This window comes from Stenella coeruleoalba (assembly GCF_951394435.1).
Source record: "Stenella coeruleoalba genome assembly, chromosome: 15".
NCBI lineage: Eukaryota > Metazoa > Chordata > Mammalia > Artiodactyla > Delphinidae > Stenella > Stenella coeruleoalba.
In genome coordinates this window covers 51359843-51425317 of record NC_137161.1, presented here as the reverse complement: position 1 = coordinate 51425317, position 65475 = coordinate 51359843, and the positions used below count along the sequence as shown (strand labels likewise).

At 53.8% G+C, this 65475-nt stretch overlaps 5 protein-coding genes across 8 annotated transcripts in view; 1 reads left to right on the top strand and 4 right to left on the bottom strand.

Moving 5' to 3' along the window:
• The window catches only part of SRRM2 (serine/arginine repetitive matrix 2), an 18352-nt gene extending 9361 nt beyond the window's left edge, over nucleotides 1-8991 (top strand). For 2 of the 4 annotated variants that reach the window (XM_079943667.1, XM_079943668.1), the window contains exons 11-15: nucleotides 1-5867; nucleotides 6612-6896; nucleotides 7969-8082; nucleotides 8222-8332; nucleotides 8427-8991. The exon at nucleotides 1-5867 is cut by the window's left edge and continues 813 nt beyond it. In XM_079943667.1, the coding sequence (XP_079799793.1) occupies nucleotides 1-5867; nucleotides 6612-6896; nucleotides 7969-8082; nucleotides 8222-8332; nucleotides 8427-8436 (6387 nt within the window). In that variant the 3' untranslated portion in view covers nucleotides 8437-8991. Of the gene's footprint in view, nucleotides 5868-5943; nucleotides 6203-6611; nucleotides 6897-7968; nucleotides 8083-8221; nucleotides 8333-8426 lie in introns of those variants that run through there. The other 2 variants (XM_079943670.1, XM_079943669.1) reach the window with 2 other exon arrangements.
• Nucleotides 8992-9453: 462 nt separating this feature from the next.
• ELOB (elongin B) lies at nucleotides 9454-14095 on the bottom strand. The gene is made up of 4 exons (XM_079943671.1): nucleotides 13943-14095; nucleotides 13687-13821; nucleotides 12242-12347; nucleotides 9454-9616 (listed from the first exon to the last, which is right to left on the bottom strand). The coding sequence occupies exons 1-4, from the start codon at nucleotides 14063-14065 to the stop codon at nucleotides 9504-9506; spliced, it is 477 nt and encodes a 158-aa protein (XP_079799797.1). The 5' UTR covers nucleotides 14066-14095; the 3' UTR covers nucleotides 9454-9503.
• A 5769-nt stretch (nucleotides 14096-19864) lies between these two features.
• On the bottom strand, nucleotides 19865-25665 carry PRSS33 (serine protease 33; the record flags this gene model as incomplete). Its single annotated transcript, XM_079945455.1, is given in 9 exon segments — nucleotides 19865-20023; nucleotides 20224-20393; nucleotides 20586-20604; nucleotides 20608-20676; nucleotides 20680-20854; nucleotides 21075-21252; nucleotides 24694-24784; nucleotides 24844-24892; nucleotides 25565-25665. Coding segments are annotated over 9 exon segments (1011 nt in total).
• A 1040-nt stretch (nucleotides 25666-26705) lies between these two features.
• On the bottom strand, nucleotides 26706-37647 carry PRSS41 (serine protease 41; the record flags this gene model as incomplete). The annotated part of the gene is given in 7 exon segments (XM_079945454.1): nucleotides 26706-27043; nucleotides 35692-35975; nucleotides 36679-36772; nucleotides 36775-36834; nucleotides 37163-37192; nucleotides 37291-37426; nucleotides 37570-37647. Coding segments are annotated over 7 exon segments (1020 nt in total).
• Nucleotides 37648-60695: 23048 nt separating this feature from the next.
• LOC307198791 (brain-specific serine protease 4-like) lies at nucleotides 60696-64792 on the bottom strand (the record flags this gene model as incomplete). The annotated part of the gene is made up of 6 exons (XM_079946001.1): nucleotides 60696-61101; nucleotides 61708-61865; nucleotides 62933-63210; nucleotides 63450-63621; nucleotides 64049-64075; nucleotides 64711-64792. 6 exons carry the CDS (start codon nucleotides 64790-64792, stop codon nucleotides 60841-60843), a joined length of 978 nt encoding a protein of 325 aa, XP_079802127.1. The 3' UTR covers nucleotides 60696-60840.
• Between the last annotated feature and the right edge of the window lie 683 nt (nucleotides 64793-65475).

The following is a 65475-nucleotide window of genomic DNA, read 5'->3' as shown; positions in this document are numbered from 1 at the left end:
AGAACACCCGCTAGGCGCAGATCTAGGACCCGATCACCAGTACGACGGAGGTCTCGTAGTAGATCGGTAGCCAGGAGAAGTGGCAGGTCACGCTCTAGGACCCCAGCCAGGCGTGGGCGGTCACGCTCCAGAACCCCAGCCAGGCGTGGGCGGTCGCGCTCCAGAACCCCAGCTAGACGAAGTGGCCGGTCACGCTCTAGAACACCAACCAGGAGAGGGAGATCTCAGTCTAGGACACCAGCAAGACGAGGAAGATCCCGTAGTAGAAGTCTAGTTAGACGGGGAAGATCTCACTCTAGAACACCACAAAGAAGGGGCAGGTCTGGCTCCTCATCAGAGCGGAAGAACAAATCCAGAGCATCACAGAGAAGGAGCAGGTCCAACTCAAGCCCAGAAATGAAGAAATCTCGAGTTTCTTCGAGGCGGAGCAGGTCTCTCTCTTCACCAAGGTCCAAAGTAAAATCCCGCCTGTCTTTGAGGCGAAGCCTTTCAGGGTCCTCTCCACGCCCTAAACAAAAGTCTCAGACACCACCAAGGCGCAGTCGCTCCGGATCATCCCAACCTAAAGCTAAATCTAGAACACCACTAAGGCGAAGTCGCTCTGGTTCTTCTCCGCCTCCTAATCAGAAATCTAAAACGCCATCAAGACAAAGTCATTCCAGTTCATCTCCTCAACCTAACGTGAAATCTGGAACGCCAAGGCAAGAGTCTGTAACAAGTCCCCAGGTAAATGAACAATCTGCAACACCACAAAGACAGAGCCGTTCTGAATCATCACCTGACCCTGAGGTGAAGTCTAGGACCCCTTCGAGACATAGCTGCTCTGGGTCTTCTCCTTCTAGAGTGAAATCTAGCACACCTCCAAGACGGAGCCGATCTGGGTCATCATCTCCACAACCCAAAATGAAAGCAGTAACGTCACCAATCCAAAGCCATTCTGGCTTCTCTTCTCCAAGTCCTAGTAGAGTGACATCTAAAACACCTTCAAGGCAAAGCAGATCAGAGTCTCCATGCTCCAAGACAGAATCTAGATCGTTGCAAAGACACAGCCATTCTAGATCCTCCTCTCCAGATACCAAAGTGAAACCTGGAACCCCACCAAGACAGAGTCACTCAGGGTCTACTTCGCCATGCCCCAAAGCAAAGCCCCAAACTCCACCAGGGCATAATCTTCCTGGATCAGTGTCACCATGTTCCCAAGAGAAGTCTAAAGATACATCAGCACAGAGTTGCTCTGGATCTTTCTCTCTGTGTCCAGGAGTAAAGTCCTGCACACCACCCTCAGCTCTGCAACAGAAAGGACAATCTCCAACTTCACCAGACTCCACATCTGGTACTTCAAGTCCAGAAATGAGACAGAGTCATTCTGAATCTCCATATCTGCAGACCAAATCTCAGACACCTCCTAAGGGTGGCCAGTCCAGGTCCTCATCTCCAATCACTGAGCTGGCACCCAGATCTCCAACAAGACAAGATAGAAGTGAATTGTCAGAAGGTCCTAGGCTGAAATCTGGAATGTCTCCTGAGCAGAGCGGGTCCCAGTCTGACTCTTCCCTATATCCTGCAGTGGACTCTAAATCTCTTCTGGGGCAGAGTAGATTGGAGCCTTCTGAATCAAAGGAAAAAACGAGCTTACTCCTTCAGGAGGATGTTACTGCATCATCTCCAAGACCAAGAGACAAATTGAGTCCTCCTTCTGTGCAGGATAGGCCTGAGTCTTCACCAGTACTCAGAGACACCCCTAGAACTCCATCAAGGGAAAGAGGTGGTGTTGAGTCATCTCCAGATACAAAAGACCGAAGTAGTGCATTAACTAAGCCAAGCCAAGATGAGGAATTAATGGAGGTGGTAGAGAAATCTGAAGAATCCTTAAACCAGGTCCTGCCCCATTTGTCTCCAGAACTTAAAGAAATGGCTGGAAGTAACTTTGAATCATCTCCTGAAATAGAAGAAAGATCTGCCATGTCTTTGACTCTTGACCAAAGCCAGTCACAGGCTTCTTTGGAAGAAGTCCCTGCAGTGGCCTCAGCTTGGAGCGGGCCACACTTTTCTCCAGAACATAAAGAACTGTCTGACTCTCCTCCCAGAGAGAATAGCTTTGGATCACCTTTAGAATTTAGAAACTCTGGCTCTCTTGCAGAGATGAATACTGGATTTTCTCCTGAGGTTAAAGATTTGAATGGACCTTTTCCTAATCAGCTGGAGACAGATCCATCTCTAGATGTGAAAGAACAATCAACAAGGTCCTCCAGACACAGCAGTTCTGAGTTATCCCCAGATGCGGTGGAAAAAGCAGGCATGTCTTCAAATCAGAGTGTCTCTTCGCCAGTACTTGATGCTATACCTAGAACACCCTCAAGGGAAAGAAGTAGTTCTGCATCTTCTGAAATGAAGGATGGTTTACCCAGAACCCCCTCAAGGAGAAGCAGGTCTGGGTCTTCCCCAGGACTTAGAGATGGGTCTGGGACTCCCTCAAGGCACAGCCTATCTGGGTCGTCTCCTGGAATGAAAGATATACCTAGAACACCATCCAGGGGAAGGAGTGAATGTGATTCCTCTCCAGAAGCAAAAGCTTTGCCTCAGACTCCTAGGCCAAGGAGTCATTCTCCATCATCCCCAGAGCTCAACAATAAGTGTCTTACCCCCCAGAGAGAAAGAAGTGGGTCAGAGTCATCAGTTGAACAGAAGACTGTGACTAGTACTCCTCTCGGGCAGAGACGTCGGTCTGGATCTTCTCAAGAACTTGATGGGAAACCCAGTTCATCGCCTCAGGAGAGAAGTGAGTCAGACTCTTCTCCAGATTCTAAAGCTAAGACACGAATGCCACTTAGACAAAGGAGTCACTCTGGATCATCTCCAGAGGTCGACAGCAAATCCCGGCCTTCTCCTCGGCGTAGTAGGTCTGGCTCATCCCCTGAAGTTAAAGATAAGCCAAGAGCAGTACCCAGGGCACAGAGTGGTTCTGATTCCTCTCCTGAACCCAAGGCTCCTGTCCCTCGGGTCCTTCCAAGACGAAGTAGATCAGGTTCATCAAGCAAAGGCAGAGGCCCTTCGCCTGAAGGAAGCAGCAGTTCTGAGTCCTCTCCAGAACACCCACCCAAATCCAGAACTACTAGAAGAAGTTCTAGGTCATCACCAGAGCCCAAGACCAAGTCTCGTACTCCCCCTCGCCGTCGCAGCTCTCGATCATCTCCTGAGCTGACTAGGAAGGCCAGGCTCTCCCGTAGAAGCCGTTCTGCATCATCCTCACCAGAGACCCGCTCTAGAACTCCCCCAAGACGCAGAAGAAGTCCCTCAGTGTCTTCCCCAGAGCCAGCCGAAAAGTCAAGATCCTCACGCCGGCGGCGTTCAGCTTCATCTCCACGCGCTAAGACAACTTCAAGGAGAGGTCGTTCTCCTTCACCAAAGCCTCGTGGGCTGCAGAGGTCCCGTTCCCGCTCGAGGAGGGAGAAAACCAGAACAACCCGTCGTCGAGATAGGTCTGGATCTTCTCAGTCAACCTCTCGGAGAAGACAGCGGAGCCGGTCAAGGTCTCGGGTTACTCGGCGTCGCAGGGGAGGCTCCGGTTACCATTCAAGGTCTCCTGCCCGGCAGGAGAGTTCCAGAACCTCCTCTAGACGCCGAAGAGGCCGCTCTCGGACACCCCCAACCAGTCGGAAGCGTTCCCGCTCACGCACATCACCAGCCCCATGGAAACGCTCCAGGTCTCGGGCCTCTCCAGCCACTCACCGGCGATCCAGGTCCAGAACACCCCTGGTTAGCCGACGGAGGTCCAGGTCTCGAACTTCACCAGTCAGCCGGAGGCGATCAAGGTCCAGGACATCGGTGACTAGACGAAGATCTCGATCAAGAGCTTCCCCAGTGAGTCGAAGGCGATCTAGGTCCAGAACACCACCAGTAACCCGCCGTCGTTCAAGGTCCAGAACACCGACTCGCCGACGCTCCCGTTCTAGGACTCCACCAGTGACTCGGAGAAGGTCCAGATCTAGGACCCCACCAGTAACCAGAAGGCGATCTCGAAGCAGAACCTCCCCTATCACTCGCAGAAGATCAAGATCCAGAACATCCCCGGTCACCCGAAGGAGGTCAAGATCTCGCACATCTCCGGTAACTCGAAGGAGGTCTCGCTCTCGAACCTCTCCAGTGACACGCCGCCGATCTAGGTCCCGAACTCCTCTAGCTCTTCGGCGCCGCTCTAGATCTCGAACCCCATTGTTAGCACGTAAGCGTTCTCGAAGTCGCTCACCACTTGCTATTCGCCGCCGTTCTAGGTCCCGTACTCCACGAACAACTCGGGGCAAACGGTCCTTAACAAGATCTCCTCCAGCTATTCGCAGGCGTTCTGCGTCCGGAAGCAGTTCTGATCGTTCACGTTCTGCTACTCCTCCAGCAACAAGAAATCATTCTGGTTCTCGGACACCTCCAGTAGCGCTCAATAGCTCCAGAATGAGCTGCTTCAGTCGTCCTAGCATGTCACCAACTCCTCTTGACCGCTGTAGATCACCTGGAATGCTTGAGCCCCTTGGCAGCTCTAGAACACCCATGTCTGTCCTGCAGCAAGCTGGTGGTTCCATGATGGATGGTCCAGGTCCCCGAATTCCTGATCACCCGAGAACGTCTGTGCCAGAAAACCATGCTCAGTCTAGAATTGCACTTGCCCTGACGGCTATCAGTCTTGGCACCGCTCGGCCTCCTCCGTCCATGTCTGCAGCTGGCCTTGCTGCAAGAATGTCCCAGGTTCCAGCTCCAGTGCCTCTCATGAGTCTCAGAACAGCCCCAGCTGCCAGCCTTGCCAGCAGGATTCCTGCAGCCTCTGCAGCAGCCATGAACCTGGCCAGCGCCAGGGCACCTGCCATCCCAACAGCAGTAAACCTGGCTGACTCAAGAACGCCAGCTGCAGCAGCAGCCATGAACTTGGCCAGCCCCAGAACAGCAGTGGCACCTTCGGCCGTGAACCTTGCTGACCCTCGTACCCCCACAGCACCAGCTGTGAACCTGGCAGGAGCCAGAACCCCAGCTGCTTTGGCAGCTTTGAGTCTCACGGGTTCTGGCACAGCCCCAACTGCTGCAAACTATCCGTCCAGCTCCAGAACACCGCAGGCTCCAGCCCCTGCAAACCTGGTGGGTCCTAGATCTACACATGCCACAGCTCCTGTGAATATTGCCAGCTCAAGAACCCCTCCAGCCTTGGCCCCTGCAAATCTCACTAGTGCTAGAATGGCTCCAGCCTTGTCTGGTGCAAACCTCACCAGCCCTAGGGTTCCCCTCTCTGCCTATGAGCGCGTTAGTGGCAGAACCTCACCACCACTCCTTGACCGAGCCAGGTCCAGAACCCCACCAGGAGGCCCAGGCTCCAGAACCCCACCATCTGCCCCAAGCCAGTCTAGAATGACATCTGAGCGGGCTCCCTCTCCTGCCTCTAGAATGGTACAGGCTTCCTCACAGTCAGTTCTTCCTCCAGCTCAGGATCGGCCTAGGTCCCCTGTGCCATCTGCTTTTTCTGACCAGTCCCGATCTTTGCTTGCCCAGACCACCCCTGTAGCAGGGTCTCAGTCCCTTTCCTCTGGAACGGTGGCAAAGACCACATCCTCTGCTGGTGACCACGATGGCATGCTCTCTGGCCCCGTCCCTGGGGTGTTCCACCCAGAGGGTGGGGAACCAACTGCCTCTATGGAGGCCCAGCAGCCTTCTGCTTTGGCTGCCCTGCAGCCAGCAAAGGAGCGGCGGAGTTCGTCCTCCTCGTCCTCCTCTAGCTCCTCCTCGTCATCGTCATCGTCATCGTCGTCGTCCTCCTCCTCCTCTGGCTCCAGTTCTAGCGACTCGGAGGGCTCTAGCCTTCCCACTCAACCTGAGGTAGTACTGAAGAGGTGAGAGGACTTTTAGAACTCTTCTACGGGGAAGGTTTTGGGGATGGTTGGTGGGGGTGGGGAGGGAGAAGCCCTATCCAGAGGTTCTTGGCTCTCTGAGGAGGTATGGGGACCATGATCCTTAAGCTGGGGGTAGAAGAGAATGCCGGGGTGGGGGTTAACGGGGGGAGGAATGGGACAGGTAAAAGTCTCCGAAGGTTAATTCTCTAGAGGATAATGATAAGTTTTCCGTCTCTACAGAGGACAGAACTAGAGGAAATGGACTTAATTTTACAGCAGGAGGGATGGCAGTTAGACCTCAAGAGGAACTCCCTGGGCTGGAAGGATCTTCAGAGGTCATCCTATCCCTCTCCCTGCCTCCAGGCAGGACGGCCCCTCCCCCAGCCAACCCACACACACAGAGGCTTCCCCATGCTGTGGCTCTCCTCTCTGAGGACGGAGAGGACGGAGACCACCCAGCCTGGCTTCCACACCTGAGCCCAGGGACCTTATTCCTCCATCAGGGACATTCTTGAGGTTTAACCTTGATCCCTTTTGCTGCGGGCCCCAGCCTGTTGCTTGTGTTAGCAGAGGTTGGGTCAGTTGGGGCCACTGCTCTCCAGAGAATGCACTCACTGGCTCTCGGTTTGGAGAGCTCCGGGCCTTTCTCAGGCACCCCTCCCCCACTGCCATTCCTCCAGGCCAAGGAAGGTAGGGTTGGGGCTGGGGCAGCTTGTCTCCTTGTGACGCCCTCTTCTCCCACAGGGTCCCCAGCCCCGCCCCAGCCCCAAAGGAGGCTGTTCGAGAGGGCCGTCCTCAGGAACCGACCCCAGCCAAGCGGAAGAGGCGTTCTAGCAGCTCCAGTTCCAGCAGCAGCTCCTCCTCTTCATCGTCCTCTTCTTCTTCCTCTTCCTCCTCCTCCTCCTCCTCCTCCTCTTCTTCGTCTTCCTCTTCTTCCTCTACTTCTTCCTCCCCCTCCCCTGCTAAGCCTGGCCCTCAGGCCTTGCCCAAACCTGCAAGCCCCAAGAAGCCACCCCCTGGCGAGCGGAGGTGAGTGCTGCCTTGCTTGAGAAGGAAGGGGTGGGGTGTGACCCTGGGTTGTGAGATCCCTGCTGGACTGTGGTGTCTGCTTGTACAGTAGGAGTGGGGCTCTCCTCTCCCTGCTTACTCTGTTGTGCCCTGTTCTGGCAGAGGGCTGTCATCCAAGTGGGTGCTCAAGCCAGAATTGGGGAGTCCTAGGTTCCTTCCTTTCCCTGCCCCTGACATGCAGCCTGGTCCCAGGTTCCAGGGATTCTAGCTTTTAAGTCTCCCCTTTGCTACTGCCAGGGTCTGGCCACCGTCATCTTCTCCCGACTCTATCCACAGCCTCTTCCCTGTCTCCCTGCCTCCACGCCATTCTCTTCCACACGTAGCCAGAGGGATCTTTCTAAAACGCACATCTGGTTACTCCCTTCACAAATCCTTCCGGGACGCCCTGTGGCCTGCAGGATAAAGCCCCACCTCTGCGGGAATGGCGTGTGAGGCTCTTCACCAACTGGCCTTGCCTGCCCTGTGTTCTCCTCTCCTGCCCGCCCCCACACATGCCCTGTGCTCCAGCCACACTCAGCAGCGCCTTGCAGTCTAAGGAGAACCCCATGCCTTTGGACATGCTGTTCCTCCTGCCTGGAATTCCCTTGTCCGCCTGGTGAACTCCTCGTTCTGCAAGACTCCGCTCAAACAGCACCTTCAAGAAGACTACCCTGCCCCTTCCCTGCCCTGCCCCATGTCTCCCTCCCCTGGGTCCCCAGACCCCATGTACATCGGTCCTGCGGGGCTGCTTCCCACACGTGGGGCCAAGCGAGCCTCCCTTGGCCTTCCTTCACCATCAGACTGAGCCCCTCCAAGGGCAGGGACTGTCTTTATCTTTGCCTCCCCCGCTGCACCCCGTGCCCCGCCTGTTGGGGTACTCGGTGGATGGTGTGCGGGCGGATGGGTGAGTGAGCGGATGAAGGTGGGTCTGAGGTTGGCCCTGCGTGGTATGAGGTTTGGTGGTCAGGACCTGGGGTGGGGTGGGGGTGGTCCTGAGTGCTGGCTTGTGGGTTTGAAAGAGTGTGGCACTATGGGGACCTACTCTGATCCCCAGGTCCCGCAGCCCCCGGAAGCCAATAGACTCCCTCCGGGACTCCCGGTCCCTCAGCTACTCGCCTGCGGAGCGCCGCCGCCCCTCACCCCAGCCCTCACCGCGGGACCAGCAGAGGTAGGGTTGCCAGTGTGTGCTGTCCTGCCAGCAGCCCAGTCTGGCTGCCACTGATTTCTGCAAAATAAGTTCTAAGGCTCCAAGGTACCAAGGGTTGGTGGTGTCCTGTGTGTGGTCTCATGTCTGTCCTTCATTGTAGCAGCAGTGAACGGGGTTCCCGGAGAAGCCAGCGTGGGGACAGCCACTCCCCGGGCCACAAGCGCAGGAGGGAAACGCCCAGCCCTCGCTCCGTGCGGCACCGTTCCTCCAGGTATGTGTCTTTGTCACACTCTAGGGCTGGGCTCACTTCTGAGAGCTCCAGGGCTGGCTGGGGCCTCTGCATTGATTATTCTCTTCCATTTCAGGTCTCCGTGAATCTTTTTTGGGGAATTCCACCATACCCCAAGTTCTGGAGCCACAGGACGTGCCCCCTTTCTCCCCAACAGAGCCGTGGGAGGAGGTCTTTGTCTGCCCTCCCCACCAACCCTGGCAGCATCCTGGGGGAGGGCTCCCTTCTTTCCCTCCCTCTTTTTTTTTTTCTTTGTTCTGTGAAATGTTAATCTCTGTGAGTTTTTCCTGGTTCACATGTTTTGGGGGGTTTGGGGTGGGTGGGAATGAGAATGGGAGTTGCGGGAGGGGAGGATACAGTTTGGGACTCCCAGGTCTTGACTCAGAAAGGATCTGGGAGGCACTGTCCCCCTTTTAGCCCCGAGTTCTTGGGGGGGATGATGGTTTGGTACTTGCAGACCTGTGTGAGGTATACCTGGAAAAAAGGGGCAGTTGATTAGTTGGCTCCTCTTGGCCTCCCAGTGAGGTTGTGGCCCCCTCCCCCCCAACTTTTCTTCACGTTTCTTAAAGGCATTTTGGTTTTTTAAAATCTGTACAGCAAGAGCAACTTTTTCTGTCAAATAAAAACGAGAAATGCAGGAATTGGGTCTATAGATTGTTTATTATGGGTGGGGAGAGTTAGTTAGGAGAGGAGCTGCCCTTATTCTGTGGCTGCATCCCTCTTGCAAGGGGCATACCTTGGAGGAGCCTTATGGGGTGGCTCTAGGCTGTGGATCCCCCACAGAACCCACTCAAACCAACACGCTCGTTCCAGCTGGGAGCCAGCATGCTCATGCTAGGAGGGGGCTGGCCACTCTGAAGAAACAAAAGCCTCTAAACCTTTTATCCCCAGGCTGAGCAGAAGGCTGGCCTGGGGGCCCTGGGTTCCTCTCCCCATTATGGCCTTTTGAGGGGTAGGCTGGGCTGGGGGTTGGTAGCTGGACTCAGAGAGCTTGGGATACAGCAGGCTGGCCTGGAAGAGGCTGAGGGTGGGGCAAGGCAGGGAGCACCAGTGAGGTGATGCCTGAGTCAGGAGAAGGTGTGTAGAAAGAAGCAGCAACCAGGTGGACACCCAAATCTCTTTTATTGGGGGGGTAGGGCGGTTGGGGGACCTCTCACTGCACAGCTTGTTCATTGGCGCTGCTTCCTGAGTCCTGTGGCTTCATCACATCCGGCAGCTCGGGTGGGCTGGAGAAGGGCTCGATGCGCAGGGCCTCAAAGGCCTCATCTGGTGGAGAGGGGGTGGCCACTGCAAAGTGAGTCTCCCACACTTACAGAACCAACCTGATCCTGCTCCCCTCCCCCAGCCTGGCCATGCTAGGGCCCTTTTCCTCACCCTCTGCATCCCTCAGCCTCTGGGATTGCATCCACCTACAATCTCCCCCATCACCTTGTTCCCTTCTCTTGCTTCTCATCATACTTTGAATAAAATCATCATGTCATTGTCTCTCCACATGTCTCCTTGTGGTCCCCATGTTCCCACATCAACCTCTTTCTTGCCTCAAGGTCTCTGCATTTGCCACCCCCTAGCTTGACACTTAGAATGGCTGGCTGCCTAAGAAAGGCATCCAGGGGCAATCAAATATCACCTCTTCAAGGCCACGACAGTGAGAGGCCCGCACACCGCGATGAAGAGTGGCCCCCGCTCACCGCAACTAGAGAAAGCCGTTGCACAGAAACAAAGACCCAACACAGACAAAAAAATAAATTTTTTTAAAAAAGTTTAACCAAAAAAAAAAAAAAAACACCTCTTCAGAGAAGCGTGCCCCAACCACCCTGTACAACCACCCACTCTACATGCCCAATGCCCTGTGCATTACACTGGGAACACTTAATCGCTAGCGCGAATGCCCTGTTTCTCTTGACCAGCTGCTTTCCTACTAGAACAGCAGCCCCAGGAAGATTTTCCCTGTCATTCCTGCTGTTACTACACAGATAAATGAACACAACTTTTTCTTCTACATGGGCAACTTCTCTCTACCTGGCTCAGGGATCTCAACCAATTAGGCTCCCCAGGGGAAGTCGGTCAGGTCTGACAAGTTTTAACTTTGGGGGTTGAGGGGCTGCAACTGGCCTCTAGTGGGGAGAGGCCATCTTTCGTAAAAGCCAGAGATGTTAAACATCCTGCAATGCACAAGACAACCGCACCCAGAATCATCCAGCCCCAAATGTCAACAGTGCTGAGGTGAAGACACATGGCCCAGCTTAATAACAAATTCATCTTCCAAGCCACAAATCTGAGTGACAATTCTTGCCTTCATCACCTCTCTCCATTCTTTGGAAATAAAGTCTGGAAGATGCTATTTAACACCAGACACTATCGTATCTCCCTAACCAAGCAAACCACTTTGGGGGGTGGGGAGAGACCCGTCTCTGCACAAGGAAACTACCCACCCAGAAGTGCGTTTTTGCAAGTGGAAGCAGACAGACTGCAGTCCACACCACAGCCCCTATCAAAACAGCAATGACACAGCTGAGGTGATGCCACCAACGGTCCACAATCTATGCCATAAGTGGGGGTCATGGGGAGAAAAAAATCACCTCACTGTGCTGTGATTTTTTTCACCTGCAAGATGGTTGAGTAGCTGCAAGTCTATAGGGTGCCTCTGTTCAAATTAGAGGAAGAGATACTTTTTCTGGAAGAATGCAGCCTGGCCCTGGCTTAGAAAGAACAGATGTGCTTTCAGCCCTCCCTTACCTGCCTCAGAGAACAGCCTTGTATAGTACCCACCCTGTACAAAGTCTGCACCAGCCCCTCACCTGCCTCACTGTCACTGTGAGAGTTGAGGGAACCCACACAAAGGCCCGTAAAACTGCTTTTTCCTGAGCGCTTGCAGGGCCTGGGGTGCACGGGGGCTCACATTGCTTTGCTGTGAGGCTGGTCCCAGTGTCATACTCCTTTATGGAGACAAACTCCAGTCTGGGAGGGGCGGGGCGTGAAGTAGCTGCCCGAAGACACAGCTGCTGAGGCCTCACATAGTTTATCCTTATGAAACTGAGAAGTGCAGCTAAGGCTATATGCTCCCTCCTGAGCCCTTGCTACATTTTCTTACAAGAAGCTAGAAAAATAACTCCCTGTAACTTCATCCAGATTTACCCAGCCATTCACACAGCCCCTGGGTCTGTCTACAGCTGTGAAAACACCCTATAACTCCTGTTTAAATTTCCAGAGACAAAGGATAAAATTTAAATCTTTTTCTTGGCAAAAGGAGCAACATAAACCACCCCCACCCCTCAGGTTTCTGAACTTTGGTCACGGTGGAATGTGGTTAAGGAGAGTACAGGCTCTGGGGCAAGAAAGGGCTGAACCTGATCTAACCTCCCCAGGCTTAGTTTACTCATCCTTAAAATGATCACAATACAGCTCTGGCCTGTACAGAGATGCTGGGGGAGTAAGCGATGTACCACGGAGACACTGGCTGGCATGGTGCCCAGCTCAGACAAGGTCCTGGCAGCCGGCAGCTGAACTGTGGCCTCCCACATGACTGCCAGCAAGCCTCGGCGTCCATGTCTCCCAAATGGGGATGGCAGTGCTTACCCCTCAGGGCTATCAAGAGGATTAGATGGGACAACAGAAATAAAATGCAGAGTGCAGGGCCAGGTGCCCAGTAAGTTCCCTGTAACTGTAAGCTAGTACTGTGACTAAGAATCTTTGAATCCTCCATGAAATGGGCTTCAATTTCTACAAGTATCTCATGTGCTTCTCATTGTTTTTAATGGGGGAAGCAAACACACTATTATAGGATATTGCCGGCATTTGGTGAACTGGGAGACATGGTCCAGGAGGAACAACTGCAGGCTCCCTGACCACCCCTTTCTTTGGCCATTTCCACCCTGTCGCTGTCCCTCTCACCTGCCCTGAAGGCTAGCCCCACAGTGGCTGGGGCCTGAGGCCGTGCTGTCTGGCTGGTGAAGCCACACTCGCCCAATGTCTTTCCGTCGTCCAGAAGCTGGTCGTCCTGAGGAGAGAGGCAGGCAGGGTCTCAGAAGAGGTCCCAGGAGGGGCAAGTCCCAAAGACTTCTCTGGTCAGCAACTACACTGAAAGTCAGAAGACGGAAAAGAAACAGCCCCGAGTAGGGCCCAGAACCACCCCAGAGTATATCAAACAGTTTCCAGGACTACACCCAAGACTTTCCAAATCAGAACCTCCCAGGGTAGGGTAGGGGTCTGGAAGCTACACTCCTGCAACTCCAGGTGAATCTAATCTAATTTCAATCTACACCCCCCCCTGCAACTCCAGGTGAATCTAATTTCAAGTGTCAGTGACCCCCATCTGGCCACAGGCAGACCTGGTTGAATCCCAGCTCTACCACCTTGCACAAGATGTGCAAGTTTGATGTGAAGTTTCCTTATCTGTAAAACGGGAGTTATTGGAATTCCCAACTCATAGGGCAGCCAGAGGCTTCAATGAGCAAAGGACCTACAGAAAGCACAGAGCACAGCAAGTGAAACAAGCTCAGGCAGTAGAAAAGGTCCTTATTATAGAAGCCCCAGCAGGTAACAAGAAGAAAAGGCCTTTAGAGACAAAGGGGGTGAAGGCTCAGCCTGCAGCAAAAGATCAGTTTCCCAGTTTCCACCCAGAATCAGATCAAGGAACTTAGGTGAGGGACCTCATGCTGCCAGAAACTTGAAATGAGGGGCCAACAAACAGGACTCCCCAATGAAAACCCCAAATCCCACGACATCCTTGCTGGATAATTGCAATTGGCTTGTAAGGGGGAAAGGGGCGGGGGCTTTTAGAACATCAGCAGTAAGTTGGGGAGTAATAAACAGTTGTTGGGTGAAGAACTGGTGGGACCTGACTCATCTCAACACCCTCCATTTCTCCATTTCTTTGTATTAAGGCGTGTCTGGGGCGGGGGGCGTGTGAGAGTCCTGCACACGATTGAGCATCGGGGTTCAAATCCTGACTCTGCCAACAACCTTGGCCTCGTTAAGTGGCCACCTCCGAGCCTGTTTCCTTAACCGCAGAGCAGGGAAATCAAGGGCCAGCACGTCGCGGGTGGGACCGCTGTAGGGATCAGATGTGACGCTGGCCCTCGGCGCTCAGCATAGGGCCTGGCGCGCGACTTTCAAGCCATCCGAACGGAGACCCCCGGTGTAGCGACCGCTATCGGGGCTTCATCTCCCCGAGTTCGAGCAACGGCCCCACGCGGCCGAGTTCCGGCCCGCGGCAACCGGTCGCTGATGTTTACATCAACGACTGGGCCGCCTTGCGCCCACGGCCAGGCTCGGGCGGCGGTTCCGAGCAGCACGCTCCCCCAGCTCCCGGCCGCCCGGAACCGACGGGACCGCACCTTGTACAGCCGCTGCTCGTCCGGCGGCCGCTTGAGGATGCCCTCGACGATGCGCTTTAGCTCGAACACAGTGCTCGACTCCTTGGCGTCCGTGAAGATGGTGGTCTTGTGGCGCCGGATCATGAGGAACACGTCCTGGGGGCGGCGGGCCGGGGTGAGCGCGGAGCCCGGGCCCCCACGCACGGCCCACCGCCCTTGCCGCCCCCGGCCCCGGCCCCGGCCCCGGCCAAGCGCCCCTCCCCCAGCACCCGCTCACCATCGCGGCGGCTGCCTCTCCCCCTCGACGCGCCGGCGCGGCCGCGCTCCGCCCCGTTCCCGGCAGCCCGCGCGCTGTTCCCAGCGTACCCCGCGCCTGGCGGCCCCGCCCCATGACCGCCATTTTAAGTAATCCGTAAAGGGGCGCGCTACGGCCGAGCGTCCGACTGCGGACTGGGCGCCGTGGCGCGGGGCGGGGCCGGTTGGTGGAGTGGCGGAGGTAGTGGGAAGCCGACAGGGACCGAGCGCGGGAGGGACGCAGGGCGCGGTGGCGCCATCTTGGGTGTGGCAAAGCGAGTTCCCCATGTTGATGCAGTCTAGGGGACTCCCGTCCTTGTGGGGAATGTCAGCCTTGTGGGGACTAACTTCAAGCGTAGGGTGCCTTACAGCCTAATGAGAGTGAATGAATGATGTGTCTCGGTCATCAGGGCGGCAAGACATTCACATCTCAGCGAGACCTGGGCTGCCAGGTTTGGGAGTCTGACTCATGATTATGGGTCTTCCTGGCGGGTGTTTTGAGGAGGTGTTAAATTCTGGATCTTTCGGCCGCCGTATCAGGAAACAGCCCCATGTCCCTGCCCTAGCCTTGCTGTAAGGATTATTTAAACCAGTTTACCGAGGCTTTAGGGCCTGTAAGAATCCTTGGAAGCTGCTTTTGGGGTTAGGGAGTGTGTAAGCAGCTCTTTGCAGGAAACTGCCCTCAGCAGGAAGCCCCTTTTCTTGTCACTTTAGCAAAGCTATATTGTAACTAACTTTTTTGGGGGGGGCATACTGCTCACCACGTGGAAACTTAATTCCCCTGACTAGGGATCCAACCCCCTGCCCCCCTGCGTTGGAAGGTGGATTCTTAACCACTGGCCCACCAGGGAAGTCCCTGTAACTAACTTTTAAACCAGGCACTGCCCCTCCACCCACCCCATGTTCTACCTACCCATCTCTGGCCCAAGCACACCTTTCAAATCTTTTAATTACACAATACCTTGCCAAACTAGTTGGTTCTTTAGAACAATGAGCAAGTATTTAACAGATGACCAGATCTCTTCCCTAGCTTTCCCTTCAGTAACCTGAACAAACTGTGTGACCAAACTGTGTGAACAAGATAACATCTAGAGGAAGAACCCAAGAAGTTAACCAGCCTGCATGCAGTGGAGGGATGGCAATAATTCTGACCCGCTATCTCAACAATTAACTGAGATTACTTCCCTTCTGCCCTTTAGAAGTTTCATGGCCGAGCACAATCTGTGGAGGTGGTTTTTGGGGGACGCCGAGTCTACCATCTCCCCAGATTGTTGGCATTCTGATTAAAAGCACCTTTCCTTTGCCACCAACATTTGTGAGTATGCAATTGATTGTGAGCAGCAAGCAGCAGGACCCCCATTTGATAACAAGGCCTGGCAAACATCCTCGGAAGAAGCAGCATGCATGGCCAAAGTTGGTGTTCACGCTTCCCAGGAGGAGGGTGCCCTGGGCAACTGCCCGCCTTTCTGCCCAGGTCCACTCAGGCTCCAGAAGGGCCTGTGGACTTGGTTTCCCTCTCTGGCTGCCCTTCGTACCTACTGACAGCCTAGGCCTCCCTCCTTGGTAGTTGGATGCTCTCCTGCATCGCCCCAAATTGCAGTTATACTAGAGCAAGAGAAGGAGGCTTTTTCAACCTCTCCCAGGGAGAGGGAGAACCTCAGCTGAGTCATTGCTGGCACGTGCCAGAGAAGGCATGCCGTGGCACCCAATGAGAGATGAGCCAGTGGTGACCCTGGATGCTGAACAGCTCAGCAGTTGTTGAGGCCACAATTTGAGGTTCTTTGGAGTGGGTGGAATCTGAAGATGATGCTGCCTTGGCCCTGAATCAAGCTGGTGGCTAGCCATGCAGGCTCTGGGCTCAGACCTGCTGGGATTCAAATCCTTGCTCTGGCACTGAGTGTGCAGCCTTGGGCAGTTAACCTCACCAAGGCCCAGTTTCCCCCTCTCTGAGATGGGAGAATAACTGTTTGTAAAGTTTGCGGAGCCTTGGTGTAAGCAGATGGTGGGGGGGGGTCCCTGGAGAGAGAACCCAGCATGGTTTTCTTGACAGAAGAGAAGCCATTTTTGGCCTAAGCCACTTTGTGATCTAAGCCTGGCCTCATTGCAAGCCCTTTCATGAATATGCATGTACCCTTAGCCTAAAATTCCCCCAATTTTGCTGTTCGGGAAGACACTGCTTTGGGAAAGATCCCTGGTGTTCTCTTCACTTGCTGCAAATAATAATAAATCCTTCCTTCTCCCCATCTTTGGCTTGGTTGTGGTCTTTTCGCTTGACACTCACCAAGAAGCAAACCCAGTTTGCCGGTAACATCACCAAGAGTTAGCACTCAATAGATGTTTCCTAAACTATAGCTATAGTTATCATTTTTGACTTCTGGCCTCTGGCTCCTCAGGAGTCCTTTGAAGTCCCTTTCCTTCCTGGGACTCCTCCACACCTGTGCCTCAAGGCAGCCCTTTCCCTCAGATGGGATCTCTGTGCACCCCATTGTGCTATGGTGGGTGGGTCGGTTGCAGGAGGTAACTGCAGTCCTCGTGTCAGTGAGTACAGTGACACCTCCTGCAGTGGGAATGGGGTCAGGAGAAGTCTGAAGGAGGAGCAGGGGCTGAGCCCCCAGCCACCCAGTTCTGTGGTCTAGCTGGGTGCAGGCCCTCCTTCCTGGGGGCCATGACAGACAAAATGGGAGTCTCAAGATGGTGGGTGAGCCAGCTGGCCAGCTGCTCTTGCTTCTCTGCACAGGAAGTCCTCCTGGGCCCTTTCTGCCCTGTGGCCTCAACCACCCAGCGCTCATGATAGAGACCCTCCCCGGCCTCCAAACTAAGCCTGTAGGGTATCAACCTGGTGGGACTTCTCCTTTGGTCTACTTAAACTTTTTAAAGTGTTGATTAATAAACAGTAATTGTCAATCATCACTCGTTACTAGTGTGCCTCTAGTTGTGTCATACAACTGGTTTCATTTCTATGAGGGAAGTGACAATTCAGTGTGGAATTAGAGTCAGTCGCCCAGATTCAAATCTGGTTCCACCTCTTGCCTGCTGTGGGTCTTAGGGCATATTACCTAGCCTTTCTGGTCCTGTTTCCCCATTCGTGAAATGGGAACACCTCACGGGTGTTCAGAGATCAGCTGAGAGCCCGCCAGTGCCTGGCTCAGCCTGCGTGCTTGCTGGGCAGAACTGAGTCATTTTGACTCTCCCTACAGCCATGATAGGGTTCGTGTTACCAGTTCAGATTGTAGATGGGGAAACTGAGGTTGAGTCAGTACTCCTGGGAGAGGCTGGGCCATCTGGCTGCAGCTCTACCAACTGGAGCAGGTGAGCAGCTAGAGAATGCTTGCTTGGACAGGAGCCTGATGTCCTGTCCCCGGTGGGTTCTGAGGACTATCCTCGCCGCCCCAGGGCCTCCCTTCTGGCAGATCAGGCAACCGTTGTGAGGCCAGGGGCAGGATGCTACTGATGCAGGGCCAGGTCCATACCCCGCCACCACCGCCGGCGCCCCCCCTGCCCCGCCCCAGCTCCAGGCCCAATGACCTTGCTGACAGGCGGGATGCAGCAGCACAGGGTGCCGTGCCACTGAGCCTGCTGGACAGAGTAGAGCTGTAGCTTGTCCAGCCCTGTGAGGCTGCCACAACAGGAACAAGCAGAGAGGAGGCAGGCCTGGAGGCCACACTGTTGGAGTGGAAGTGGAGAGAACCAAGGTGGTAATACCCTCTTTACCACCCCCAGCTGCCTCCAGAATCAGACCACCTGGGTTCAAATCACAGTCTACCGTCTACCAGCTGTATGCCTTTAGGCCTGTTTTCTCATCTGACAAATGGGGAAACCCCCCTCACAGAGTGTCTAGTGAGAATCTCATGAGATGGTGCAGTAGAGCTCTCTGCACCGTGTCTGGTGAGGGTTTAACGAGTAGCAGATTTCTGCTCATTCCCTTCCGTGGGCAGCCCGCCCTCTCCACTTCTAGGACACCCCTGCTTAGCTCTCACCTTATGCTTCAGAAACACTTGGCTCTGGGACTTCCCTGGTGGTCCAGCAGTTAAGACTCCACGCTCCCAATGCAGAGGGCCCGGGTTCGATCCCCAGTCAGGGAACTAGATCCTGCATGCCGCAACTAAAGATCCTGCATGCTGCAACGAAGATCCCGTGAGCCTTAACTGAGAACCAGCACAGCCAAAGAAAGAAAGAAAAGAAACACTGGGCTCTGAATGGGGATCCATTACTCTAATCACGGCAGGTCCAAGACTGAGGCATCCTGGCTCTCAGTCCTTGGCTTTTTCTGGTCTCAGTACTTTGGGAGGCATCTTGAGGAAGTTCTCTGGGCTGGCCCCCGGCTGAGGGCGGGATGGGAGGATGGCCAGCATCACCCATCAGGGGCGGCCAGGGTCCCACCACAGATGTGCCCACAGCCTTTTGCCTGGCCTGCCACAGCCATGCCCTGTTCTGGGTACCCTGGTCCCCAGTGACCCCACCAGGGGCAGCCAGTAGATGGCCCTCAGCCTAGGGGAGACAGCAGCCCGGAGCTCCCTCACTGCCCAGTCCACAGCCCCACCCTCCCAGCCTGGCTTGGCCCAGCAGCGACCACGTGCTGCAGCCACTTTTTCCCCTGGGAGGAAAGAAGGGAGGGAGACGAAGCTCAGGCCTGCGTGGCGGCAGCTGCACTTGGTCCTGCCCAGCCAGACTGCCCCTTCAATGATAGCTTCCCCTGCCCCCCATTTCCCGACTGCCCCGTCAGCTCCAAAGGGGGGCTTCAGAGTTTCCAGGTTTTGTTCCGGTTCTTGTTCTTTCTGCTGTTCTAGAAACTGAGCTCTATCTATAGGGATGGATGATCCTTGGCCTGGGGATGAGGAGATGGCAGAGAGGGGATGGGACACCAGGTCCCAGCACATGAGGGTGGTCAGGGAGTTGAAAGGGCCTAGGCCGGTCTCCAGATGCAGGTGGGGGAAGGGGGCGGTCCTGGGCCTGGGGGCCTGGCCAAGGCTAGGACACAGCCTCAGACTCATCCAGGGCATGGATGGGGGCAGTGGCAGAAAAAACAAGGATATCAGAAGCTATGGCCAGGCCTATCTGGGGGCTCCTGTCTCCTCTTGGCAGAGGGCATGATGTCAGGTGCCCCAAACTCCTAAGACCTTAGAATTCATGGGAAGGCCAGGCCTGGTGGCTGGCCATCTGCCTCCTGGGGCACTTTCACTGCAGTGGGGCAAAATCTATTTGAGTTTTCTATTGCTGTGTAGCAGATGACTGCAAACATAGCAACTTAAACACTAATTTATTAAATCACTACTCTGTGGGTGGGCTAAACTGGGTTCTCTGCTTAGGATCTCACCGGGCTGAAATCAAGGGCTTGGCCTGTCAGGGTTCTCATCTGGAGGCTGGGAGTAGAGTTGGCTTCCAAGCTTGTTCTGGTTATTGGCCAAATTCGGTTCTTTGCAGTAGTAGTGCTGAGGCGTCCCTTTCCCTGCTGGCTGTCAGCCAGGGGCTTTCATCAGCTCCTTGCCACGTGGCCCCTCCATCTTCAAAGCTAGCAATGGACAGTCATTTCCTTGGTGTTGAATTCCTCTCATATTTGAGTTTCTCTGACTTCTTCCAGAAAAGAAGGGCACACAGACCAGACCTAGCACTGACTCACTTGCCTGTCTGACTGGAGCTCAGGGGGTTAAATATGAGCAGGAAGGGAAGGGAGGGAGTGTGAGACCCTGGGACACTCGGGAGGCTCCTGGAGGAGGGTTGGCAGCTTGGGTTTGGTGAGCCCCAAGGAGGAGGCAGGGGATAGACAGATGAATGGGTGGGTGGATGGCCCCTTAACTTTATTAGGCCTCTAAGCCCTAAGTCAGAAGGGGCAGGGTGGGGGGATGTGTAGATCCCCACACAGACCAGGCAGCTGAGGGACTCCAGAGTTTGGCTTCAGGTCACTGCATCAGAGGCTGAGGCGAGCCTGAATCCAAGGGCTGTAAGTAGCCATATTGGTATAGACACCTGGACGGTTGGGCAGGGCACAGCCCTTGCCCCAGCTCACCACACCCACTAGGACCCAGCGCCCAGACCTCATACAGGTCAGGGGTCCTCCAGAGTCACGCTGCAGGAGAAAGAAGAGCTTAGGTCCCAGCCCTCCAGAGACTTTGGGTCCCAGGGCTGCAATCCCCCAGGTGGTGCCTCTGGGTTGGGGTCTAGGACACTGAGCCCTGGAGGTGGTACCTCCTAGGTCCTGGGTTCTAAGGAGGTAGGGTGCTGGCCATAGCAGCATGGACTCCAGAGTTTCCAGGCAGCTTCTCGCACATGGCAGGCATCCTTCTGGCCCTCGACATAGCCGGTGCACAGGTTCCCTGGCAGCACTATGTGCTTGGCACGAGGAATGTTGGTGCCCATGTAGTAGAGGAGGTCACAGGTGTGAGTACCCAGCAGTGGCACCCGTACTCCCTGCAGAGGTCGCCACTCTGGGAGTGGCACTGGAGAAGAAGGGGGGACTTCTAAGAGCTGGGAGACAGTGAGGTGGAAAAACTGTGAGGATGTTTGGGTCCCTGGAGGTCACGGTGGGTCCTGGATTGGGGCAGTGAGGGGCTGGGATTCCCGATCAGAGAGAGGTGGAGAGAGATCGCCTGTCCGGCCCCAATGCCCCAGTGCCCCGCCCTCTGCCTCACCTCCTGAGTGGAGGCTGCCCTAGCCAGTGACCCAGCATGGTGTGCCTGGTGGTGGGCAACGCCCAGGCTCAGGCAGGCAGATGGGCTGGACTCATGTGCTCAAGGGCACTAGGCGGCGAAGCTGCAGCAACGCCAGGTCTCCTCGGGTCCCGTCCTCTGAGTAGTCCGGGGGCAGCAGCACCCTCTGCACGGGCACCAAGAGAACGTGGGGCGAGGCAGGACACAGGTGCAGTGCCCCGAGGCGCACGGGGTACTCAGATGGCAGCGCCCTCCGGCATGACAGCGGTGGGTCTAGTTAAAGCAGCTCCTTCTCCACCCCCAGTAGGGCCCCCATCCCCGCCACCCTCTCACTCAGAGCCTGGGGACCATGCTTCCACCAAGTGGCACGCCCCGTTCCGTGGGTCTTGCTCCACCCGCCCCTGCCCCCTTCGACGTTGAGCCCTCAGAGTAGGGGAGTGCCCCTTGTCCAAGCCTGGGCTGCCTGCTCACCTCAGGAAGCAGTGTGCTGCCGTCAGCACCCACTGGGGGGCGATGAGCGAGCCCCCCCCCCCCCCACACACACACACACGTGCCCCGCGGTGCTGGATGCTCGCCTGCCTCGGCCACTCTCCGTCCTGGGTGTCCCGGTCCCCCACGATGAGACTTGACACGTGAGGCTGCCCGCAGGCTGTGGGAGGACAAGGGGAACTCAAGGGTGAGCAGAGGAGCGGGGAACTCGGAGGAGGATGAGGGCAGGGAGACACAGGGCTAAGGTTGGGGGGGGTGGGGGGGAGTGGAGGGGGGTTGGCACACTGGAGGAGGAAGCACGGAAGGGACTGGATTATGGGTTTGGTGTCAGATAACAGGGTGAGGGGAGGGAGGTCAGAGATTAGGAATGAGGGTGCCCTCTGGTTGGAACCTGAAGAGAGAGGAGGAGGATCTAGCCCCCCCAGAGGCCCTTTTGTCTTCCTTTAGACCCTGGTTGGTCCCAGACCTAGCCCTGTGGCCCAGGCTCTATGCCCTATGCCCAGGCCCCAGAGACCACCCCTGCCCCCCACCCACTGTGAGATTTGGCCACCTTAGGTCTCGATACAAGCCCTGGACCCCAGCCCCTCCCCCATCTTGTATTTCCATTGCCTGACAGCTGCTCCTGCGTGCCCCCCACCCCTAGACCCCACAGCCCCTGGATTCTGTTCTCACTCTTGCAGCTGGTGTCCTCCTTGCTAACTGGGCTGGGGGACAACCTGGGGGCTTAAAGACCCAGGAGGGGGTGGGGGCCTGGCCAGGAGGTAATTAAGGAGGTCAGGGCGGGGCTGTGGCTTCATCAGCCCAGCCTTGAACAAAGATGCTTTGAACAGTGCTTTTGAGGTGGCAGGAAAGGGACACCTGGATTTCTCAAAGGAAACCTGGCTTGGGCCAAGGTGCACAGAACTGGGGGCGGGAGCCTGTGCCCAGCCAGGCAATGTGGGGGGCGATGTGGGGTGGGGATGAACGGGGGTCGGGGTTGTTTTGGTCAGGCCACAAAGCTCCAGAGGATCCTTGGCCGCTCATCTCTGAACCTGATCCTGCCTCCTGGCTCCTTGCAGTGCTCAGTCACTGGGGCTTCTGAACAGCATTGTTCTGTCCAGAAATCCTGGCCGGGACAGCCTCATACAGAGCCCAGGCTTCAGGCCTTGCATAGACCCTCCCAGCCCCAGCTCTGCACAGTTTTTTTGTGGGGGGTGGGGAATGAATGTCTTATGAATATCTTGTTTAAACCTGGCAGCTCTCCTCGCTTAACCCTAGAGGCAGGAGCAGACTTGACCTTTGGAAACAGTCTCCTCTTCAATTTGGGGTGGCCAGGACAGCAAGGCTGCCGGTCTCGGGTGAGGCTGGGAGATGCTGGAGACAGGGCTCAGTCGGTGGGCTGGGCCTGGACTGTGCCCACTTCCCAGAAGGCTCTGGAACCTCCTTCTACCAAGTCATCCAGCAGCCCTCCACTTGGTTCTTCCTCCTGGGGGCCTTCCTGCCCAGCACACCTCCTCCTCTGCCACGTCACAGTGGGAGTTGATGTGTGATAGAGGAGGTTTGATTTGTTTGTCCTCCCTCCATGAGGCAGGGTCTGGGTCTCTGTCCCTGTCTTAGCTCAGGCTGCCAGAACAGAACACCACAGACTGGGGAGATTAAACACAGCTTATTTCTCACCATTCTGGAGGCTGGAAGTCCAAGAACAAGGAACTGGCAAGATGGGTTTCCCTCTGAGGCCTCTTCTCTTGGCTTGTTGGTGGCTGGCATGTCACTGTGTGATCACACGGCCTCCTCTTTATGTCTGCTGGGCATTGCGGGGGGGGTGCTGGTGTCTGTTTTTAGAAGGACATTAATCCTATCGGATCAGAGCCCACCCTTAAGGCTTCATTTAACCTTAATTACTTCCACAGACAGTCACATTGGGGGTTAAGGCTTCAACATATAAATTTTGGAGAGGACACAGACATTCAGTGCATACCAGTCCCCCATGGCCTGAACAGTGCCCAGCACAGAGTGGGCACTGAGTCTTTGGGAGTGAAAGGGGCCAGCAGGGCATCATGCCGGGAGTGAGGGTGAAGGATATGAACGAGGGGACCTAGAGGCCAACCGGCCCCAGCCCCAGCCCCTCCACTCGAAGTGAGGGAGGGCAGCCTCAGGCCTGACCTCTGCTGTCCACACTCTAGGAGCAGGCTCAAGCCCAGGCTCAAGGACTCCGGAGTCGGCTTGTGGAACGCCCTCCCTCCAGCCCTGAGACCTTGGGAGAGTTTCCTCTTCTGTAAAACCCGCCTCCCAGGTGGTTGTGAAGATTAACTGGGTTCGCCCACGCAGAGCTTGGAATAGTGCCTGGCTGATGTAAATGCTATAGAAGTGCCACAAGAATAAAAGAAGCACCTTCCCCAAGGCTCCTGACCTTTCGTTACCCCGGATTCAGCTGCCATTAGAGGGCTTGGCAGGAATGGAGCCAGGTGGGCAGTGTTCCCCTTGGTGCAGAGTTGGGGCAGCTGGAGAGGCAGGTGGGAGTAAGAGTGACCAGGGACCCTGGGAACACACAGCTATCTCTGGAGATATGGGCCAAACCTTGAGAAGGGAGTTCACTGGAAGGCGGGATGGAAGGAGCTGCGTGTCTGCCTGTTGCAATTTAGGTGAGGCGGGAAGCCTGGAGGACAGACACCTGCGTGCAGGGACCAGGAAACAAATTCCCACTGAGAAACTGGCTTATGGTGGGAGGATCTGGTACTGATTGAATATTGGACAATCAAAGCTGAGAGGAGTAGGAAAGGAACCTCGCTCCAGGGGCTCACCCCAACCCAGCCCCTGTCTCAGATTGAGAAACTGAGGCACAGACCCCTGCTGGGCCCACATGCCCTTCAGTCCCACCCTTGAGTCACACTGCAGAAATGGCCCCTCAGCAAATGCCATCTACTTGCCCTTCTCACAACTATCCTTCTCAGGGCCATAGCTGAGTCAACCCCACGTTTTTCTGGTGCTGGACCTGTCCCCACTCCCAGGGGAGGGCAAATGACCCAAACGGGGGCCATCATCCCACCATGTCCTCCAGGTCACAGTGATTGATCAAGAGGTGACACATGACCCCAGACCAGCCAATCAGAATCCCTCCCTGGGATTTTTATCCTGGAGGAGGGAGAGAGGACCCCTTGGGGCCCAGGCAGGGGGCAGCCATAGCTGCAGCCACTGGCGAGGACTCTCAGCTGGCCTGAGAGCCTGCAACCTTCCAGGCTGAGAAAGAGTGTCCTGTGAAGCTGGAGCTCCTCATTCCAGTCATCCTTGCCCTTGGTGGGCTGTTCTTTATCCTTCTAAAGCAACTCTCCTTCACTCATGCTGGTACTAGGGGATTCTTTTGCTTACAACCAAAGTCTTTAAATGCCAAGGATGAAAACAAAATAACAGTTCAACAAAGGTGCAGGGGATGTGCCCCCTGAGCTGGCTGCCCTGCCAGTGTGTTTCAATATGGTGGTGCCCAGCCCACCATCTGCAGCACAGGACTCATCTCTGACGAGGGCCCAGCCCTACCCTTGGCCAGATCCCAGGGGCACCCTGTAGACCTGGCAGCAGGAGGAGGTGGGACGGGGTGGCCTTTCCAGGATCCAGGTGGTATGCTCACTGATGTCCCAGCAGAAGCTGGGCCCTTTGGGACGGCCACAGCCAGACCCCACACCATGCTGACCCAACAACCAGTGGTCATCTAAAGCAGCCTGAAGGGGAACAAAGGTGTGGGGTGAGCCAGGCCAGGGGGAGGGGCATGCCGTGGCACCTGGCTGGAGTCCTCTTGAGCCTCTGGGTAGGTGACCCTGAACAGGACCCTATGGGTGGACGTGGGACGTGCACCTGGGCAGGCTTGAAAGTATTTCTGTGGATGAGTCTGTCACATGGGCACTGGGCCACCAGAGGCTACTCTGCCTGCGCTGGAGGAGGGGCAATGTCCAAGCAGGCCTGCAGGGCAGTGTCGCAGCATGGCCGGTCTGGGGCCAAGCGCTTAATGAGCATTAAATCACACTGTCTTCCAGTAACACATGGGACACCAGGGCAGTGAGTGTTCTGCTTGGGTCAACTCAGAGGGCCTTTGTGGGAGGTGAGTGGGGGCACCCTCAGGTTTTGGCTGTTGGGGAGGGCAGATGGGGGGAGTGGAAATCTCAATGCAGGTGAGTCTTACAGGAGACCTGGGAGACCCCACCTGCCCGGTACCTGCTGGCCCCTCTGAGTCAGGCCATGCAATGAGAGGTGGACACAGGCCCTTGTGAGCTGAGTGACTTGAATAGTTCTGTCACCTTGCTGGGCCTCAGTTTCCTCACTGTGATGAGGGGGAAGAGAAGCTCCAGCCTTGCAGGGCTGCCGAGGGGCATGAAGCCTGAGCGTGGTGTCCTACAGCCTGTGTGGCTGTCCTGGTGGGCAGAGGCGAGGAGGGCACCCTCCCAAGACTCCTCCACCTGCTTCTTCACAGAGACAAGCTGTCAATCGACCAAAACTTCTCATACCTTCTGCTCTCATAGCACCTCTGGATCTCATGAAAACGCAGATCTGCCCGAGCAGTTCCAAGCAGCCCAAGTCGGCCCCGCTGGCCTGGTCCCTTGGCCATGCTGAGGCTGGGGGGAGACACGCTTGATGCTGCCCCTCCACCCAGGCCACCTATGGAGCTTGGAGCCCCCACACCCCCAGGACAAGCCTCAACCACGGGGAGTCAGGAGAGAAAGGGCCATGCCAGGTCCTTGTCCCCCACAGGCAATGCTGAGGTGTGTCCCCGTGATTTCTCAGGGGATCCTGGCCAGACAGAGCCTCAGCTGCCCACAAGGGTAACCTCCTCATCTGGGCAAACGTCATTGGCTCTCAGCCCTCCTGCCTCAGTTTCCCCACTCTTCACTGGGGCTTCTTGGTATCACCTCCCAAATAAATTATCTGCACCCTCGTCCTGGTCCCAGGTCAGCCTTTGGGGGACCGTGGTGAGACCAGGAGTGTCTGGCGTCTGTGTGGTGGGGAACACGGCATGAGCGCTAGGGGTGTTTGGGGGCATTTCCTCCCCTGCACTCCACTCCAGCCTTCCTAGCCCCCAGGGACCCTGTTGCTACTTATGTCCTCCTGTAAATTATCTTTCTTTTTTTAAAATATTTATTTGGCTGCGCCAGGTCTTAGTTGCAGCACACGGGATCTTTGTTGCAGGATATCTTTAGCTGCAGCATGAGTGTTCTAGTTCCCTGACCAGGGATTGAACCTGGGCCCCTATATTGGGAGCACAGAGTCTTAACCACCAGACCACCAGGGAAATCCCTGTAAATTATCTTTCTGATTGAACTAACCTGAGAGGGTTCTGTTGTTTGCAACCAAAACCCGTATAGCACAGATGGGTGACGATGGTTTAGGAGTTAAGGAGTGGTCTTCGAGTGGATGGGACATGGGTAACTGTGAGGGTATCCAGGAATCCACCCAGGGCCATAGAACGTGGTGCAAGGCATCAATGTGAACATACACACGTTTATTAGCAAAGGGGACAGAAGGGGACTGGGCCTGGTCCAGCAGGCAGTCCTGCCACTGGCGTGCCCCCAGCCCTTGGTGAATATGTCTGGAGCTGCAGTAACTACTGCACCTTCATGGGCTTAGGTGTGCACAGGCCAGCTACAGGAGTCAGGGAGCCCAGAGCAGAGCGAGGGGCAGCAGCAACTGAGAGGGGTCTGGCCTGGGTGTGCTGTGGCCCACCAGCATCTGGATCCAGTTGAAGTAACTACTGACATTGGTATAGATGCCGGCCTGGTTGCGCCTACCACAGCCCACTCCCCAGCTCACAATTCCAATCTGAATCCACGGCCCATTCTTTTCACAGACCAAGGGTCTGCCTGGGTCACCCTGGAAAGCAGTGTGGGTGAGCAAGACCTGGGATGGGGCAGGAGGGGCCAGTGGAGAGGCTGGTAGAGCAGGAGGGGCTGGGGAGCTGGGCAGATTGGCTGCAAATCCCACTCCTCCCCCTGGAAGCAAAAAAACTTCAGTTTCTGCATCTGCAAAGGGGGGCAATAGTCTATCCACTCAATTTCACATAGGATCAAAGGAGGTACAATTAATGTAAAACAGGAAGCTTGTTTTATAGGCTGGATAAATGAGGTCTACAATGATTTTCTCATGAATGAACTCTAAGGGTGGATTGGTAGGGGGTCAAGGTGGTTGCTCTCAGGCCCAAGATTGGGAGGGGTGGTACCCAGTTTCAGTATGGCCCTCATTGGGGCAGGGGTACTCACTTTGCAGGCGTCAGTGTTGCCATCCTCAGAGCCAGGACAAATCATATTATTACTGCTGTGACTGCTGTAATCAGGCTGATGGAACAGGTAGGAACACCTGGATTTGTTTATGATGGAGACTTGCACTTCCTGAAGATCGTAGGGAGGTGGCAGATCTGCCAGGGGTTGAGGGTGGGAGAGAGAAAGACAACAACCTTAGCCTCTCCTCTGCCATCTGGGGAAAGGGGGTATGAAGGGGAGTGGACTTCCTGGAGTATCCACAGTACCTGGGACATTGCTCTTGATTCCTCTGCTCTAGTCCAGCACCCAGTATGTGGTGGGTGATGAACAATATCACAGAAGGACCCAATGGATGGACAGGCTGTCACAGCACCTCCCTGAGGCTTGGTTTCCCTCTCTGTAGCCTGCAGATGACAGGCCCTGCCTGAGCCAGTGGGGAGAGACCATGGCTGAAGCATACACAGGGGGAGGGGCTGATGCAGCTGAGCCTGTTTATAATTAGTATAGCTGCAGGATCCAGGCTGAAGTTTTCCCAAATTTGATGAAAGATATGAAACTACACATTCAGGAAGGTGAACAAATTCCAAGTAGGATAAACACAAGGAGATCCACACTGAGATACATTTTCATCAAAATATCAAAATGCAAAGACAAAAGGAGAATCTTGTAAACAGCGAGAGAGAAGCTACACATCAAGTATAGGGGATCTTCAACAAGATTGACAGCCACATTCTTTTCAGACACCCTGGAGGCCAAAAGGCAGTGCAATGACATATGTAAAGTGCTAAGAGACTAAAACAGTCAACCAAGAATTCTAGATCAGACAAAGCTATCCTTCAAAAAAAATGAAGGCAAGATTAAGATATTCCCAGATAAGCAAATGCTGAGAGTGTTCATCATTAGTAGGCCTGCCCTACAAGAAATGGAAAAGGGAGCCCTTCAGGATGAAATGAAAGGGCAGTAGCCAGTAACTTATACCCATAGGAAGAAATAGAGAACACTGGTAAACGTAACTACACAGGTAAACATACAAGCCAGTATTATTATAGTTTTGGTTCATACTTTTTTTGCTATACAATTTAAAAGACAAATGCAATTTAAAAGACAATAATTGTAAATCTCTGTTACACAGAGATTGCTTACACAATATATAAAGATATGGTTACACAATATATAAAGATGTAAACTGTGACAATAACAACTTGAGAAGAATAGAGTTGTATAGGAACAGAACTTTTGTATGCTATTGAACCTAAGTTGATATTAATTCAAAATAGACTGGTATAAGTTTAAGTTATTAACTGTAATCTCCAGGGAAACTGCTGAGAAAATAACTAAAAAATATACAGAACAGGAAATAAGAAGGAAATCAATACAGTACACTAATAAAAATCAATTAAACACAAAAAGGAGGAAATAAGGAACAAAAAAGATATGACTTAGGTATAGATATAGATATGATATAGATATAAGATATCTATATCTTCCACATCCGACAAAATATAGAAAACAAATTGAATAATGGTAGAAGTAAATCCTTCCCTATCAGTAATTAATTTTAATGTAACTATTAAACACTCCAATTAAAAGGAAGAGATTGGCAGAATGGATTAAAAACAGAGATCCAACTATATCCTGTCTACAAGACAATAATTTTATTATATTTTAATTTTTGTATTTTTTAAAATTTATTTATTATTTTTGGCTGCGTTGGGTCTTCGTTGTTGCATGCAAGCTTTCTCTAGTTGTGGCAAGCGGGGGCCACTCTGTTGTGGTGCAAAGGCTTCTCATTGTGTGGTTTATCTTGCTGCAGAGCACAGGCTCTAGGTGCACAGTCTTCAGTAGTTGTGGCACATGGGCTCAGCAGTTGTGGCTCGTGGGCTCTAGAGTGCAGGCTCAGTAGTCGTGGCGCATGGGCTTAGTTGCTCCGCGGCATGTGGGATCTTCCCAAACCAGGGCTCAAACCTGTGTTCCGTGCATTGGCAGGCAGATTCTTAACCACTGCACCACCAGGGAAGCCCGACAATAATTTTAGATCCAAAGGTAAATATAGGTTTAAAGTGAAAGGTTGGAAAAAGACATTCCATGCAAATAGTAACCAAAAAGAGCTGAGGTTGCTATACTAATGTCAGACAAAATGGATTTTCAGTCAAAACGTGTTACAAGAGTCAAAGAAGGGGGACTTCCCTGGTGGTCCAGCAGGTAAAACTCTGTGCTCCCAATGCAGGGTGCCTGGGTTTGATCCCTGGTCAGGGAACTAGATCCCACATGCATGCTGCAACTTAAGAGTCTGCATGTCGCAACTTAGAAGTCTGCATGCCACAACTAAGAAATCCCACATGCCGCAACTAAGTATCCCGCATGACGCAATGAATATCCTGCATGCTGCAACTAAGACCCAGTGCAGCCAAAATAAATTTAAAAAAACTAAATAAATATTTTTAAAAAGAGTCAAAGAAGGACATTATATGTTGACAAAAGTGGTAAATCCTCAAGGTATAATAATTATAAATATCTACACATCTAACAACTGAGTCCCAAAATACATGAAGCAAAATTGATGTAACTGGTGGGAGAAATACACAGTTCTATGAGAACAGTTGGAGACTTCAATGCCCCACTTTTATTAATGGATAGAACAACCAGAGAGAAGATCAGTAAGATAACAGAAGACTTGAATAGCATTATAAAGCAGCTAGACCTAAAAGACATATACAGAACAATCCACCCAAACAAGAGCAGAATACACATTCCTTTCAAGTGGATGCAAAACATTCTCCAAGATAGATGACATGTCAGGCCACAAAATAAGTTGCAATAAATTAGAAAAGATTGACATCATAGAAAACAGTGGATTGAGGCTAGAAATCAATAACAGAAGGAAAACTGAAAAATTCACAAATATGTGGAAATTAAACAACATACTTCTAACCAATGGGTCAAAGAAGAAATCACAAGGAAAATTAGAAAGTATTTTGAGATGAATGGAAATAAAAACACAACATACCAAAACTTATTGGTTGCAGCAAAAGCAATTCTCACAAGGAAATTTATAGCTGGAAATGCCTATGTTAATAAAGGAGAAAAATCTCAAATCAACAATCTAACTTAAGGAACTAGAAAAAAAAAGAGCAAATTAAACCCAAAGGTAGAAGAAGGAAGGAAATAATAAAGAGAGGAATGGAAAAAAATCAAACTAGGGAACAGAAAAACAATAGCGAAAATCAACAAAACCAAAAGTTGGTTCTTTGAAAGATCAACAAAATTGACAATGAAAGTGGGGACATTATTACTGACCTTAAAGAAAAATTAAGGACTATAAGTGAATATTATGAACAACTGTATTCCAACAAATTAGATAACCTAGAGGAAATGGACAAATTCCTAGGAACACACAAAATACTAAAACAGACTCAAGAAGAAATAGAAAATCTGAACAGACACATAACAAGTAAAAAGATTTAGTCACTAGTCAGAAACCCCCCAATGAAGAAAAGCCTTGGGCCAGATGGCTTAAATGGTGACTTCTATCAAACATAGGAAGAAATTAACATCAATCATTCTTCCAAAAAACAGAAGAGGAAGGAACACTTCCTAACTCATTCCATGAGACTGGCATTACTGTGACACCAAAGCCCAAGCAAGTTATCACACACAAAAAGAAACCATAGGGCTTCCCTGGTGGCGCAGTGGTTGAGAGTCCGCCTGCCGATGGGTTCGTGCCCCGTCCGGGAAGATCCCACATGCCGTGGAGCGGCTGGGCCCGTGAGCCATGGCCGCTGGGCCTGTGCGTCCGGAGCCTGTGCTCCGCAGTGGGAGAGGCCACAACAGTGAGAGGCCCGCGTACCGCAAAAAAAAAAAAAAAAAAGAAACTACAGACCAACATTATGCAAAAATGCTCAACAAAATACCAGCAGACTGAACCCAGCAGCATATTAAAAGAATTCTACACCACGACCGAGTGAAATTTATCCAGAGTGCAAGGTGGGTTCAACATACAAAAATCAATCAATATAACATACTACAGACTATAGTAATAGAATGAAGGAGAAAAAAACCCCACATGGTTATCCTAATTGATGCAGGAAAATCCAACACTTTCATTATAAAAACACTCAATAAACTAAGGATAGAGAGAACTTCCTTAACATGATAGAGATCATATGTGAAAAACCCACAGCTACAGAATTGTGAAAGACTGAAAGCTTTCCCCCTAAGAACAGGAAAAAGATAATGATGCCAGTTTTTGCCACTTCTATCTAACATTTTACTGGAAGTTCTAGTCAGAGCAATTAGGCAAGAAAAGGAAATAAAACACATCCAAGTTGGAAAGGAAGAAGTAAAACTATGTCTATTCACAGGAGACATGATCTTATATATAGAAAATAATGAAGAGTACACAAAGAAGGACTAGAATTAATAAATGAATTCAGCAAATTTGCAGGATCTAAAATCAAGACACAAAAGTCAATTATATTTCTATACACTACCAATGAACGATTTCAAAAGGATATTAGAAAAGAAATATCATTTTACAATAGCATCAAAAAGAATGAAATAGTTAAATTTAATTGAGGACCTGTACACAAAAAACTACAAAACATTGCTGAAAGAAATTAAAGAAGACATAAATAAATGGAAACATATCTTCTGTTTATGGACTGGAGACTTAATATTATTTAGATGATAATACTCCCCCGAAGCAATCCACAGATTCAATGCAATCCCTATCCAAATTCCAATGGCCTTTTTAGTGGAAATTGACAAGCTCATCCTAACATTTAGAGGGACTATCAAGAGACCCCCAAATAACAAAACCAATATTTGAAAAAGTAAACAAAGTTGGAGAATACACACTTCCCAATTTCAAAACATACTTGGAAGCTATAGGAATCAAACAATGGGGTCCTGGCAAATGGATAAACATACAGACAAACGGAACAGAATTGAGAGTCTAGAAAATAAACCCATTTTTCTTTGGTCAACTAATTTTTGACAAGGTGCCAAGATAATTCAGTGGAGTAGAGAATAGTCTCTTTAACAAATGGTGCTGGGACAACTAGATATCCAAATGCAAAAAATGAAGTTGGACCCACTACTTCGCACCATAAACAAAGATCAACTCAAAATGAATCAAAGAGGACTTCCCTGGTGGCGCAGTGGTAGAGAGTCTGCCTGCTGATGCAGGGGACACAGGTTCGCGCCCCGGTCCTGGAAGATCCCACATGCCGCGGAGCGGCTGGGCCCGTGAGCCATGGCCGCTGAGCCTGCGCGTCCGGAGCCTGTGCTCCGCAACGGGAGAGGCCCCAACAGTGAGAGGCCCACATACCGCAAAAAAAAAAAAAAAAAAAAAAGAATCAAAGATATACATATAACAGCTAAAACTATAAAACTCTTCAAGAAAACATGAGGGTAAATCTTCATGACCTCGAATTTGGCAATTATTTCTTAGACATGATACCAAAAGCAAAAGCGCCAGAGAAAAAATAATCTGAACTTCATCAAAATTAAAATATTCTGTGCATCAATAGATACTATCATGAAAGTGAAAAGAGATGTGGTCCACGAGTCTTGGCTCAGTCCTGCATCTGAAGTGCTCTTCCCCCATCAACACCAGGGACTGACAACATGGAACAACCCGGAAGGAAGGAGCTATGATGCCTCTTTCGAAGAAACTGAAGAGTTAAGTAAGAGGATTCAAAACACAACTTTCTGACACTAAAGCCTACCTGTTCTGCAGAACTTCAGCTAGGTCTTCATTTCAACTTTCAAACCTTTAGCTCTTCGTCCTTTTCCTGGAGATTATTGCCTCTTTCCTGGCATCACTTGGCTAAGCATCATGAACCCCATTAGGCCAGCTGGTCTTACCCTTAGCTACATATTAGAATCACCTGGGACGCTTAAAAATATCCCAATGTCTGTGCCACATCCCAGACCAATTAAATCCATGGAGTGAGACCCAGGAGCCAGTTTAAAAAAAAAAAAGAAGAAAAAAGGAAAAAAAAACCCCACAGAATAGGAAAAGATATTTGCAAATCATATATCTAAAAAGGGTCTAGTATCCAGAATATATAAAAACGATTACAACATCACAACAAAGACAACTCAGTTTAAAAATGGGTTGGGGGGCTTCCCTGGTAGCGCAGTGGTTGAAAGTCCGCCTGCCGATGCAGGGGACGCGGGTTCCTGCCCCAGTCTCAGAAGATCCCACATGCCGCGGAGCGGCTAGGCCCGTGAGCCATGGCCGCTGAGCCTGCGCGTCCGGAGCCTGTGCTCCGCAACAGGAGAGGCCGCAGCAGTGAGAGGCCCGCATACCGCAAAAAAAAAAAAAAAAAAAAAAAATGGGTTGGGGGGCTTCCCTGGTGGCACAGTGGTTGAGAGTCCGCCTGCCGATGCAGGGGACACGGGTTCGTGCCCCGGTCCGGGAAGATCCCACATGCTGCAGAGCGGCTAGGCCCGTGAGCCATGGCCGCTGAGCCTGCGCGTCCGCAGCCTGTGCTCAGCAATGGGAGGGGCCACAACAGTGAGAGGCCCGCGTACCGCAAAAAAAAAGAAAATAATAAATAAATAAATTTTAAAAATTGGGTTGGGAATTCCCTGGAGGTCCAGTGGTTAGGACTCTCTGCTCTCACTGCTGAGGGCCCAGTTTCAATCCCAGGCTGGGGAACTATGATTCCACAAGCCACGTGGTGTGACCAAAAAAAAAAAAAGGGTAAGGGACTTAAATAGCCATTACTCCAAGGAAGATATACAAATGGCCAACCAGCACATGAAAAGTTGCTCAACATCACTAGTCATTAGAGAAATGCAAATCAAAACCACAGTGAAATACCACTTCACACCCACTAGGATGGCCAAAACAAAACAAAACAAAACAAACAAACAAACAAAAACCTGGAAAATAACAAGTTTTTTATTGAGGAGAATGGAGAGAAATGATAACCCTCACTGTTGATAGGAACGTAAAATGGAGCAGCTGCTATGGAACACTGTTTGTCAGCTCCTCAAGAAGTTAAACATAGAATGACCATGTGATCCAGGATTGCACTCCTAAATACATTCACAAAATAATTGAAAAGAGGTATTCAAGCACAAATTTGTATACTAATACAAATACCCAAAAGATGGAAACAACACAAATGGCATCAATGGAGGAATGGATAAACAAATTGTGCATCCATACAATGGAATATTATTCAGCCATAAAAGAGAATGAAGTTTTCATACATACTATAATATGGATGAATCTTGAGAACATTATGCTAAGTGAAAGAAGCCAAACATAAAAGGTGACACAGTGTATGATTCCATTTATATGAAATGTCCAGAACAGGTAAATCCATAGAGACAAAAAGTTGGTTAGTGGCTGCTAAGGGCTGGAGGGAGGGGGTAATGGGGAGTGACTGTTTAATGGTTATGGGATTTCCTCTGGGCGTGATGAAAATGTTTTGGATCTTGATAGAGTTGATGGTTATGCACTGTGAATGTTCTAAATGCCATTGAATTATATACTTTAAAATGGTTAATGTTATATGAGTTAAACCTTAACAAGAAAGAAGGAGTGAAGTACTGACACACACTAAAACATGAATGAACATTGAAAATATTATGCTTAGTGAGAGAAGCTAGCACGTAGTGTATAACTGTATTCATATGAAGCGTCCAGAGTAGGTAAATCCATTAGACACAGAAAGCAGATTAGTGGCTGCCAGGGGCTATGGCCCTAGAACAACGGGGAATTAGGAGTAATGGCTAATAAGCATGGGATTTCATTTTGAGATGATGAAAATGTTCTGTAATTAGACAGTGGTGATGGAACCACTCTGTGAATATACTAAAAAAAAAAAACCGTCTGAATTGTATGCCTTTTTTTTTTTGGCTGCACCACACGGGGTGTGGGATCTTAGTTCCCAAACCAGAGATCGAACCCACACCCCCTGCAGTGGAAAGAGTCTTAACCACTGGACTACCAGGGAAGTCCCTGAATTGTATACTTTAAAAGGATGAATTTTATGGTTTTTGAAGTATACTTCAAAAAACCCCCCAAAACAAACAATGCCTGATGCCTTTCTGACAAGTCCACCCCAAAACCTCGCACACCCCTGCAGGCTGGGGGTGTGGCCTGGGCCGGTGCAGGGGGGCCTCCCTCTCTGGTTTCTGGCTCACAGACTCGGAAGGGAGGGGTAGCTGAGTGTGGGTACAGAAAGCCCTGCTCTACGGGGGGGGGGGTGTGGAAAGGAGGTGAGGAGGGATTGCTCAGCGGGCCAAAGCCAAAGCACAGTGGCACACAGACCAAGGTGGGGGCCACTGCAGCTGGTGTGGCTGGCACAGGACGTGGTGAATAACACTCCCCTTCCCAACCCGTCTGTCCCCAACCTCACTCTTTTTCTCATGGATGTCCCCCCAGCCATTCACCCAGCAGTCATCACGGTTCTTGAATTCAGAGGAGGAGGACAGGACACAGACGGGCTGGATGTGCTTATTGAAGGTGACGGAGGAGGACAGCTTCAGCAGGGAGCTGTCGTCCTGCAAATAATTCCTGGATTTGGGGTATATAATAATACTCTTCACCCTGTAACGATGGAGGTAGGCCCGCAGGCTCCAAATGGGTGGTGTGACAGACAGCTCGCCAAACTGGACCGACCATTCATAGGGATCTCTGTTGCTGTCAGGGTGGGCCACCTGAGCACACCTGGGGCTGCTCCCTGAGCTGAGACCCCCGAGCTGCTGCGGGGGCTCACCCCAGGCACCATTAGCAGGTCTTCCTTCGACCAAAGAGGCCAGGGTAGAAACGGGGAGAGCCCAGACAGCCCCAAACAAAGTCCCACACCTGGGGACTTGGGGGTGTTGGCAGGAGGGTGCCTCCCCTAACAGCTCATCTGGCCAGTCACTCAACCACCTGTCACCTCCAAGAACCCTTCTCAAAAGGCAACGAGCAGGTGCATGGGCGCCACAGCAGGCTGAGCTCAAAACAGCTACTGGGGCCACTGTCACCACAGGCCAGGCTGTGTGTCCAGCACTTACTTCAGCTCATTCCTCCCCCCGGCGGGCGGGGGGGGAAGGGGTCACCTCTGCTGGGAGGTGGGGTGAGGAAGGTGGAGTTTGGTGGTGCCATTTGGGGACAAGTGACGTGAGAAAGAAAAGAACAAGACAAATGTGCGTGGGAAAGTTCTGGGAGAACGTTCTGGTAGAAACCGCACAGCGTTTCCTCCCGGAGCGCCCTGGGGGACTCGCGTGGGTGCGTAACGGGCTGCAGCCGGGACTGCGCCTCAGGAGCACACGAGGGCCGTGTCCACGTGGGGCATGCGCGCAGGTCCTGGTGCAGACCCAGGGCCCGGGGTCAGCGGGCCGCCCGCCCCCAGACTCATTTTTGGAAGCAGTGCGCGGCCGAGAGCACCCAGCGGCGGTTGAGCAGGCTTGCTCCGCAGTAGTGGGAGCCCCATAGGCGCAGGCTGCCCTGCGCCCAAGCCCTGCATCCTTTCCATACACTATGAGTGTCGGGACAGTCCGTTGGCCACATGGCCCTGGGATGGACAAATGGACACCAGGCCGAGCTGCGGGAGGCAGGCCCACCCCGTCCACCCTCACCCACCGAGTGGGAGAAGAAAAGGGGCGCCCCGGGCAACCGCGCGTCCAGGGGTCTTGCCGCCCAGGAAGAAGGGGACGCTGGGGACCTGCCCCACGTGGTCCACAGGTGCCCGCCCCTCCCCCACACCCAGGGGGGCCCCATCAGTTACATGCGAGCGTAGAAGAGTTCTAGAAACCTGGGGCGGGAAGAGAAAAAGATGAGTCGCCATTCGCGCTCCGGCTCAGGTGCCCTGCGCAGGGAAGCGCGTCCCCTGGACGCCTTACCTGGAAGCAACAGGTCCCTATCCCGCAACGCTGCGGGTAGGAGAGAAAGTGAGCTCCCTTTGGTCTCCACGCGCCCCACCCTTCCCCCATCACCCCTAGCTGCGCCGGCAGCCCCCGCCTCAGCTCACCCTGCCTCGCGATTTCGACCCGCACCAACAGTTGCGCCAGCAGCAGCGTCCTGACCTGCGCGCCCACGGCTTCTTCTTCCCGCCGCCTGGCGCCCCCTCTGCTTCCGCCAGCTCCAAGGCGCGGCTGGGGCGCCCCCTCGGGGAGAGGGAGCCACGGGAACCCTGGCCGCCCCCTTCCCTCAGCTTGACCTCTCTGGTCCAAGGGATATTTGGGAACCTGGGACGTCACAGTGCCCCGGCTTTGAGCTTCTACTGGAGCTCGGTCCCCCAACTAAGTACCTTGTTATGGCCCAGGAGCCAGTGTACCCAGACGATCCCTTTCTTGTCTGCGACCCTGGGGACCTGGCTGCCCCCCATGCTGCCCTCTTTTCTACCCATTCCTTCCGCTAGGAAGGACCAAGGACCTGCCCCATAGCCAGGACTCCTGTGAAAGCACATTAGCAAGTCCTCACTGAGACCCCCATTGGGGATCTTGAACTGTGTCATCTACTGTTAAACGTGATGATCCATTACAGGACCCACAGAATAAATGTTGGCCTGATTTGACCATCTAGAGGACTCTTAGCCTCCATGTCTGCCTGCTGCCCAGCAACAAGCCTCACCTAACTCTGTGGAGTCTACAGGTAGCTTCCCTTCCTTGCAGACAATATTGCAGGGCACCAAAGTCACCAAACTGACTCTCTCATAGATGTGAGCAGACCACTGAGTTGGGGTCCACAGGACCACCCTCTGAGTCAATGATTTTTTAGGAGGATTCACAGAACTCAGAAAAGCTGTTGTACTCCTGGTTATGGTTCCTTACAGTTAATGGATACAGATAACATCAGCAAATGTCAAAGGTGCAGAGGAGAGTCTGGAAGAGACCAGGTGCAGGCTTCCAGTTGTCCTCTTCCAGGGGAGTCAGGTGGGCAGTGCTTAATTTTCCCAGCAATGACGTGTGACAACACTCGTGAAGTTTTGCCAACCAGGGAAGCTCACTGAAAGTTTGGTGTCTAGAGTTTTTACTGGGGTTTCATCACATAGGCATGGAGGGTCCATGTGGCCAACATTATTTCTCAGATTGCAGCCCTTCCAGAGGTCCAGCTGATCCAGTGTGACCCAAAGCCCCGCCATAAATCACATCGTTATCATCAACTATCCGGAGTGGCCTGAGGCCCCAGGTCTACAAAGACAGTCTTTTCAGGCAGGACATTCCAAGGGCTCAGAGGTTATTTCCTAGGAGGTGGGCAAGGGCCAGTCCTTTCTTTGGATTGTGCAGGGTTTGAACATCCTAGGCCTGTTCAGTTAACCTTTTACTGCACAGCAACCAAGGATGAAGAAATATTTGTGCATGCACCAGAAGGATCTATTTCAATAAACTGAACGGACTCCAAGGAAACCAGAGATAATACAGTAAGTCCCCTACATACGAACGAGTTCCGTTCATAAGTCCAACAAAGTTAGCTGAGGTACCCACCTAACACAATCGGCTATATAGTACTGTACTGTAATAGCTTTATAATACTTTCACACAAATAATACATAAAAAACAAACACAAAAAATAAAGAAAACTTTAAAAAATATTTATTTATTTGGCTGCGCTGAGTCTTAGTTGCAGCACACAAGATCTTCGTTGTGGCATGCGGGGTCTTTAGTTGTGGCACTCGGGAATCTTTTAGTTGTGGCATGCAAACTCTTAGTTGCAGCGTGTGGGATCTACTTCCCTGACCAGGGATCGAACCTAGGCCCCCTGCACTGGGAACATGGAGTCTTAGCCATTGGACCACCAGGGAAGTCCATAAAGAAAACATTTTTTTTTTTTTTTTTTTTTTTTTTTTTTGCGGTACGCGGGCCTCTCACTGTTGTGGCCTCTCCCGTTGCGGAGCACAGGTTCGGGACGCACAGGCTCAGCGGCCATGGCTCACGGGCCCAGCCGCTCCGCGGCATATGGGATCTTCCCAGACCAGGGCACGAACCTGCATCGGCAGGCGGACTCTCAACCACTGCACCACCAGGGAAGCCCCAACACTAATGGAATTTTAATTACATAAAAGATTAGAGAAAAATGTGTTGTTGGGTGACCTGGCATTCCATTAAAAGTATTGAGTTTCTCTGGGGAAAAGTGGAGAAAAATGTTTTGCTTAGAGCATCCAATGAGATTTTGAATGAGTGAGTAAAAGGGGAAGAGTCGAGAGTTTCAAAAATGCACAGCCAAGTTTTCCCCTTAGGATGGGCCTCCTTGTCTGGTAGCAGTGACCTGAAGGCAAGCCCGGGCACAAAGGCCAGCTTTGGACTTCCCTTGAGGCGGGGACAAAATGCCCCTTCCCATCTGATCTTTCCCCCTCCCCCACTCAGCGGGCTCTTCCATCTGATTCCTGGGGCCTAAGGCGTCAGATGAGGCCACGTGCAGGAGTCAGCACCCACACCTCGCCCCAGGAGTCTGAGCCCAGGACTCAGGATCCAGCCTGCGAGCCAGGGTGGGACTCCTTGCAGAGGGCTGCAGGGAGGTGCCCACCAGCTCTGAGTGCGCTGGGGACAGAGGCCCTCAGTCTGCTGTGCCTCAGGCTGCAGAGCACAGAGGGGTCTTTGCAAGCCCCACATCCAGAGGGGAGGGAGGCAAGGATGTCAGCCCTGACCCACCCCCAACCCACAAGCCAGCCAGACCAGCGTCTGCCTCTGCTGGGAGAAGGGGGCCCAATTGTTCCAGGCTCCTGACAGAGTGAGATCTGGGGCACGCCCACACAGGGGATTATGGTTTCAATGCTGCTAAATCCCCTTGTGGGCAGCCCTGATCCCAGGGGACAAAGGACCTGTGTTGAGTCTCCCGAGCGGGCTCACAGCCAGCACTGGGCCAGGGTGGACAAGGGGGCCGGGCTCCTCTGAGGGTGGGGCTTCCAGCATAGGTATGCATGGTGTACACGGCTGTGCAGGTTGAGTGCAAGCTCCTGGGTGTAGGGAAAGCTGGGCAAGCGTGTGTGTGTGTTAAAGGGTGCATCCACGTGTGAGCCTGTGGTGCACACGTGCATTTTGAACGCATGTGTGTGCATGTGCATCCCTTATAAGCATGCTCATGCACTCTATGAAAATGCACCTCCCGTGTGCTCTCGGGCATGTCCTGTCAACCCTTCCTTGTCCAGGCTGGCAGCCGTTTCTTCCTCCAACTTCCACCCCAGGGACTTCTTCTGGAGTCCCAGCCCAGACAGACCCTCCTTCTGGGCTCAAACCCTGGCAGCCTGCATCTAGAAGGAACGTTCAAGAACAGACAGCATTATCAGAAAAAGTGCCCGAGGGTGGGCTCGGACAAGAACACAAGTCCCCTTTGTGATGTCTCTGGGCCCTTTCCTCTAGGAGCTGTGCCTGCCAAGGTCCTAGGCCTCTTCCACCTCCGCCTCCCCCAGGAGGATTCCAGGGCCTCGGGAGGGTTTCTCTGCCCCTCTGCAGCCTATTGGCCCTGCCCTTCCCCAGCCCAGCCTCTGATGCATTCATGGGGCTGAAGGCCTCTGGTGGCTGGGTGAAGGCTCTGGAGGACAATGGGGGCTCTCATCTTTGCAACATGAGTCAGTGGTGGCCTGAGCCCTAGGAGCCTGTCCAGGGAGACCAGTGCATGGCCAGAAGGAGGGGTACGGCTTTCTGGACAAAGCTGCGCTCTGCTCCCTTCTGCCCACTAAAGGCTGGTTGTCAAATGAAGCCCCCAAGCCGCCTGCAGCCACGACCATGGGCAGGGCTGCATCTGTTGCAGGGTAGGGACAGGGATCCTGACTTTGTGGGTGAAGGGCCACGTGTTTCAGGTTTTCTGGGCCATAAAGTCTCTGTCACACCTGACCAGCTCTGCCTTTGCAGCCTGGATGCAGCTCCAGACGATATACAAATGAATGGGCAATAACACTTGTTTGTGGACAATTACATTGGCATTTCATGAACTGGCCATGAATCACATTCTTCTCCTGAAATTTTTCTAACCATTTAAAAATATAAAAATTACTCTTACCTCACGGATTGTGCAAAAACCAATGGAGGGCTGGACTTGGCCTTTGGACCATAGTGTACTGACCCCTGGCGTAGGGACCTGATGTAAGGAAGGAAGGTGACAGCTAGACAGGGCCTCCACCCTGACCCTAGGCCCCCCCAGCACAGCCATCTCGATGAAGCCAACGTCCCAGTTCCTGGCAGCCAGCACTTCCGAGTGAGGCTGTGAACACACCAGACCATGCTCTGCACCCCTTCTCCTTGTAACCACATGGGGGGGGGGGTTGGTTCAGGACACTGTAGTCTATGCCCAGCCTGTTTCCTGTGGCAATGCGTCAGCACAGCTGTGGGGTCCATTTCTTCTCCAGGCCTGAGTAGTTCACCGCCACAGCGAGGACACCACCATTCATGAAAACTGTCACCTAGACAGACAGGTCTGTTGTGTCTTATCTTGGGCGATTCCAAAGGCTGCTCAAAGAATAACCTGCATACCTGACCACAGGTGTAAAGCTTTTGTGTTCAGGCCCGTGGATGGAGAAGGATCTCACTGAATTCTCGTAACACCTGTGAGGGGGGTCTATTGCTACCCACATATAACAGAGGGGACAATTGAAGCATACGAGAGTGACATGAGCTCCCCAAAGGGCATGCCTAGGAAGTAGGGAAGTGGGGATTCAGACCCGATCTGGCTCCAGATCCATGCCCACAGTACCCCTATATTGAGGACTGTGACCCCATGGCTCTTCCCAAAGGTCAGGGAGGCCATGCAGACAGCCTGAGCTCCGTCCAGTCACAGAAAGCCTGGGCTTGCTGTACCAAGAGGGTCCCCAGATCCCCTGCCCTCAAGAAACACCCCATTCCCTCCCAGATCAAGTCTGACCCCTCGGCCTTGCCCAGGAGCTCTGGGGAGAACTGGCCTGGAGAATCACCCTGTCCCCACCCACAGCACCTCTGGTCCTGTGTCATTGCTGCTGGTCATCCCATAGCCCATTCAGCCCAGTTCATCCCCAGCTACACCAGACTCAGCACAAAGGAAAGATCTCAGACGTCTTCCAGTGACAGGCCATGGAGGGCCAGTGCCTGGGGTGTCTCTACCACCTGGCACCAGGCACTCAGAACTGGACTGTCCACTTCGGCTGTCTAAGGGCCAGAGGGGAAAGGCCAGGGAACCCAGGGCTCTGCCCAAGCATGAATAAGGCCCTGGACCAGGTTCTGCACGAGGTAGGAGTCCTGGGCCCCATGAAGCTACTGGGGGCAGCTGCCCCGAAGCACCCCTGTGGGGTTGAACCCCGTTTGGTCAAGCTGGAAAGGGCTCTCAGGAAACCTCCCCCACCTCCAAAGTCAAGGTCAAGTGCAGGTACCCAGGAGAGAGACCCACAGGTGACAGCAAAATGCTTGTCACTGTTTCATTTTGTTTGTGTAGGCCACAGGGCCAAGACAGTAAACACAGCACATCCGGGATCCTCCCCCTGGATGGCTCTGGGGATTCCTCCAGGAAGAGCCCCCACTTCCCAGCTCCTTTCTGTCCCCCTGGTGGCCCCTTTGTTCCTTCATTCTGGAGGGGGGCCCATAGGGCCCAGGAGGGTATAAAGGGCCAGGTGGAGGGCGCCCAGGTACAACAAGACTCCCCAGTGCCAGGACTGGACCACAAGACTCTCCAGGCCAGGTAAGACAGTGCCCCCAGCCATGGATGGGCCAACGAGATCGGGTGGGACCCATCTCTGAGAGTCAGATGGCCTGTTCTCTTCTCTCCAGGAGGCCTTCACTCACCAGCCAGAAGCCATGCTGCTATGGCTGACCCTCACCCTTCTGTGGAGCCCCACCTGCTGGGCAGGGCGTAAGTCTGGCTGGGTCTCTCCCCTCCAGCCCATCCCCCTAGAGGCCACCCTCACCTCCCTCCATCCAGGACCTGGGGTCTGGGCCCAGCCCTTCTCACAGACTAACTCTAGTCTCAGGCGTGTCCCATTGTCTGGAGGGGGTACACCCTCTTCTGGGCAGAAATAACCAACATGTCCCTGTGTAGTTTTTTTCTTTTATCCCACCTGGTTCTTCATCTAATAGAGATGTACGGGCCCGGAGGAGGATGGCATTTCAGTACCTTTAAAGACTATGAAAATGAAATCACTGGGATTCGAGTGTTTGTAGGTGCTATCGGCATATTTAAGAGGTGAGTAGGAGCAGGACCATGGAACCCCTTGCTGTGTCCCAACTCCTGCCCCAGTCTTGGGAACAGGGGTAGTGGGGCTTAGAGCCCCTTCTCCCAACACCCTCACTGGGTTCCTGATGACCCTAGGAGTTCAGTTGAGTCCTTGGAGTCCTGGAGCCACCAGTCATCACCTTTTTTTTGTCCCTTTTCCTCTGCTGCTTCCTCTCCTGCACACCAGCTCTACTCCCTTCTCTCTCCTCCTGCAAGTCCGGCCTCTGCTTCCTGGGTTGATCTAAAGGGAAGGGTAGATGATGCTTCTCCCTACTTTGTCCTTTCAACCCAAACTCAACCATAAATGGTCTCTCAGTTTGAGAATACCTGATGGGAAAAGCAGGAGAAAGGTCTGCCCAGTTTAGGGTCAAAGAGAAAATGAAGTGAGGGTCAGAGTGCACCACTGATTGAATACAAGAAGTATATAGAGGCAGCAAGCCCAGGGTCTTCCACTAATGATGGGGTGGGGGCGTTGCTCAAGGTCTGGGGTGGATCTTTGCTCTGCATTTACTGGGTCCCAGGGACCTGGGAGAGGGAATGGGCCAGAGCTGCAGACACTAAAGGAGACAGAATGTGGGTGGGGCCAGATGAGGAGGGGAGGCTCTGGGACAGGCACCAAGGTCGGGGAAGGTCACAGATAAGAGTCACCTACTTCTCAGGCCTGCCACCTGGACTTGTTGGAGTGATTGGGGCTCCAAAACCTGGGCCCAGGGACAGCTCCCTGCTCTGAGTCATGACAGTAGCTGGCACCTCCTGAGCATCATGGTGACTGGGTACCTTGTGGAGCTCTCCTGATGGAAGGTCTCAGTGACTGCTCCCCCAATCACTCCCACTTTGCAGATGAGCACACTGAGGCCTGCAGTTGCTAGGTAGCAAGCCCAAAATCACAGAACTTGAAAGTAGCAAAGCAGGGGATTGAGATCAGGAAGCCTGTTTCAGGCACCCAAAGTCACGTGCTCAGGGACTTATGCTGCAGTGACAGGGCTGTCCTTCTTGCTGGTGACCAGGGGATAAAGGACCTGGGGGTGGTGAGTCACCTGGATCCCAGGCCTTCAAAGCTCCCCCTTCCTCCCAGTATCCAGGTGAGGTTTGGATCCCCTGGAGTGAAAAATATGGAGTTTCAGGTGCGAAGCCCCAGGAATGCCTCCTGCTGCCAGGTTAACACATTATAGGAATCTATGGCTCCTACAAGCTTTTCCTCCAGCACCTGGTCATATACACCGACTTTGAGTACTGGAGAGGAAGCACTCTCCACACTTGGAGAGGAAGGTGGCAGGACCTTTTTTGACTCCCCAGGTAACAGTAAGGAGGTGCTCACTGGAATCTTTGAGCATTACAGGCTCCTGGGCATTTCCAGTATCGGCTTTGAGTGGGATTATCCTCTAGTAACCTTGAACTCTGTTCCACCAGATAGCACCACAACCTAAAAGAAATGAGTGCTCCTGGGTCTCCAGGGCTGGGACCTGGGTTACCCTGCTGAGCCCATCTGGCTGGTGGTGGGCTTCATGCACAAGGGAGTCTGAGTTGAGACTCTGAATCAGAATCCATCAATAAATCAAGCTTCTGAAGCAACAAGGCGTCCAGGCATGGTCCTTGAGTCTGGGATAGAACACAGCCTTCTGAGCTTGTGGGGGATGAGGCCTCCGGGGCGGAGCTCACTGAGCAGAGCTGCAGGACGAGGCAGGAGGTGGGTCTGACACCCCAGGCCTCGGTGATTTTGCCCAGGATGCTGGGCCTGCCCGTGCAGACCCCAGGCAGATCCCATAATCTATGAGGATTCCTGGCTCCGAGGATGCCCCATCCCCCACTCCCTGCTACAAGCTCATCCAGGTGGCCTGTGCTGCCCAGGCTCAATTCCAGGCTTCTCTGAGTGTGCAAAGGGCTTCAGGGAAACCATTCATTCATACATTAATTCACTCACTCAGCATACATTTGCCAAGGCCTGGTCCACAACAGGCTCCCTGGACACCAGAGAAATTAAGAGGCCAGCTATCCAGCTGGGGACACCCGATGGGGGACAGGTGCAGAAGCAGATGGAGGCAGTTGATTACTGCATCTGAACTGATAGGGACAGGTGTAGCGCCTTGTGTAGCACATGCCCAGTGATGGGGTAGGCTTCAGGGAAGCCTTTCTGGAGGAGGCAATATCTGAGCTAAGTCCTAAAGGCTGAGTGAGAACTGGCCAGGTGGGGACAAGGGGAGGGGGGCATTGCAGACCAAGAGATCAACATGGGCAAAGGCCAGAACCAGGGGTAGTCAAGCACAGCACTCCTTGAAGAGTGGTCATTTGTTATAGCTTAAAGGAAAACTAAAGCAGACCCCAGGCCTTTCACATTCTATCAAATGCATCCATCAAACTGCAACAGCCAAACACTCAGCCACGGTGTAAGGCGCCAGGCCCTGTCCCACCTCAGCTCCCTGCCCCAGCAGCCCTAGAAGGACAGGACGTCTATTGTCCCCATTTGCAAAAGGAGGAAACGGAGGCCCAGAGAGCACAGTGGCTCGGCCTGTCACACAGCACTAAGTGGCAGAGTCGGGATTCAGGTTGAGGAAGTCTGGCTGCAAAGTCTGGGCTCAGAACCGCAAAAGTTTCCTAACGGATCCTCATGTCTCTTTGTGATACTCACTGACATGTTCCTCTTCTCTAATTCTAATTTTACATGCTGGTTGAGAGTCACTTAGTGGTTCTTAACCTGGAGTCTGTGGGAAAATTCAGGAATCCTTGAACTCGGATCAGGAAAAAAGCACTGATATTTTCATTGTCTTCTACTGGAAATTTCATGTTTCCATTGGTAGAAGGGACCTGGGACCCCTCTTTAACAGCGCCTGTGCCTCTTCATATCAATTAGAGTTGTCCCAGATAGCTTGAAATTCACACTCAGCACTGCTTCCAAATTATGGGTGTCTGTGTTTTGCTTTTTCCTTTTTTTTAAACTTTGGCCACGCCCCACTTGTAATGCAGGATGGTTCCCCGACCCCAGGGATCGAACCCTGGCCTCTGCAGTAAAAGCACCTAATCCTAACCACTAGGCCACCAGGGAACCCCCAGATTTGCCTTTTACTGAATCAATAATAAAAGCACAGGTGTTCATAGGACACTTATAAGGCACGTTTTAACAGGTGTATCTGCAGCTGCTTTGCGGGACGTTCTTTTCTTCTTGTGTCAGGGGAAGGCAGAAGGAGGGAACCAGAAAGGGCAGCAAAACTCATAATAGAGATTTTCCAGTCTTAGGCTTGGTTAAGGGGAATCTCCAGCTCTTTGTCTGCGCTGTGCTGAGTATGGTCTTTGCTGAGGGCTTAGCAGGCTGGCAGCTCTTCTACATTTCCTCCTCCCCAGGTGGGCTCCCCACTTGTCACAAGGGGTCGAATAGGTGAAAGCCTGTCCTCCTGTGTGGTCCCTTGGGGAGATGGGTTGGATTGTGCTGAGCTCTGCATGTGCCCATTAGCTGGGGGACGTTTGCAAGAACCAGGGACAGGGAATGGGGCTGAACGCTGGCTGGGAAGAGGCCGAGGAGCCAGGGGTGCCTGGAGCTCAGCAGGGGTCTCCGTGGATCAGGGGCAATGGGGTGCGGCAATGATTGCCTGACTCGGGACTTGTCACTGGGGTCCTGCCTGGCCTTGGCCACCATCTCCCCTAGTGACCTCAGGCAAGGTGCGGAACCTCTCCGAGGCTGCTGCTTCAGATACAGTGGGAATAAAGCAGTGATGTGATGTCACCAGGATCAGGACACTAGTCTGGAGGCCTGATCCGAGTGATGCTCCCCCAGCAGTGTTATCCGCAAGTCCTTGGATGGGGCAGTGGGATTAGACTTCTAATTTACTTAGAAGAGCACAAGCAACTCCACCTAAATGAGGGAAGGGTGGGGCCCTGTCTCCCACTTTCTCTGCAGCCGGCCTTCTGTTCCGTGCAGTTGCTTCTGTGTCTTCAACCCCTTGGGGGTCACCTAGGGCAGAACCTGCCTGATTTCTTCCTCCTCACATACCCAGGCTCTGTGCCTCTTGGGTGTTTCACAGCAAACATCAGTCCTGGAGTCGGGGGGGGGGGGGGGGGGTTGGAGGGGGGAGTGTGCGGCCGGAAAGTCCGCCTCCCTCCCAGCATCCGGCTGAGGTTTAGGGCGCACTGGAGCCCGCGGTAAGGAGCCCCCAGCGGTAGCGGGCCGGAGTCCCTGCAGTAGACGCGCTAGAGGGTCACCCGGGCGGCCTGCATCCGGCATCTGCGCTGCGGCACCAGCAGGAGGCGCCAGGCCACCATCGGGTACCGCGCGGGGCTGCGGTTCAGCGCCCGCCCTCCCGCCTCCCGGCTGACACTCCCGTCCGCCAACGGCCAGCACCTGCTCCACTGCCTTTCGGGAATCGGCTTCAAGTGGGGATTTGGCCCCGAGAAGCCGTCCGCCCAGTCGGCCCGCCGCGGTGACCAGAGAGCTGATGACCCGCGCGGGGAAGCAGGACCCAGCGAGGCCCAGTGCGGTCCTGAGCCGGTCTCGGGTCCCACCACGCCCTGCTTCCTCGCGGCCAGGTGGTCAGGACCAGAGGCCAGGTGACCCCGAGCTGGTACCAATCGGCAAGGCCAGAGTGATGCTGAATGCCCGTGTTGAAGAAAGGTTCTGCACACACGTGAGCCCGCCTAATTCTTGCCCCCAAGGGGAGTGGCTCCAGGCGCCCCCAAGCTCCCTGGGCCCGCGCACTATGCGAGCCTTATATTCTGATGACCGGAGGTTCTGAGAACAGCGTCTCAGGACGCTGTCTCCACCACGCGTGACTCCGTGGGGCCCGGGCAGGGCTTGGCCCGGAGGACACCTCAGTGTTTGCAGTGGGAATGATGAAGGAATTCCCAAGAACCGGCTCCCAAATAAGGATGAACCGTGCCCAGGAAGGTGCTTCGCAATTAGTCCCCACAACAGCCCCTGAGCTGGCGCCACGCCTGCTCCGGCCCCTCCCTCCCCTCCTCCCCCCACCCGCTCCTCTTCCGGCTCTCCTCCAAATGCTCCTCTTCTCCTACCTTCCCCAGTCTAAGGCAGTGACTGCTGTGGGGATCAGTGCTGTCACTCTTCCCATCAACACTGTCCCATTCTGACCCTCGTTGTTGCCAACCAGGAAGCACTGGGAGGCGACCCGCTCCCAGCTGCCAGCCCCAGGAAAGGTGGGCCCCAGAAAAGGAGTGGAGTCTCCTCAGTACTGGAAACATTTCCCTTTTAGCAAGCCAGGGGCAAGGAATTAATTATGCAACAGAAAGGAACTGGTTCCAGAGTGCTGCTTGTGAAAACTGCTTTCTGTTGCAATGTTTTGTGTACGTGTGTGAGTAATTCTCCTGTGACTTGATTTATTCCTGCAACAGGGGTGGATGGATGGATGGAAGGATGGACTGAAGGAGCAGTAGCATCCATCCTGCACCCCTGTGGGGCCAGGCCTAACGCCAGATGGTTTCACAATTGTTCTCTCATTTAGTCCTCACAACACCTCTCAGGTGGGTGTTAACATCCTATCTTTACAGATGAGGGAACCCAGGCTGAGAGAATTGTTGTAATTTACCCAGTGGTTGTGGAATTTAAACCTACTATCGCTCTGCCCCCCCCACCCCCGCTCCCCTGTTCAGATGTCCATCCAGTGCCCATCTGGGTGCCATCTGGGGGGAGAGATGTCCTTTCCTGAGTATCCCCACACACTTCAAAACTCACACAGCAGGCAGTCTCCTTGCAGGTTTCTTTCCGCTGCTCTGGGAACTCGGGGCCCAGAACTTACAGGGACTTTGGCAGAGCCGGCCTGGCCCCTGTGATCTCCTTCTCAGTGGTTCTACAAAAGTTAAGAAACCGGGCACATGTCAAACCTGAGCCCTGGGGTCCAGGCTGACGGAGGGACGGTTTATCCTGGGCTTGGATCCTGCTCTTCATCTGGCCTTTGGTCAGAAGTCAGCCTGTCAGCCTTCGGAACATCTGCATACATTCTAACCTCTTCCTTATCCACGTCCTGGCTGAGTCATGGAGGGTCGTTTGTTTGGGGGCTGTGAATTGTTTCTTCTCCACACACTGAACTCCCAGCCCCTAACCTGTCCCTGGACAGTGTCACTAGTCCCAGGCCCACCAGAGGCCCACCAGGGTGCAGGGACCACCGGCCAGCCATCAGGGGGCCCTTGAGAGACATTCAGCCGTGCAGCCAGGGTGGTTGGGCAGCCAGATGCTGAGAGGAGCTGCTGGAGGTGGGGCAGCTCCTCCACTCCACCCCACCCCCAAGGGGCCCCAAGAGAACCCTCTCTGTCTGTTGCACCAAGCCGGGGTTGGGGTGGAGTTTTATGAGCACAAGTGTCAGTCTTCCAGATCCTCTGCAAACACCCTCTGGAAGTGGCCAGGGAAACAGATGACAAAGGGGCTGGTGTGTGTATCACAACCAAGGTCAGGCTGCAAGGTCTCCGTGGGTTTTGCTCTTGGTTCAGGCTCCTTCCTCCTCACTCACCATCGGCACAAGTGGGAGGTGGGGTGGGGGGAGGAGGCACCCCTGGCTGGGGGAACTGAACCGTTTCTGCTGTCTTTTGCCAGCAAATGTGGGGCGCTCTGAGGAACACACACACAGACAGATCACATACACACATGACACACACGCAGATACACCCAAACACAGACACGTACAGAATGTACACAGACACATAAACACACACACACATGTACACATATAGATGCATAGAGACATATACAGACACACACAGATACATACACAAATACAGACACACACGCAAACATATACACACAGAAACATAAATGTGAACATACACATGAGGCGTTTTGCTTAAGTGAAGGACCAGCTATTCCAGGAGTCACGATGCACCAGAGTCACTTTGAGCTCTGGAGCCTCAAGCACCTGGGCTGTCACCTTCAAATCCCCAGTTTGAGGTCCATTTTTTCTGTGTCACCTCCAAGCCTCCTGAATTGCAAATCCCACCAGAAGGGTGAGTCTGGACTGCATCACTCAGAGTTCACAGGGCCCCAAGCAAGAGTAAGGCCACCGGCTCAAGCAGGGGCACAGCGTGGAACCCAGAGGTGCTTGAGGGAGACTTTGCCAGTGTTCCCCATCCAGTCTGTATAGGTTGGCACATGGGTGTAGACACCAGGCTGGTATGGCCCAACGCAGCCTGATTCCCAGCTTACAGTCCCAACCGGGATCCAAGCATCATAGATGGAACAGAGCAGTGGCCCCCCCAGTCACCCCAGGGACAGGGAGGGCAGGAGCCGAGCATGAGGCCTTCCGGAGCCCATGGGCCTGCGCACCCTCTGCTGAGGTCACAGGGGCTGGGCAAGGATGCTGCTCCCTGTGGATGCTGGGGTGTGGGGGTGGGGACCGAGTGGGGACACGAAGAACCTGGAGGGTGGATGGAAGCCACCGTCACCTCGCAGGAGTCTTTTTTCCCATCACAAAGAGGCACGGAACATGTCATACTGGATGAGGCCCTTCCTGGGGAGGCTGGGCTATCCTAGGTGCTCACCTGCTAGTACGTCTCCCAAACCCAGATGGGCCCAGCCACCGCCGGGAGGACCCACGCTAGGACTGGATCTCCTGCGCCTCTGCCCACCCAGCTCCTCCCGCCTCCCAGAACCAGGAGGCAGGGGCTGGGGCAGTAAGTTCAAGCCCCAGGCATCTGCCTGGGAACTGAGGGCCCTACTAATCTCACAGCCTCTCAGCCTCAACTGCACTGGCTCCGCCACGGGCAGAATCCAGGACACTGGCCCAAGGCCCCCAAGTCCTATGCAGGTCCCTGTGGTGAGAGGGCTCAGGGAGTCTAACTGCACCAGGAATCTGTCCCCTGGGCCACCCCTGCCCGTGGTCGAGGGTGGACAAGGAGACTGTTCACAGACACGGAGGTCAAGTTGGGATGGGAAAGGGAGGGAGCGACCCACCTGCCTCAACACAGTAGAGCTGGGATCCGAACACCCAGGAGGCGCTGATGATCCCACATGCCAGCTTCCGGGGATGATGGCGCTGGGAGTGTCCCCACTATGTCAGCACCAGGGTCTGTGTCCCCCAGGTGGGCCTCGGCCGCCCCTGCCCTCCAGGAGACTCTGCAAGACCAGCAGGGAAGTAGCAGTGTGGGATGCCCTCCATGGAGCCCCAAGCTCTGGGCGAGCCCGCCGCCCAGCAGGGCTGAGGGGCCGCCCTCACTCGTGCTGCAACGGCAGCAACAACCACTACCACAACCCAGTGACAGTGGAGACAGCACCCACAGTGACCACAGCAAAAGCAGCAGCAGCAGCAGTAACAAAAACGACACACAACCACGTGAGTCAGGGCATCCATTTAGCTTCCTGCTCACACAGACCCTGAGTCCCACATCCAGAGCCGGGTGTAGAGATGCCCCTTCACTCTTGCTGGAGACGCCGTCCTGTTTAGTAAAGCACAGCTGTTCCAAAGCACACGATCAATCAATCAATAAAGACCTAGGAGGGAACAGACGCAGGTGCTGCCTCTGCAGCTAAGGAGCCCGTGGCCGCCCTCCACCCGCCCCACTCACCCGAGGAAGCAGTAACGCCCAGGGCGCCCAGCTGAGGGGGGTGAGGGAGCCCCTACCCACGTGCCCCTTGAGGCCATCCTCAGCTCACCTGCTGCAGCCACATTCCTTCCTGGGCCCCTTGGTCTCCCATAATCTTCCCGGCATCCCTGGATAGGCCCCACCCCGGGAGAGACCGGCAGGTGGGGACGGGGCCCAGCCTCAGCCATCACATGTGTCCCCTCCTCTCAGTTTCTACTCCAGCACCTCCTACGCACACCCCACTGGCCCTGGACCCTTGGCTGGGACGTCCAGGGCTGGGCCAACCTGGAGGCAGCACATCCTTGAGGGCCCCTAGGAAAGACAGACCAGGGAGGCAGGGTCACCATTCTGGTCATAAAGTCACCCCGCTCTGTTAGACCAGGAGTGCAAGAACAGGGCGAATCCCAATTCTCCTTCTGGTCTGGGGGAGGCCACCCCAGATGGAAGGAGCTTCCGGGTCTCCTCCTTGATTCTTCCTCCTCCCACCTCCCCAGGAGGCTCGCTGGCCCCCAGGGCCAGGCCTCTGCCCCTTGGCCCTGTCCCAGCCAACCAGAAATCTCCCTGGAGGATGACAGAAGCAAAAGACCCAGGCCCCACAGGAGAGCAGAGGGGCCAGTGGCGGGGCAGGGCAGCGGTCAACAGATGCAGCAGCAGAAACAGGCAGAGGCCTGGCCAGCCGCATGACTCTCCACCTGCAGACACTGTTTGAGGGTCAGCATCCTTGGATGGCACCCGAGGGATGGTTGGTGGGTCCCTCACCGATGGCAGTCACCCGGAGCCCTGGCTGGGCAGGACCTGGCCCGCTCCTCGCTGGCAATCCTCTCGGACTCCTGTCCTGCCCCTTCCAGGGAGACAGCTGAGAGGAGGCCGGGTACCACAGGGCCCATCTGAGGCCAGTCCCTCCTAGGATCCAGGGTCGGTGGAGCTGGTCGGGCTTCCCCAGACTGAGATGTGAAAGCCACGTCATCCAGCAGGCAGCCCATCACCTCCTGTGTCCAGGAGACCTGGGGTCCCTACTCGCTGCTAAGGGATGGCCACCTGGCCTCCCTGTCCCACCCAGGGCACACGATGTCTCCCTGTGGACCGGCCACCTCCTGACTCCCTTCTTCCCAGAGGAAACTGCAGCTCACGGAGAGTAGAAATCTCTAGGTTCATGGTTAATCCACAGCAAAGCCTTCACTTTTCATTTGTGGAGTAGGACAAGGCAAGTTGAATTTAGTGAGTTTGACATTATTAGAATTTCTCTGATGATTAGGGACAGTCCCCACTGGGTCAGTTAGCAGAAATTAAACCCAAGGACCCCAAAGGCAAACCTCCTGAGTGATGTGCATCAATGGCAATATCTAAGGGTTGGAGCTCAGCAGGTGGCTGAGGCTAGATGCTCCTTTGAACATAGCCACCTGGGTGCTCTGCTCGTGGGAAGGGTGACTGGTCTCTGAGTGCAACCTGTAAGACCTGCAAACTTAGACCTCACGTGCAAACCAGGGCGGGCTGGCAGTGAGCTTGCGTATAGTGTAAGCAGGGCGAGGGGGAGGGCAGTGTGAGTCAGACTGCAGGCAGGAGGTGTGTTCATCGGCGTCCCCACTTGACCTTGACCCAAGCAGTGGAACCGAATTGAAGGAATAACACGACTTTCCAGTTCTCATAGGACTCCTCCCTACAGACCGAGTCAACCTGTAGGATTCTTGGATAATTTCTGGGCAGAATGGGGTGGCCTCAAGAAAGAATAGACTTCTGCTAAGGAGAGAACTCAGTGCTTGAGTGAATAATTAGAAAAACAAAAGAGATGTGTCCACATTGTCCACCAAACTGCTGACATAGACCATACTCATTACCATTACCATTAACTCAAGAAACATTTACTAACATTTTTTTTTTCCAGGACCGTTTTCTGGACACTGACTGTATCATGCTGGATAAGGTAAAGGTCTCACCTTTCATAAGCTCAGAATATTTCCTGGGAAAGATAACTGAGTAAATAGACAGTAATAAGAGAACATGACAAATGCAGGGACAGAGGTTTACCTTCTGGTTATGTGTGTTAGGGAGGGGATGATAAACAAGGAACAAATGAAATAAATTGTATATGTTAAATAGTAATAAATGTGCTGGAAAAAGAGAAAGCAAGGAAAGGAGCAAGAGTGGAGGGAAGGAACATTGTAAACAAGATGATGACATGGTGACATCTGAGTAGAGATTTGTAGGAAGGGAGGGAGTGGCCATGCAGTCCTGCAGGGGAAGAGGAAACCCTAGGTGCAAAGGCCCTGAGGCAGGAGCATGCCTGCTGTGTTCCCAAACACAGCTGGGAAGCCAGAGAGGCTGGAGCCCCACAAACAAGGAGGAGAGAGATGAGAAGGGAGGCTGGAAAGATGACATCATTTACTCTGAGTAGGGTTTGGAATAGAATGACAGGATCTGACTTAGGTTTTAAGAGAACCACTCTGGCTGCTGTGCTGAGAACAGCCTGGTGGGAACAACAGCCGAAGCAGTGGGACCAGTTAGGAGGCCATGACAGAAATCTGGGATAAAGAGGAAAGTCGCTTGGGATGGCATGGGAAAGAAGTGGCCAGATCTGGACGTATTTTGGAGATAGGATAGAACTCACAGGATGTGCTGATGGCTTGAACTTAGAGAATGAGAGGAAGAGAGGCGTAAGGAAGATGCCACAGTTTTGTGTTGTTGGGGTTTTTAAAATCAGTTTTATGGAGGTATAGTTTACACAGAGTAAATTTCACCATTTTTAATAAATTATAGTCCTATGAGTTTTGATAAATGCATCCAGTTATGTAACCATTACCACAATCAAGATATAAAGCCAGTTCCATCACTATTAAAAAATCCCCCTATGCCCCTTTGGGGGCAATCCTTTCCCCACCCCAGCCCCTAGCAACCACCCGTCTGCTCTCTGTCCCTATAGATTTGCCTTTTCAACAGTGTCATATAAATGGAATCATGGTGTGGAGCCTTTGGAGTTCAGCTTTCTCCCCTCGGCATCATGTGCTTAAGGTTCACCATGTTGTGGGGCTTCCCTGGTGGCGCAGTGGTTAAGAATCTGCCTGCCAGTGCAGGGGACACGGGTTCAATCCCTGGTCTGGGAAGATCCTACATGCCACGGAGCAACTAAGCCTGTGTGCCACAACTACTGAAGCCCGCTCACCTAGAGCCCGTGCATCGCAGCAACAGAAGCCACCGCGATGAGAAGCCTGCACACCGCAACGAAGAGTAGCCCCTGCTCGCCACTAGAGAAAGCCCGTGCGTAGCAACAAAGACCCAACGCAGACAAAGATAAAAGAGGGATTTCCCTGGTGGTGAAGTGGTTAAGAATCCGCCTGCCAATGCAGGCGACATGAGTTGGATCCCTGGTCCGGGAAGATCCCAAATGCCACAGAGCAACTAAGCCCTTGTGCCACAACTACTGAGACTGGCTCTAGAGCCTGAGAGCCACAACTACTGAGCCCGCATGCCACAACTACTGAAGCCTGTGCACCTAGAGTCCATGCTCTGCAACAAGAGAAGCCACCGCAGTGAGAAGCCCATGCACCACAATGAAGAGTAGCCCCCGCTCACCACAAATAGAGAAAGCCCGTGCGGAGCAACGAAGACCCAACCCAGCCAAAAATAAATAAATAAATAATTTAAAAATAAATAAATAAATTTATAAATAAAGATTTAAAAAAAAAGATTCACCATGTTGTATATAGTTTGTTCATTTTTGTTGCTAAGTAGAATTCTACTGAACGGATGGACCACAGTTTGCTTATCCATTCACCAGCTGAAGAAACATTTGGGTTGTTTCCAATTTTTACCAATTCTGAATAAAGCTGTTATAAATATCTGCATACAGATTTTGGAAGAATATGTTCTCTTCTCTCTTGGATCAATCTTAGGAGTAGGATTGCTGCATGGATGTTCAACATTACACGAAACAGTCAGCATGTTTTCCACAGGGGCAGTACCAGTTTGCACTCCCACCAGCAACATGTGAGCGTTCCAGGAGCTCTGCATCCTTGCCAACACTTGGTGTTGTCAGTACTCCAAGGTTCCCAAACTGAGCAGTTGGAAGGAAGGACAGCTGCTTTGTGCTGAGATGGAAATTCTGCCAGTGGAGCAAGTTTGAGAGGGAATACTGAGATTCATTTGGGGTCACCTTAAGGATGAGATGTCTATATGATATTTACAAGGGGATGTTGATTAGTTGAGTGGACATGCAGGGAGAGAACTCTGGAGTCACCTCTATGGATAGTGTGTAGAGCTATGACACCAGATGCTGTCACCCATGGATACAAGTAGGTGAAGGAGGAGAGAAGTCCCAGATATGATGTTGGGGCATCAATCACACAGAGGTTGGGGAAATGAGGAAGAACCAGCAAAATAGACTATGTTCTGTGAAAGTGATTATTCCCCCCTCAGTAAGAATTGAGACAACTGTGTCCCTGAAAACTGGTATTTGTCCTGGTTTGCCTGTGTGTGATTGTTTAGTAGCTGCCAACAGGAAATCAGACCCACAGGCCCATTGGGTCAAGGCCAAGTGGTGAGGCAGATGAACACAGCCCCCACAGTCTGACACACACCACCTTCCCGCATGCCCTGGTTACGCTCTTACTCACTAGCTGCCTGCCAGTCTGCCTGGTGTCATCATGTGAGGTCTAAGGTTGCAGACCTTGAAGGTCATACTCACAGGCCCAGTCATCTTTCCCATGAGCGACTTTGTGATACTATGAGCACAACGACCTGGGCACAGGTAGCAAAGTTTGGCTTGGAGCTGGGAAATCCATTGTCTCCACCTTCACGTAGAATTCCACACTCCCCAGCCAGTCTGGGGAGCTTGGGGAGCTTGCGCCCTTGGTGAGGAGACTGGTGAACTCATTAGGGTACCATCAATGGGGTCATGGTGAGACTCCTTCAGATGCCTCCCCGGGCAGTAGCACTGACTGGGAGACTTCAAGCAGGAAAGGGAGAGAAAGAAAATACTTGCTCTTGAGTAAGCATGATATGAAAACATGAAACTAACTGGGACACCCTCCGAAGGTCCAAAGCTCTTGTGGATAGGTATGAGCTCAAAGCCTTCATAATTTGGATAATTTAAGTGTGATTTGATTGCACTGACAAAATCTGACATACTGTTTCCATGATAACAGTGTTTATTGTAAAAAAAAAAAAAAAGCAAAAAAGTTTTCTGTCAATCTAAAACTATTCTGGGGGTTTCCCTGGTGGCTCAGTGGTTAAGAATCCGCCTGCCAATGCAGCAGACACAGCTTCGAGCCCTGGTCCAGGAAGATCCCACATGCCGCGGAGCAACTAAGCCTTTGTGCCACAACTACTGAGCCTGCGCTCTAGAGCCTGAGAGCCACAAGTACTGAGCCCACGTGCCACAATTACTGAAGCTCACACACCTAGAACCCGTGCTCTGCAACAAGAGAAGCCACCACGATGAGAAGCCCATGCACCACAACGAAGAGTAGCCCCCACTCGCTGCAACTAGAGAAAGCCCACGTGCAGCAACAAAGACCCAATGCAGCCAAAAATAAATAAAATTAATTAATTAAAAAACGATTGTTCAGAATAGTTTTAGATTGACAGAGGGTCTGAAGCAGGTATATCAGTTACAAAGGCATTTAGCTGCAGTAAAAGAAGATCAGACCAACAGTGGCTTGAAAGCACACAAGAAGGATGGAGGTGGCTGTCTAGGATGGAGGCAACTTCTCAACCATGTCCTCACACCCGCAGCTTCTGAATCTTTGTTCACTGTCTATTTAGGTGTTATTCAACTCGTAGCCTCATGTTGATAAGATGGCTGCTAAGGATTAGGCATTACATCTGTATCCAAGACTAGAAGAAGGCAGACGGTGGGAAAGGATAATGCCAACTGAACATGTTCCTGTTATCAGGAACAAAACAAAGTCTTCCCAAGAAACTACCCATCAGACATCTGTTTCCACTGGGACCTTGTGGGAGACTGTGGAAAGGAACATTTAGTTTTTCCAGTCTCTGAGGTGGAAGAAGGAAGGGAGGGGTGTTGGAATGGGGTTATTGGCTTAGCCAGCCAAAGGAGTCGGCCACTGAGGGACCTCATGGGGTTAGATGTGATTTACACACTTGTTCTGGATGCAGAGTAGAGACGAATTGGCAGGTCCCTGGTGTGGAAGTGAAAGTCTTCTAAAGAATTAAAGATCTGAGGAAGGAGCATGTGGAGGAGCAGTAGCCAGACCTCGCAGCCTATGACCAAGGCACTTCCATAGTAAGGCCATGGGTCACTGTGGCCAGATGGCGGCACCCCTGCCCTGGGGGAGGTAAGGAGGACTCTCCCTGGGGCTGCTCCATGTGGGGAGTTAAAGGTGAGTGGAGGCACCTGCTGGGAGCCCAGGTTGGCGTGCCAGCCCCTCCCACTGGCACTTCCCCTTAGCCCGACAGGCCAAAGGAGCTCCATGTGCGGCCCCCAGAGGCAGGAGGTGTCGGTGGAGCCGAAGCAGTGATGGCCCCCACCCCCGCCCATTTGGGGCTTGCTCCTGGCCTGGTTCCAACCAAGGGGCAAACAAGCTCTCTGCGATGCTGGTGTGGACCCCACCAGGGCTGGACTGACCACATTTCCACCTCCTGGGACCCCCACCCAACTGGGGAGGGAGTCACTGGAAATCTTGTCACACTTTGGAGCCGGGGCGGGCTCCCCACCCCATGGCCCAGCCCGTCTGTCAGGCTTCTTGGGGCTCTGGGAAGGTGCCTCCGGCTCTGGGATTCCCTGGAGGGTGATGGCCAGCTCAGAGAAAACCCACCCTCACCTGAGGGTCCCACATTTACGGGGTGACTTGTCAGCCCCAGTAGATGTTTCCTTTGTTTTCTTTAATTTTATTTATTTATTTATTTATTTATTTATTTTTTTGGCTGTGCTGGGTCTTTGTTGCTGCATGTGGGCTTTCTCTAGTTGTGGAGAGCGGGGGCTATTCTTTGTTGCGGTGCGTGGGCTTCTCATAGTGATGGCTTCTCTTGTTGCAGAGCATGGGCTCTAAGTGCACAGGCTTCAGTAGTTGTGGCATGTGGGCTCAGTATTTGTGGCTCACGGGCTCTAGAGCACAGGCTCAGTAGTTGTGGCGCACGGGCTTAGCTGCTCCACGGCATGTGGGATCTTCCTGGACCAGGGCGCGAACCTGTGTCTGCTGCATTAGCAGACGGATTCTTAACCACTGCGCCACCAGGGAAGTCCCCCCAGCAGATGTTTCTAGGTGTGGCCTTCTCAGGGGCTTCTGTCAGGATGCCATTGGAAGCAGAGGTAGAGGGCGGTGAGAGTCAGGGTGTGGGGGACACTGAGCCACAGAGGCCAGTGGCCAGAGACAGAGACAGAGAAGGAGTGAGGGGACAGGGACAGGACGTGGGGGAGAGAGGAACAGAGGAAGAGCCTGGAGGGCAGAGGGGGAAATGGAGGCAGCAAGAAGGGCAGCGAATGAGGCACTAGTGGAGGGGTATGGGGGGGAAGGGAGACTGAGTCCAGAGAGGAGGGTAAGTGGACAAGGGAAGCAGAGTGACAGGTAAAGCGGGACCAGGTCACAAAGGGGAGGGGCCTCACCTGAGCCACCTGTTCACCCCCCAGCTGGTTCCCAGGCCAGCGGGAGGCCAGGTTAGCGTTTGTTTGTTAATAAGACCAACCCCACAGCACTTATTAACATGGGGGTAATCAAAACAATATGAACAGAAGTTTTAGGACAGTGCTCGCAGTAAAGGATACCAACCAACCAAACCACACCTGTGCTGCCTTCTCAAGCTCACTGCACTGATTTTACATTTACGTTTCTAGTTGGAGACCCTGAGGCAGCCACTCAGCTCTGTCCTCTGCACAGCTGGACCTACTTGTCTTCCTGACTGTTAGAAAAAATCTCTCTCGCACATACTCATCAAACCAACCACACAGCCCTGCCTGCACATTCGCTTGTTTCTGGGAAGCACAGGTGGCGCTGATGGGGTACAGTATCCTGGGCCTTGGGAGGAGGGGCAGGGCTGGCCCAGGAGGCCAGAGGCCTGGCTGCAGAATGGTGGGCATTGGGAAAGGGGAGCATTAGCTCGGTCCCAGGCAGACCCTATGGTGGCCTAGGACCCAGCTCTCAGCCCCACCCCGTGGGGGCAGGTGAGGTGACTCAAGCCCCCACAGAGACCTGCTGTCTCATTGTTTTGCTCCTTCATTCCGGGGGGAGGATTCACAGAATCAGCAGTGAGTCACTGGCTGAGTCAGCTCCTGGGGAGTCCTGGCTGCCTCAGCCCAAATCTGAGACACCCGGCTCTAAGATGAGGGAGGATGGGGGACACCCCACTCGTGTGTGTGTGGGGGGGGGGGGTGTTCTCCTAGCCAGCCCTGTTTCGGAAATTCAACAGGCAGGTTGGGGACCTGCCTGGCCCTGCAGCCCCCAACACCCACCTTTCAGGTGGGAGAGCTGGGCCTCCCAGGTTGCTGGGCCTCCTGTCTCCTCTCCATTTGGTCTCCCTGGTGGCAAGGGGTTACAAAAGGACAGTGCAAAGGTCAGAAGTCAGGATGTTGAATCCTAGGTGGGCAGGACACCTGGGTCCCTGGCCAGACCACCATCCAAAGTCCTACCTGCCAACCCCCGTTTTAACCCTGACTGGACCCTTCTTCCCAATGTTCCCATACCCGAGGGAAAAAATAGGAGCTAGGGTAAAAATAATTTATTGAAATTGGAGGAATAAATAAGATGTGTGGGAGGAGTTACAAATAACTGTAAAAATCATTAACATGTATGTACACAAAGGCGCTCCGGGCCTCGGGGGTGGGGCCTGAGCCCAGGGGCGGGGCGGGGCCTCCCCGCGGAGGAGATCCGGCGCCGGCACTCGGGCGCTCCCAGAGGTAGACCGCTTATTTACAACGGAGGAAACAGCACGTGGTCTCCCCAGATCCCTAAACCCCGCGGCCCCGGGCGGCCCTGCGAGCTCGCCGCGCCCCCAGAGCCCGTCCCCGGCGTCCTGTGGGCCCGCTACCCTGCGAGTGCCCGCGGAGCTGCACCCCTTGCACGATCTTCTGTACCCAGGAGCGGTGGGCGGCTAGGCTGATGTAGACGCCAGGCCGGTTGCGCTCCGCACAGCCCTCGCCCCAGCTGATGACGCCTGCCAGCAGCCAGGTGCGCTCGACCTGGCACATCAGGGGGCCTCCGGAGTCGCCCTGCGGAGAGGAGGGAAGGTTAGGGACCCGCGTGGGGCAAGCGGTGAGCAGAGCCCAGGACCCGCGCCGCAGTAGGTGGCAGTTCCCTTCGCGGGGGACCATTTCTCCGACCTGGGGGCCGCGGCACCCTAACCAACGCCACCAGGACCGGGAGGGCGGGGAAGGACACACTTCCCAGGCTCACTTCCGGTAAGAAGCACTTTGTGCTAGACCTTCTCCCTCACAGCCCTGGAGGCAGGGAGGATTGTGACTTGCTTCACAGTTGAGGAAACCGAGGCTCAGAAAGAAGAAAACTGACCCAGCCCGGGTGTGGACCATTGCACCGTCCCACCGTGCTCCGCCACAGTGGTGGAGCTGGAGCTGGCTCTGGGGGCCAGGACCGTGGCACCCCTTCAGGAGGATGCCAGCTCCCTGAGAATGGGGTCAGGCACACCGGAGGTGCTCAGAATGTTTGATGTATGAACGGCTGAGCCAGGCTGGGGCCGGGTTCTGTAGGCATCTATCTAGGGGGACTACCAGGTCACAGCTGATTCTGGGAGGAGGCGCAGGAGCAGAGGGGTGATGGAGCTCAGTGGGGCAGGGCTGGGAAGGAGGTGGTGTGCTCACCAGACAGGCGTCCCGCTCCCCCTCCAGGTAGCCGGCGCATAGCATGTCCTCCGTAATGGCGCCCTGCCCGGCTCCCCGCCAGTACAGGCGGCTGCAGACTGCTGAGTCGATGATGGGAACCTTTAGCTTCTGGAGGGTCCGAGGGTCAGGCAGGGGCACTGGGAGCAGGGAGGAGAGAGTCAGGCTTGGGAGACTCTCCTGGTGGCCTCCTCAATTCCCTCCTCAATTCCCTCAGCAGCGTTTCTCAAAGGTTAAGTGGATCAACTCTGTCAGGCTCTCCCACAATGCCTGCAGAAAGCCCAAATTCCAGGACTCCACTCTGGATCTACTGAATCCCAAATTAACGTGCAGCCTGAAACTCTGAATCTTTAACGAGATCTCTGATGCCAATGAGATGGTTCAAACCAATGGTCCAGGCTTGTCCCATCTCAGGCACTACTTTATCCAGCACTGGTACTGCTACAGGCTAATGGCCACTCAGTGTTGAATCTTATTGGGACTTGAGGGACCCCTGCCATCCCTTAGGGGGATTGATCCTAGGGTTGGTCTGTAGACCTTCCCCAGTTCATAAATCCACCTTTCACAGGAGCCCCTAAGAATGACCGTGGGGAGACTGACTGAAACTTCAGAGTCAGTGGGGTCCCCAGACGCCCAAACTGGTGTCATTTCTCTTAATTCCTTTGGAATCTGGTTAAAGTTCCATATATATATGTCACTGCTTCTCTGCCTCTTACTTCATCGAATCTAATTTGTGTTTCTAGATGAGGTTTTCCAAACCTCCAGACTTGGTTTGCCAATTATATTTTACCATTTATGGAGACTGCATTTTCTCCTGGGAATTTTGCCTGCAATTGTGTCATGATGCCACCAGGGGGCGTTTATTCCAGATTTGGAATCTTAGGGCTGTTTTCATATTCACCTGGTTCAGCTTGGTCCCATAGACACCTCCTCTCAGCTGTTCCTATATCACTTAATATCTTGGTTGATCTGGCATCTTTGCCTCAGAACACAGCAAAAGGTACCTTTTAACTAGAAATGATCTAGAACTATCCACCTAGGCTTCTGTGTCATCACATCTCTGGGTCACAACCTGTCTTTTCTTCTATCTGTGTTGTGCTCTGCCTCTGGCCTCTATCCTTTGCTGCCCGTGGCACCTGTATCTCCCAGTGTCCACCGCCCTCTGTCCCCACCCACCCCCATACCCCTGGTGAGAAAGAAGCCACACCTCCATCGTGGATGCTCCCCCAGCCAGCAACCCAGCAGTTGGTGTCCGGAAGGAGATGGACGGAGGAATCAGGCAGGCAGATGGGCAGGATGCGTTCAGAGAACTGGATGGCGTGCTCCAGGTGCACCAAGGCGATGTCAGCACGGGCGCCTTTCTTCCAGGAGTACGCAGGGTGGAGCTTCACCCAGGCAATACCCACCTCCTGGGACCTCGGGCCGGGGTTCCCCAGCTGCCAGGCCCCCAGCAGCACAGAGAACAGGGCTGGTTTGTTCGGATGGCTAGAAGGGAGAGGGAGGGGGTGGCATCAGCCAGGAACCACTGGGTGTTCAGGAAGCGTCTGGGAAGGGTTTCTGGTGTAATGGCATATGAAGGCTCCTGGTGAGCAAAAGAGGCTTCTGGGGAGAAGCAGGGACTCTCCTGAGGGACCCAAGACTGGACTGAGGCCTGGAAGCCGGGGCCGTGTGGGCAGCCCGGGGTCTGGGGAATCGAGTGGAAGGGACCGGCTGAGCATACGTACCCCTTGAAGCAGTGGGCGGCCGTGACCACCCAGCGGTTGGTGAGCAGGGAGCCTGCACAGTGGTGGGTGCCATTCTTCTGGATGCTCACAAGCCAGGGCCACTCAGCATCGGTGCTGTCCTCACCACCCACGATTCGGTTCAGGCGTTGGGGCTTTCCACAGGCTGGGGGACCTGGCGGAGGAGGGGCCGGTGTGTCAGACCCTCAGGCACAATCCTCATCCCTTCCAGCCCCCCTTCCCTGCCTTCAGCACTTAGGCCTGTGCTCCAGTCTCCTCCCGCCCTGGCTCCGTTCTTTGCTGCCTCTTCCCCGGCCCTTCCACCCTCTGCCCTCCACTCTGGCTCAGCACTTGGTCCTCTAGCCCTTTTACATTCTCGGGCCGCTCACCCCCTCCTGGGCCTCTCTCCTCCGCATCCCGACTCGCTGGGCCGCATCCTCACTTTCTGGGCCTCTTTTCCTGCCTGCCCTTCCTCTCCAGCTCAAACACCCTCTTGCCCCACTGCCCGCTTCTGACATGTCCCCCACAGACAGACACACAGACACTACCCTGCCCTTCAGGCTTCCTCCCTCCCCGCTTCCCTGAGGGCAGCTCTGACTTACCAGCTGTCTTGGCAGCAGCTAGGGTGGCTGAGGGCAAGAGAAAGAAAGGGTCAGGTCGGTGGAGGGGAGCCCTGGTACCCAGCAATCCTTCCCGGTGGCTCAGTCCCTGGGGCCCTCCAGACCTTCCCAGGCGGGGCATTTCCTGGAGCCTGGGCAGGACAGACCGAAACCTCAGGCCCTCAGTGTGAGCTGCAGCCTTGGCCTCCCTGCAACTTCCTGTCCAGCCTGTGCCCGGGCTCCATCCAGCCTACCTGGGGGTGAGGGGTCAGCCCCTGGGGTGTCTCACTGAGGTGAGAGGGAGAACCCCCCTCCCAGGCCTTAGGTCTGGATGCCGCTGCCCCGGCAGTGGACCATGCAGACCCAAGAGACAGGAACGGGACATGAAGAGGGTAAATAACAAGCAGAGCTGAGCACACTGAGCACTGACTGCACTAAGCCCTGTCCTGGGCCCTGTAGTGCAGTGTTCTATGTACTCCTCACAGCTGTGGAGGAACCTGAGGCTCAGAGCAGGCAAATGACAGAGAGGGAGAGGGAGAGAGGGAGGTGGGGGAACAAAGCAACAGATGAGAGGGAGAGGAGGGATTCAGGCAGGACCAAGAGGGAGGATGGCTGGGTGGACAATGGGGAAGGGGTGGAGGGGGCAGCAGGCCCTCAGGACTCACCTGGAGCAGCCAGAAGCAGCAGGGAGGTTACAATGCTGAGGTAGTGCCTCCCCAGGGCAGGGAGAGTCTCGGGAACCACCATGGCCACTGCCGACAGGAGAGCTTGGATTCCCTGCAGGCCACCCCGGGTTTTATCCTGTGAGGCAGAATGCTGTTGGACCAGTCTCCCGAGTGAGTGGCTCAGTCCCGCCACCCCGGGCTGTCAGTCACAGGGAGGGGGTGGGGCTTTGGGGAGGAAATAAGCCGTTAAAGTCAGGGGTGGGGCTGGCGGTGGGGTTGGAGGGCTCTAGCTGGGACCCCTACCTCGGGCCTGGATCCGCGGACTCAGGTCTCAGGATCTGGGCTCTGGAGGGGCAGGAGAGGGAACTTGGGCCCTCAGGTCTAGGCTGGGCCTTGACCTTGACTGGAGGGGCAGGGCAGAGAAAGGCCCTTAAGCTTGAAGGGGGGGTGGTCCGGGTGGGGAAGGAAGGCACGCAGACTCTGGGGCCTGGGTCCGCGGTGGCGGGAGCCGTTGGGGAGGCCCTGGGGCCTTGGGTGGGTGACAGCGGGCAAGGGACTGCCCAGAGGCTCCCTAACGGCTCCTGTGACTCAGCGGAAGACCTGACCCAGCCCTGGGCTCGGGGATCCCGTTAACCCACTTGCCAGAAGGCGTGAATCAGACCCCCGGTGGCCACCTGTCCCGGGGACACCTTCCTGTGGGCCCTGTCACTCAGCAGCCTAAGGATTCATCTCTCACCTGGACTTCCAGGAACCCCAGGTGGGGCA

What these genes read in the sequence shown, in the direction of transcription:
- ELOB (XM_079943671.1), bottom strand. Translation starts at nt 14,065, where the DNA reads ATGGCGGTCATGGGGCGGGGCCGCCAGGCGCGGGGTACGCTGGGAACA. An exon ending in GAGAGGCAGCCGCCGCGATG is followed by an intron (nt 13,822 to 13,942) that starts GTGAGCGGGTGC and finishes CGCCGCCCCCAG; the next exon opens with GACGTGTTCCTCATGATCCG. An exon ending in GGGGCTAGCCTTCAGGGCAG is followed by an intron (nt 9,617 to 12,241) that starts GTGAGAGGGACA and finishes CCTCTCCACCAG; the next exon opens with ATGAGGCCTTTGAGGCCCTG.